The sequence below is a fragment of the Sarcophilus harrisii genome, chromosome 1 (genome assembly GCF_902635505.1).
Source record: "Sarcophilus harrisii chromosome 1, mSarHar1.11, whole genome shotgun sequence".
NCBI lineage: Eukaryota > Metazoa > Chordata > Mammalia > Dasyuromorphia > Dasyuridae > Sarcophilus > Sarcophilus harrisii.
Genome location: NC_045426.1, coordinates 542,002,943 through 542,075,031, shown reverse-complemented (window position 1 = coordinate 542,075,031; position 72,089 = coordinate 542,002,943).

Genomic DNA, 72,089 nt, shown 5'->3' with positions numbered 1-72,089 from the left:
AGGAAGGAAGGAAGGAAGGAAGGAAGGAAGGAAGGAAGGAAGGAAGGAAGGAAGGAAGGAAGGAAGGAAGGAAGGAAGGAAGGAAATGAAGAAAAAATAAAAAGATCAAAGAACAGAAGTCCCACGCTACTCAAGAACAAAGCATATTCAGTTCTGGCAACCAGACTCTGGCTGAAACTCTGTCAACAATGACTATAGTTTTTTTTTGTTTTGTTTTTAATCTTTTAATTCAGAAAGCAGTAACTAAGTTTAGAGATCTAAGTGTTCAGTGAAGGCATTCTTTACAGGTAATAAGTTCTAAATAAATTTTTTCAGGTCTTATAATTTTGGGTAATTTTAAATGAAAAAATAATACCCCCAAAAAAACTCTCTCTGTTTCTCTTTTACATATGTTTTTGCTATAGAAACTACATACAATGAAGGAATCCAGGAAAATGAACTATTTAATATCTATAATTTTTCTTTTGGAAAAATAAAGAATTTTTGAACTGTTGAAGCTAAACTTTAGAAATCTGTTGCTAGTCAATTATCTTTTAAAAAAAGAATGCAGGTCTATCAAAGTTGCTAAGTAAAATTCTTCCTGTGATCAAGTATGATTCAGGAATTAACATATCAACATAGTACATACATCTAAAATTTCTTATTATTTCTCAAATTTCTTATGGATCTTTTTCCCTAAGGGATGAGAAATTGTATCTCTCATCAAAGCAATTGTTCTGGTTGGTATAAGTTTTCTCTTTCAGTAGGTCCATTTCTCTCCAGATTTAATAAACAGCTTTCAAAAGGGGTATAAAAGTGCCTGCTCAAAAGCCTGCAGTCTGTTATTTGTGAAAGTGCCTGTGGATTCATAGACTTGTTTCTGGAGAAGTGGATTATCATCTTGCGATAACTCATTGCTCAGAGCTGAGTAATACAGTTCTGTGGGCAAACAAAAAAAGCCATTCTTCTCCCCCCCCCCTTTTACAAAAGCAGAGGCTAGTTATTAGCAACACGATACAAAAGAAGTAAAAAGGACGGGAAATGAGAAGTCAAGCCAAGTTTGGCATCCATTATTCACACAAAACCTTCCAGTAATGACAACTAACCAAATCATAGAAATTCTATTCATAGGGCCCATTTTCCTGCCTCACTGGCATAAATGCAGATGACAGATAGCTTCCAGTGGCTGTAAAAGTTAGAATCAAAATGATTATTAATGGAATTGAGTAGACTAATTCTGCTTTTTGGATCTGTGGGAAAATGTGTGCTGATGGATTTCTGAAGTCTTTAATTTATCATTCCACTCCGAGAAGCATCCACTTTTGCAAACAAAATCATTCTTGGTTGTTGACATTCTTTTTTGATACATGTAGGCTCAAATATTGAATGCATTTTCAGTTCTAATCTTCTGAATTTACTCTGAGTTGCTTTTGTCTATATTATCTCACAGCTGCAGGCTTCATCAAAGGTCAATGGGGCCATAGACTGATGTCACATATCCCTACATCATTTCTTCTGAGAAATTATCATCTGTTTCGGAACTTTGAAATTCCAAGGAACAGGAAATAATATGTTTTTGTTTTTTTTCCAAAATAAACATTAACCTCAGGATGCTAAAGACCAAAGGGAAAATCCTAAAGGACTCACAATTCAAGAAGACTTAATTTCATTTAGTAATTCTTTATCTGATTTCTTTTCCAGATGATCATGAGGCCAGATTCTCATCTCCATATATGATAATTCTGTGGGAACTAGGAAATGACTAAATAGTTCTAGACAACTTGAAATGTGAACTTATTAACTAACTCAGTGATGTTACACCCTTTACCAGAAGCCCAATAGTCCCTATACTAAAAAATTAGTTGCTATTAAAATTATTTCCAAATATTCTTAATCTTCTGAGAAAGTGACTGTACTGTTACTTGCTAATTGTCTGAAATGATTATAGGTACACTGGGATATTCAGGAGATCATAAGTAAATAAAACATTTTGTTTTCCCTTTAGTATAAAGAAAGAGCAACAGCCAAGACTAATTGACATTATTTGACAACTTAATACTGTACATGTCAGATACTCCTCATCTCACATCTTTCCAACCCCAAGGAAAATTGTATTTTATTGTCCTATCACATCATCCCACTTATTATAGACATCCTCTAAGCTCAGTAGTAGTAGTCATTCCAAATCATTCAACCTACCTCTTTGAAATTAAATGATTGGAGTACTACAAAGGTCTTAGTAAGATCCTTTATTTCATCATTCCATTTTTGAGAGGATTTATATGGAATTATCTAAGTATCTAAATATCAAAATAGATTATACAAAGGTTTTTGTTAGAAAATAAGGGAACTGGGATATCTAGGTGGCACAGTGGATAGAGCACCAGCCCTGAAGTCAGGAACTGAGTTCAAATCTGGCCTCAGACTCTGGTCAAGTCACAACCCCAATTGCCTCAGCAAAAATAAATAAATAAATAGACAGATAAATTTTAAAAAGGAATTATTGTCTTTTTTACCCTGTTTTTGATAAGAATGTTTACCATTTTATCTCATAGTTGGAAAGGTCTTCTGTGACAATCCAATCCAATTCATTCTTCAGTTACTTGGATTATATCCACATTGATGACATCATTTAGGTTTTGGTTTTTTTTTTGGCAAAGATTTCAAAATGATTTGCAATTTCCTTCTCCAGCTCATTTTACAGATGTGGAAACAGAGGTATACCGGGTTAAGTGAGTGACTTTCCCAGGGTCACATAATCAGCAAATATCTGAGATCATATTTAAGGGCAGAAATATAAGTCCAGACCAAGCACTCTATTCTTTTCATCATCTAGATGCTTAATTTAACCCATATAGGAACAAAAAATTCTTTATAACATAGAAGGAAATGAGTCATTTAGCTTTTGTTTGAACATCTAACATAAATATCTATTACGATACACAAAACTGTGCTAAGTATGAATATTTGATAAGACATAGTCCCTATCTTCATAAACTTTTCTCTCTAATAAAGAGATATACTATATGTGAAGCCAATTGTATAAAAAAGAACAATAATGAGTTTGAGTGGATAGTTGCTCAGATCTTCTTGGTGTTTCTCCCATAATGCATTCTGTCTCCTAAATCTAAGAATTTTTACTGCTCTCTACCTATACCTGGAATTGCCTTCTTCTTCATCTCTATCCCTGCTTTTCGTTTAGGTCTTAGCTGAAACTTCACATACTACAGAAAGCCATTCCACATATCCCTTAATCTTAGTCCTGTTTTTGTTTTGATCATCTCCAGTTTCATTGGCTTCTACCTTGTTTGTACTGAATTTGGTTTCTTTTTTTTTTCATGTACTCTTTCCCCATTAGATCATGAGCTTATTTAAGAGCAAAGGGTCTTTTTTTCACTTTCTTTATATCACCAATACATAGCCTACTGCCTGACACATAATAGATAAATAATAAAAATTAGTTGGCTGATGTTCAAGTTATGTGATTCTGTAATTTTAAAAAATTCCCTACAAACAGTACCATAAGAACTATGTGAGGACTAGGGTCTAGATAGCTTTCATGGAGAAGGTGAAATTTCTTTTCTTACAAAGAGACATTTAAAAAAATTAAATAGGCAAAGCAGGGAATATAATTTCATACATGGAAAAGGTGAGAATTAAGGAAGATAGGTAGGAAAAGCCAGGAAATATGGGGTTCCAAGAGAGTTGTCCAGTTTTACTGAAGTGTTAGGTTTGGGGTGAAGAGGACTAAGAATTCTCAATTAAGAAAAAAAGTTAGATTTTTGACCAGTATCTAGCCACTTACATGTAACATTTCACCATCTCCCAACTAGAACATTTCAGTTAAATATTGTTTTTTCCTGAAGTTATCCATGAGAGTTATGTTTTGTAGAAAAATTTGGCAATTATGATTAACAGCAAAATTTGGGGGTAAGTCAGCTGTTTTGGAAGTACCTAGTGAATAAGCTTACATTTCATTACATCTGCGATCAATTTTATTCCTCAAACAGGGCCTCTTTGAAACCCTACTTTTGCCAGAAACAGCAATACTTTGAAATCTGTTTGAATCTTCAAGGCCTTTCTTTTTTCCAGGGGAGAGATAGAAGTATCTAAACCTATGACCTCACTTTTCCAGCGTGGAAAGTTCCTTTATTGTTGCATATCAGCAACACTTTTCCACTCAAGAATTTTAAGATCATATATTCAAAACAGGCTTTCCCTCCTGACTTTCTCACTAACTAGCTTCATGACCTTGAACGAGTCATTATACCTGTCTGGACCTCAATTTTACCACATAAAATGAAAGAGTGATAGAAAATAAGCAAAAATAAGAAAATATAAGAACAATTAATGTTGGGAGAGTTGTTAAAAGACAGGCATATTAACACATTGTTGGTGAAGCTATGAATGAAAACTATTCTGGGAAAATAGTTGGAATTATGGCACTGGGTATCATATTTTAAGAAGAAGATTGCTAAGTCAGAACAAGTCCAGAGAACAGCGATTAAGATAGAGAAAGATCTAGGAATCATGTCACATGAGAATCAACTGAAGGAACAGGAAGGAGTGGAGTATATTTAGCAGAGACATGATAAATTGTTTTTCGTGTATATGAGGGTCACATAGCTAGTATTAAGTGTCTAAGGCCAGATTTGAACTCAGGTCTTCCTGACACTAGGGCTGATGCTCTATCCATTGAGTCATCTATTTGCCTCCATAACTTGTCTTTAAATAGCTGAAGGGTTTTTACTTTGATGTTACATGGAAGACCTATTAGATTTGTTTTCCTTTGCCCCATAGAAAAGAATTAGGAGCAATAAATGGAAGCTATAAAGAAGTAATTTTGTCTTAATTTAATGGAAAACATTTTAATAGTTCGAGTTATCCAAATGTGGAATGGGTTACCTTGTTGTCAATTTATGTTGCTGAAGAAAGCTCATGACTTAGACTAGATGATCTCTAAGTTCCTATAGCTATCAAAGGAATATTCATCAACTACCCTCAAAAATTTTTCCCTGTGAAGATGACTCTTTTTGAAGATCAATCCCAAAGGAATGAAGAACTCTGGGAACTACTAATTAAGGGTAGAGAACCCTTTAACCAGCGCATTTGTCAAAAATCACAAAAATTATGGTTACACCAAAGAATACTGAGCCAAGAACATAAAAAGGAAACTATAAAGTTTTATAATCTCAGGTTATTTAAAAAGGTACTGCCTAAAAACTTTGCAATGGAAAAATGAAATGTAAAACTCTTTCCCAATGCTGCCTTCAGCAAGTCACAAGACTCTCATATTCACAAGAATGTCAGAGTAGCATCCCACTATAAGAGATCTCATAGATCGCCAAGTGTGATTCAATCAAAGGACAAAGACACAAGGAGGTAAAGTGATTTACCCAAGGTCATCCATCTAAGCAGTGTCAAAACTGGAACTAAAATCCACACCACCTAGCATCTAGTATAGTGCTCTTCCATTATAGAAAGCTGTCTCTGGAAAGAAAATGTAACCAAGTCCTTTGGGACTCATTCTAGTTCTGGCAGCCTAACATTATTCCATGTGCTAAACAGAAACAGTTCATAATAGCATTTTCCTTCCAAGTCTTTCTCAATAATCTCTTTCCCCTTGAAGAGTTATTGATACTCCACGTACACGTCCTTGAACACTAGTAAGAGGAATGCTTCCTTAATCATTCCAGCACAGCATTTAGAATTAGCATTAAAGTTAGATGGCACCTAAGGCAGGTCACTGTGCTTTGTAGAATGTTGACCCTAAGAACCACATGCAGGGGAGCATTTAAATGCAATTTGAAGATAAGGAGGAGGAGGAGAAAGAGAGAAGGGAAAGGAGGAGGAGGACTTAATACTGTCATCAAGAGAAATTCTGCTATTTCTTCCAATCAATGAAATCAAGGGAGTTGGTTTGGTATAATTGAATAAACATAAGGTATGGAATCCAGGAATATGAATTTAAATCCCTGATAATGACTTCACAGGTAAGTTAGAAAAAAGATAATTCTATATGGTAGTATTATAAAGGAGGAAAGGAAAAGGAGATTTTTTTGGTATTTGCAGCAGCATGGATCATGAATCCTGAATCAGAGCAGATTCTTCTTTTATAATTCATATTCTAAAGATGTTGACTAATAAACTGGGACCCATCTTTCTTTCTTCATAGAATTTAAGGGTTATTACCTCTATTTACCTTAATATTTGCATATATATATATGTATATATATATACACACACACACACACACACACACACACACACACACATTCTCTCAGACATGGATGACTGAGTATCTTTTTTCAGGCCCTTGCCATATCTCCCATAGATGTCCTGACAGTCTCCATAGCAGAAACTGGAAACAGTATCTGCTTTGGGAGCCTTCAACAGAATGGACACAAACTTATACTCTATAAAGAGCCCAGCAGAGAATGTACACTGTGGCTAAGTCATTTCTTCAATATCACGCAAAAGTGAGCAAAGAACCTCAAGCAAACAGATCCTGTGAATGATCAGTGTCACATTTGTTCTTTGAGCTTGAGCCTACTTTGCCGTAAAATCTTCATCCTTTATTCTTCAGACTTCAGAACTGTGCCCTAGTTGCCTCTGTCCTTTATTCCTGTGGCCCCTTTCTCCCATAGGTAAGTATTGCCCAGCACCTCAACTTTGGAGAAGGGCCCAGACCAGCTATCATTACAATCTTGATGTTTCAGCTGGGTTAAATGTTATACGTAGTTTAATAATTTTCAGGCAGAATTCTAATTGCTTTCCAAAATGGCTGGGCTAAGCTCCATCAAAACTAGAAGAACCTAAGCCACTCCTAGATGCTCTTCATCTTTTTTTTCATTTTTTCCATTCTGATAAGTATGAGATAGAATCTCTAAGTTGCTTGAATTTGCTTTTTTTCATGGGATTGTTATATTTCATCTTTTTGCTTTAAATTGAACTGGTAGATTTATGACAAGCTAATAACTATCAAGAGCAGTCTCCAAATCTAGTTCTGATTTGAGTAGAAAGAGACTAATGGAATTTTTGACTAAAGGCAACATTTTTTTCCTTTCCTTTCCCTATTTAAGGCAGAAAGTGTAATAGACCAATTACCAGGTGACAGAGTAGCCACAAAGACACATTGATGGCTGTTCACAAAAAGAGACCTTGAAAATATCAGAATAGAATATTTAAGTAGAAAGAAGTTAGAAATGAGGTAGCCAGGACATTTCACTTACCTTAAAAAGTATTTAACATAACTAAGATGTAATGAGTCATGTATTCATAGCACTCACTGGGAAAACATTGTAATAATATAGATTTCAAAACATAGCTCCCTTGAAGTTAGATGATATTTATAGGGGACTGAGGGAAAAATGCTTTTTTTTTTCTCCCTTTCTATGACTGGAGATAGGGGGATAGACCTCTCTGATACCTGGAATGAAAGGGGAGAGTTAAGCTTAAAGCATTTATCGCAAGAACCCAATGAGCTGCAAAGCATCCAGGGGGCTATTCTGTTTTTATGTTACATCATAAAACAGCAGCCTTTTGGGTTTTGGAGTCTAACTTATTATTTTGGTTTAGCTTGTGCTGCCATCATCATCATCATCATCATCATCATCATCATCACTAGAAGAAAAACAAGAAAAAGGAAAAAAAAAAGAAATTCAGATTCTCCAGTGCATAAATTATGCTCTACAAAAAATGTGGGCACTTTTGAGAAAGAACCCAAGTAGAAATACTCTTTCAAACCACTAGGGTGTCATTTCATAAATTACTGTTTTGGTCCATTAAATAACTGCTTCAGTGCACTTAACAATGGTATCTTTTTGATGTGAATCATAAAGCACCAAGTATATGGCTTCTTCAGGAGGTAGTACAATCTACTCACAGAACATAGCATCCTCAAATTGACTTCATCAAAGAAGCTTAATCAGAGTATGTTGAGAGGGATATGTTTTATCTGTCTTGGTATCTAACAGTTAAATAAGAGGAAGACAATAAGCATTTATATAGGACCTACTATGTGCCAGACCTTGTGTTAAGTGCTTTTTCAAAAAATAAATAATATCACATTTAATCCTCACAACAAGCATGGGAGGTAGGTGCTGTTATTATCCCTATTTTACAGTTGAGGAAACAGGAAAATAAAGGTTAGTCACTTGCCCTAGGCCACACTGCTAATAAATGACTGAAGTCATATTTGAACTCTGTATTTCCTGACTCAAGGCTCAGAACTCTATCCACCAACTGTCTCAAATATAGATAATGTTCAATTGAATGGAATTTATGATTCCAAACAATATTAATTTTCAAGAAAAAGAAATCAAGGCACAGCTTTCAAGAACTCAGGTTTACCTCCTTGCTGTGTCATCAAAGTAATACTTTAGGAGTGTATATATATATATATATATATATATATATATATATATAATATTTCTTATAGTGATCTATTATCTCATTTAGGTATGTACTCCCTTCAGAGGTGCAGAGCATAACCTGAACATTGTCCAAATTGGCTGGAGTGTAGAATACAGGAAAAGGGATAAAATGAGATAAGGTTTCAAAGGTAGAGAGGTATCAGATTTCAAAAATCTTGACCTGCAAACAAAGATATTTGAATCTGACTGGTGGATTGGGAACCATTGAAAAAATTTTTAAGCAGAGTTAATAGGTATAGCATCAAATAATCACCTGGTTTCTCTGCTGCCCTTTATCTATTTGATATGTAAAACTTTAAACCCGTTTTTATAGTTCTTCCATTCCTTGCTATTATTTGCCATGGAGATTGTTAACCTCCATACATGGTGGTAAACAACCACACATGTATGCTTTTGTCTTTCTGAACATAAAATACATTTTGTATTTAAGACAAAAAAGTTTATAATTAATTTAGGCAGATAAAATATATAGGGCAAGAATTCAAACTGTATACAGAAAAAAAAATAGTTAAAGGCAATGATTTATTTATTTTTACTTGGCCTTGGGCAAAAAGAAAATAAATGATAAAAGCAGCCAGTAGCAAGACTCTATCAAATACAGTGTCAAAAACGCCTACTTTCAACTATATCCCAAGGGATAAAGTCAGACAGGACACATTCAGCAAGCCCCGGTCTTAAGAAGCATACATCTCTACTTAGTTCTATTACATCTCAATTAACACCAACCTACTCAAACTCTGTTTTTACCTACTTATCCTTCCACCCACAGACTATCACCTCTAGACTTTCACCAAGAAGGACTAATTTCTCACATTTGCTACCAAATAATGATGTGGCACAATGTTCAAATGTCACATCTTTAAACACTGCTTCTACATCTTAAAAAGTATGCCAGACAATTCCCAAGGCTACTGTGCCTGGGTAAGCATACAATGTATGTATTCTGTTCTTCATTTGTTCCATGCAGCTCTGCAATCAGCTATCAATTTAATCAATAAACATTTATTAAATCAATTAACTTTTAATATTTATTAAACATTTATCAAACACTATTCTTAACACTGAGCATATAAAGAAGGGCAAAAGACAGCCCCTCCTTACAAGAAGTTTCCACTTTAATGCAAACAGCTATGTAGGAAGGATATGTCCACTGTGTACAGCAAGCAGTTTTGCTCTAAAAGTCTCACCTATTAATATTTCACGGATCTGTGGTTTTATGCTTTGCTACTACTTCCTTTGTCACATGGCACACAGCCTTTCTGTCCTTTGGGGAGCTTTATGAATTGTTGTGGCCAAAATAATTCATTCTCTGGTGCCCAATTCTAGTAGTTGATACTTAATCCTCAGGCAGACATTAAGTCTATCTACTGCCCTGTGCTAAGGTTACCTATATTCCAGGATGATGCTTCAGAGTAGGTGTGGGTCTCACAAATTTAATAGGTTTTCAAGAAAATTTGCCCAACTGGGTCTTTTTCTCCTGTTTTGAAGTCAGTATCCTTTCTCAGAGAGTAACAAGCTCTAGAAAAAGGAGAAGAAAAGAGAATGATCCCAATGGTTCTGAAATTAGGACTGTCCATTGCAAATAGGTGAGCAAAAAGATCTGAAGGAGCACCACAGTAAGGGTTATGCACTTCTTTTTATGACAGACACATGCTTTCACTTGGTGGGGACAAATCCAGCAATTATAGCAAGAATAAAGGCATGTAGCCATGGCTGGGCTAAAGCTGCTGCCAAAAATGTGCCTGAGGAATCACTGTTTTTTATGGATAGAGCTCTGAAAGAGAAGCAATGGAAACGAATCTAGTTACAATAGTTAAAGGACCTCATCCACAAAAAAAGCCTCCTGACCACTTGACCCATACTGTTCTATTCATTTTTTCTTACAATATGAATTTATTTTCATGAACCTGTCACTCCTATTTTCTTTTCTTGTCCCTTCTCTTCATTCCCCTCTCTCTCCCTGTTCCTCACTTATACATATTTCTGCTTTTGCCCACCCAAGAACACAGAACTGGATACATGGATGCTCTCCAGTACAGATTCTGCCTTTAGCATGATACATTACCTTGAGCACCCCATCTCTCCTTGCCTCAGTTTTCCTTTTCTGTAAAATGAGGAGGGTGGACAACCTGATCTCCGCTGTGCCTCCCAGCTGTGATGTTCAATAGTTCTGTGCTTAAGATCAAGTTACAACTATGGGCTTATCAGGTAGGACAGCAACAGGTGTTACGAAGAATGCAGGGGTGACACTTCACAGCAATAGAGCAGATGTCCATGGGCTGATTGTCTGTAGAGCTGCCAGGAAGGTGTAGAGAGACCTTCATCAAAGACCACATACTGCACACTGATCCCCACCAGCTATATTGTTTTATACACCTCCAGGGCTGAGAAACTAAACCATTATCATAACCCATCACCCACATTCAAAAAAGAACCTGCCTCTTCAGCTGTCCCACCAAAGTCCTTCTCTGATGGTTCACTGCGGCACAAAGGTCACCTGGGATTCTAAAAGGCAAGCTATAAACTCTGACAGGTCTGACTAAGATTGGAAGGGTTGAGTTCTCTGACATGTCCCACATTATGTGGGCACAGCCTCAATGACTTTGAAGGGATTCATTGTCAGAGACAAAATAGCCAGGTGCTGGATAGTTTTGGCCATAGACCTCATAAAACTCTCTTAAATGTTCAAGGAGTTGCCAAGTGCATCAGTGGAATAGACACCTCCCCAGAGGAAATCATAGATCCAAAGGAACCAGCTACTTAGGTTTGAATTAATGGTTTGAACACTGGACTTAGATTCAAGAAGACTTGCATTTTAAACTTTCTTCAGACATATACTAACTGTGTTATTCTAGGCAAGTCACATAATCTTTCTCAACTTCAAGTTTTTCATCAATAAAATGGGGAGGATAACACTTCACAGAATTATTATGATAATCAAATGTATATGCTAGAATACACTTTGCAAATCTTAAAGATCTTGATAAATATAGATGATAAGCTGAAATGCTAAATTAATTTTTTGAAATGATATACTTTGATTTTTCTCCCAAAGTGGAAGGGCAAATTGTTTGGCCCTTTTGATTTCCTTTCTTGATTTTATTTTACATTTCATGGAAAATATATATGACCTGTTTTTTAAGTGAAGAGCCTCCATAAAGAAATGTCATAGCTATTAGGCACTATTGGAAGAGTATTGAAACAGGATCACAACCATTCAATCAGTTTTTCAGAACATGCTTTTTTAATCATTAATGTACCTGCTGAGATTTTTGTTACAATCTCTACATCAATTCATGATAACTATATTATCATATGATATCATATCATGATATTATTCCAGTTGTTGCTCCAGATAAGGAAGCTATTATGATAAATAATACATCCAACCATAGTTTTCTGTGTTCTTTACTAGAAATGTTACAGACTGCGTCCCAAATTCTCAGAACTAATACTACAGATTTTTGATGTTTTGTGAAACTATATTTTTAATAAATATAAGTGACCTGCCTTTGAATCATGCCTTTAGTACATACTAGTTGTGTGATCATAGACAAGTCACTTAGTTTCTATGTGCCTCAATTTCCTCATCTCTCAAATGATATATATATATATCTATATATCTTAAGTGCTACCAGGGCTGTGGTAAGGATGAAATGAGACAATATACATGAAGTATTTTATAAATATTAAAATGCCATGTGGATGCCATTTATGTGTTATTAGCAATCATTTACATTTACAAATTTCTCCTTGAAAGAACAGTATATAATTATTAACACATATGGGTAAAAGAACTCTGAATATTTTAAATTCAATTTTGTTTCATTTTAAATTCCAAACTATCCATTTATTCATATGTTTTTCTAGTGTTGTTGGTTATTTTTAAATAGGAATGTGTTTTGTATTTTTTCAAATGCTTTTTCTTCATCTATTAAAAGAATATAATTTTTGCCTTTGTTATTAATATGGTTAATTATATTTGTAATTTTTCTAATTTTGAACCAATATTACAATGCTGTATAAATTCAGCCTAGTAATAGTGCATAATACTTGTGACATATTGTTATGGTTTTCTTGCTAATATTTTATTTAAAATATATGCATCAATATTCATTAGGGAAAATGCTTTATAGTTTATTTTCTCTGTTTTAACTTTCCTTGGACTAAATATCAAGGTCATGTACATTTGTGCCATGAAAAAAAATGGGTAGGATCTCATTTTAACCTATTTTCCCAACAATTCCCAACAGTATTAATTTATTTTTTTTATTTTTTAGGGTATTTTAAAATTTACTAAATCTTTTTATTTACAAAACATAAGCATGGATAAGTTTTCAACATTGATTCTTGCAAAGCCTTCTGCTCCAAATTATTCCCTCCTTCCTCCCACTTCCTCCACTAGATGGATATAATCCAACACATGTTAAATATGTTAAAATATATGTTAAATCCAATATATGTATACACATACATATGTATACAGTTATCTTGCTGCACAAGAAAAATTAGATTAAGAAGGAAGAAAAAAAACGAGAAAAAAAATGCAAGCAAACAACAGAAAAAGTGAGAATGCTATCGTCCACACTCAGTTTCCATGGGCCTCTTTCTGGGTGCAAATGGCTCTCTTCATCACTGAACAACTGGAACTGATTTAAATCACCTTGTTGTTGAAGAGAGACACGTCCATCAGAATTGATCATCATATAGTATTGTTGTTGAAGTATATAATGATCTCTTGGTCCTGCTCATTTCACTCAGCATCAGTTCATGTTAGTCTCTCCAGGCCTCTCTGAAATCATCCTGCTGATCATTTCTTGCAGAACAATAATATTCTATAACATTCATATGCCATAATTTATTCAGCCATTCTCCAATTGATGGGCTTTCATTCAGTTTCCAAGTCTTGCCACAAGTAGTATTAAAATTAATTATTCTTTAAATGTTTGATAAAATTCCCTTTTAAATCCATCTAGTTTTGAGTATTTTTATCTTTGGAAGTTAATTTATGGCTTGTTCAATTTCTTTCTCTAATTTAGTTCTTTGAGCACTCTATTTCCTGTTCTATGAATGTAGATAATTTATATTTCTGTAAATATCCAATCATTTTCCTTAGACTTTCAGTTTTATTGGCATATATCTTCTAATAATTATTTTCATTTTTTTCTTCATTGGTTGTGATATTACCTTTTTTGTTTTTGAATTGGCAGTTTCACTTTCTTTTTTGTAAAAATAAAAAAGCTAATAACCTATCTATTTTATTTTTGAAAGTAACAGTGGTTATATTTAATAAATCAATAGCTTTTCTTTACTTTCAATTTTGCTGATTTCTCATTTGAAAAATTTGGTGTTTAATCAGGAGGTTTAAATTTGTTTTTGTCGACTTCCGGCCAAGATGGCGGCGAGGAGGCACACAGCTGTGTAAGCTCCGCATTTTCTCTCAGAATCCATCTCATTACAAGCCTCTGAATTAATGCCTGACTGAAAAAAAACCCCACAAACAGTTACCAAGAGAAGACATCCTTGAGATTCGCCAGGAAAGGTCTGTTTTTGCTTGAGGGTGGGATGGTTTTAGATCGGGCACAGGCTGAGGGCAGGCAGCGGCAGCAAGAGCTCGGCAGGCAGCTCACAGCCGAGCAGACCGGAGAGGGTTGGGGTGTGATCTCAGCCGTCTCTGCAGAGAGAGCTTCGCTACAGGATTGGATACTTTGCCCTGGCAGCAAGTCAGTAGCCCAGCAGAGAAGCTAAAAACACCTGGGGTGAAGAATACAACCCCAAACAGCTGGAGTTCCTTGAGACGGCCACCCCTCCCCACAGCGTCTCAGCCGCTCTCAGAGTCTCAGAGCGCAGGCACAACACAGTCCTGCTAGTGCCTCGCTGCTGCCCCCGCAGTCTGTAGGAAGCTCAGTAACACCACCAGCCCCTCCCAAAAAAAAGCAGATTCCTTTTGTGGTTTTTTTCCTTTTTTCTTTGCTAGTTTGTCTCTGATTCTTTCTGACAAAATGAGCAAAAAGTTAAAAGGACTTTAACGATTGACAGCTTTATACAGACAGAGAACAGACTCTAAACCCTGAGGAGACTAAAAACAGGTTATCTTCAGGTGAATCCCACAGGAGGAGATCATCTGTTCCTCAGCACAGATGAATCATAGAAAGAAATAAAGCTCTCACAAGAGAGCTAGAAGAAAAATGGGAAAAAGGAGAGGGAAGCTTAGCAAGAAAGACTGGAGAAGTCATTCCACTCATTTAAAGACAGAGTGGATAAAGAAAACAAATCCTTGAAAAATAGGATTAGTGAACTGGAAACAGAAAATAGCTCTCTAAAGAATAAAATGGGCAAAATGGAAAAACATTCCATAGAACAAATTGGACAATTAGAAAAGATATAAAAAAGTGAGTGAAGAAAACACTTCATTGAAAATAAGAATAGAACAAATGGAATTGAATGACTCGAGGAGACAAGAAGAAATCAGTCAAGCAAGACCAAAAAAAACCAAACAATGGAGAAAAATGTAGAAATTCCTTCTGGAAAACAACAGACCTGGAAAACAGGTCTAGGAGAGACAATCTTAGAATCATTGGACTCCCAGAAAAATACGATGAAAAAAAAGATCCTGGACACTATTTTCCAGGAAATTATCAAAGAGAACTGCCCAGAAGTCATAGAAACAGAGGGTAAAATAGACATTGAAAGGATTCATTGAATTTCGATTATACCAAACTGAAAAGTTTTGTACAAACAAAACTAATGCAGACAAGATTAGAAGGGAAGCAATAAACTGGGAAAATATTTTTACAGTCAAAAGGTTCTGATAAAGGCCTCATTTCCAAAATATAAGGGTTAACTCAATTTATAAAAAATCAAAAATTCTCCAATTGAAAAATGGTCAAAGGATATGAAGGTTCTAGATGAAAAATTGAACATTTCTAGTCATAGAAAAGATGCTCCAAGTCATTAAATCAGAGAAATGCAAATTAAGACAACTCTAAATACCACACACACCTGTCAGATTGGCTAAGATGACGGAAAAATAATGATGATTGTTGGAGGGGATTGGGAAAACTGGGACTTGACATTGTTGGTGGGTTGTGAAAATAACCATTTTGGAAGTATTTGAACTATGCTCAAAAAGTTATCAAACTGTGCATACCCTTTGATCCAACAGTTTACTACTGGGATTATTCCCAAAGAGATTATAAAGAAGGGAAAGGGACCGTTGTGCACGAATGTTTTGGCAACCTTTTGGGTGGCGGGTGGAAACTGAATGGATGTCCATCAGTTGGAGAATGGCGAATAAATTTGGTATTGAAAATTAGGGAATATTCTGTTCTGAAATGACCAACAGGATGATTTCAGAAAGGCCTGGAGAACTTACACGAACTGATGCTAAGTGAAATAGGCGGGCCGGAGATCATTATATCTTCAACAAAATACTAAGATGACCAGTCCTGATAGATCAGGCCATCCTCAGCAACGAGATCAACCAAATCATTTCTAATGGGCAGTAATGAACTGAACTATATAAAAAAACTCTGGGAGATGACTAAAAACCATTACATTAATTCCCGCCCTATATTTTGCAATAAATCTTTGATTTCCTTCCCAAGCTAATTGTACAATTTCAATCTGATTCTTTTTCACAAAATAATGTTTTGGTCATGTATACATTAAGTTATATTTTAATATATTTAACATCTACTTATCCTGCCATTTAGGGAGGGGGTGGGGGGTGAGGTGAAAATTGGAACAAGAGGTTTGGCAATTTTAATGCTGTTACCCATGTATATATCCTGTAAAAAAACAATAAATAAAAATTAAAAAAAAAAAAAAAAAAAAAGGGTTCAATCACCCAAGGGATTAAAATCAAAACACCAAAAATAGTGGCCAAATGCCAGAACCCTCAAACAAAGAAAAAAATACTCCAAGCAGCTAGAAAAACCCAATTCAAATATAAAGGGGCCACAATAAGGATCACCCAGGATCTGCGCATCTACATTAAAGATCGAAGGGCCTGGAATATGATATTAAAAGGCTAAGGAACTCGGTATAACCAAAAATAACTCACCCATAGAATGAGCATCTTTTCCAGGGAAGGATGGTCATTCAATAAAAAACACTATTTTTGGTGAAAACCAGAACAACGAAGTTTGATCTGCAAAATAGAACTCAAGAAAAACCTAAAAAGGTAAAAAAAAACGGGAACTATATTTCTGCTGTAAAGATTTATAAAAAAATACATGTATCCCGTTCTAAAATTAGAATTGGAAGGACATTGTATCAGAAAAGGGTAAAGTGGGGTACTATTCCACAAAGAGGAAAGGAAATATTATATCTGAGAAAAGAATGGGGGGGATGAATATATGGGACTGCCATAAAATTGACTTTAAGAGAAAAATTTTAGACATATTCTAAGGAAACTTTTCCCATCTCATTGAAATGAGAAGGGAAAAGTGAAAAGGGAAGGAAAAGCTAAGAAGGAATACAAATGAGAGGGAAAGGGGGGGAGGAACTCTGGGGGGGGAGGGATACTAAAGAGGGACTGGAGAAGCAAGGGGTGCTCCTTTAATACTGGGAAGGGGGGTAAGGGGAAAGAAGGGAGAAAAAGCAAAATAGGGGTTAACAAGATGGCAAGTAATACAGAATGGGTAATTTAACCATAAAATGAATGGGGTCTCCCAAAAGGGAAGCATTGCGAATGGTTAAAAGCCAGAATCCTCAATATGTTTTTACAGGAAACACACCGAAGCGGGAGTTATGCAGAATGGTGGATGACAAAATCCTATGCTTCAGGTGAAATCAAAAGAGGGGCCATCCTGATCCAGATCAACAAAAAAAAAATTACTAATTAAAAGAGACAGGAAGGGCCCTATTCTTGCTAAAGGGCGCAAAAATAATGAAGCAATATCAATATTAAACATATATACCATGGTGTAGCATCTAAATTTTAAAGAGAAAAAGAGAGCTGCAAAGAAGAAATGAAGAAAACTTAAAAATTGGGAGATAACCTTGCACCTCAAATTGATAAATCAAATCACAAAATAAATGAAAGAAGTCAAAGAGGTAAAAGAATACTGAAAAGTTAGAAGATGACCTCTGGAAAACAAAAACAGAAAGGTACACTTTTTCCAGCAGCCATGGAACTTAAAAATAGACCATATATTGGGACATAAAACCTCAAACTAAATGCAGTAAGGCAGAAATAATTTGAATGCATCCTTTTCAGACCACGATGCAAAAAATTACACTCAAAAAAAGCCAGGGAAATGGGCCAAAAATAATTGGAAACTAAATAATCTCATACTAAAGAATGATTGGGTGAAACCAAATCATGAAAATTAATAACTTCACCCAAGAAAATGATAATAATGAACATCATATCAAAATGTGGGGATGGAAAGGGCCAAAAATTTCATATCTCTAGAGGTTCTTGCTAAAGAGAAAAGAAGGTCAACAATTGGAAATAAAAATGAAAAAGGAACAAATTAAAAAACCCCAGTCAAACACTAAACTTGAAATTCTAAAAATAAAAGGAGAGATCAAAAATTAGAAAAAATTTTGAATTAATTAATAAAACTAAGAGTTGGTTCTATGAAAAAACAACAAATAGACAAAAACCCTTAGTAAATCTGATTAAAAAAAGAAAGGGAAAATCAAATTGTTAGTCTTAAAAATGAAAAGGGAGAACTCGCCACTAATGAAGAAAATTAGAGCAATAATTGGAATTACTTTTGAACTTTTGGCAATAAATTCGACAACAAATAAATGGAAGAATACCCCAAAATATGCTTGCCCAGATTAACAGAGGGAAAAGTAAAATCAAACAGTCCCATCTTAGAAAAAAAAATAGAACAAGCTATTAACCAACTCCCTAAAAAAAATTCCCCAGGACCAAGGTTTTACATGGAATTCTACCAAACATTTAAAGAACAATTAACCAATGCTATATAATCTATTTGAAAAAATAGGGACTGAAAAGGTCCTACAAACTCCTTTTACGCCGAACCTGGTCGGGTATGAAAACAGAGAAAAAAATTATAGCCAATTCTCTAATGAATATCGATCAAAATCTTAAATAAAATATTAAAAAGATTACAGAAAATCATCCACAGGATAATACACTATGATCAAGTGGGATTTATACCAGGAAGGGGCTGGTTCAATATTGGGAAAACTATTAAAATTGATTATATCAAACAAAATAACAAAAAACATATGATCATTTCAATAGATGCAAAAGCATTTGTAAAATCCAACATCCATTCCTTAAAAAAACACTTGGGGGTATAGGAATAAATGGACTTTTTTAAAATATCAAAGCATATATTTAAAAAAATCGGAAGCATCATATGCAATGAGGAAAAACTGGAATCTTTCCCGTGATCTGGGGAAAAGGGCACTGCCACCATTTTTTCAATTTTATTGAAACACTGCCTCGGCAATAAGGTTGAGAAAGAAAAGGTCAGAAAGGCAGCGAGGAAACCAAACATCCTTTTGCAATATTTTTATTTAAAGAACCCCAAAATTCTGAAAAAGCAAAATAAATAATCCATAACTTTACAAAGGCAGGTTATAAAATAAATCCCCATAAATCCTCAAATACACACCCAACAAAACCAACCAAGAGATACAAAAAATTCCATTCAGGGATAACTGTCAAAGCATAAAATATTTGAATCTATCTCCAAAGGAAAGTCAGGAATTATATGAGCTAAATTACAAAAAACTTTCCCCACACAAATAAAAGTCAACTTAAACAATTGGAAAATATCAAGTGCTCCCTGGATGGGTCGAGCAAATATAATAAAGATGACAATACCCCTAAACTAATCTATTTATTTAGTGCTATACCAATCAGACTGCCAGAAAATATTTTAATGATCAGAAAATAACAACAAAATTCATATGGAATAATAAAAGGTCAAGAATCTAAAATTTGAAAAAATCAAATGAAGGTGGCCTAGCTGTACTGATCTAAAAACTTATTATAAAGCAGTCACCAAAACCAGGTATTGGCTGAATTGATTATTGATCAGTGGAACGGTTAGGTTCACAAGACAAGAAAATCCTTAAATTTAGTGTTTGACAAACCCAAAAGATCCCAATTATTGGGAAAGAATTCATTTTTGACAAAAACTGCGGGAAACTGGAAATTAGTATGGAGAAATTGGCATGGACCCACACTTAACACCTATACCGAAAAGATCAAAATGGGTCCATGATTTAGACATAAAAGAACGAGGATTATAAACAAATTGAACATAGGAAGTTTATCTCTCAGACTTTGGAAGAGGAAGAAATTTTGGACTAAAGAAAACTAGGCATTTAATGATCATAAAATGAAAATTTGTTACATCAAATTAAAAACTTCTCCAAACAAAACTAATGAAAAAGATCAGAAGGAAGCAACAAACTGGGAAAACATTTCACAGTTAAAGGTTCTGATAAAGGCCTCATTTAAAATTAAGAACTGACTCTCTATATATGAAAAACCCATTCTCCAATTGATAAATGGTCAAAGGATTGAACAGACAATTTTCAAGATGAAATTGAAATCATTACCACTATATGAAAGGTTTCCAAATCATTATTAATCAAAAATGCAAATTAAAAATCGAGAACCCACACACCTGTCAGTTGGCTAAATGACAAAAAATAATGATAGTGTTGGAGGGGATGTGGGAAAACTGGGACACTGATACATTGTTGGTGGGCTGTAATGAATCCAACCATTCTGGAGAGCAATCTGGAATTATGCCCAAAAACAAACTGTGCATCCCGTCCACATTTTTACTGGGCTTATACCCCAAGGAGATATAAAAGGGAAAGGGACCCATGTCCAAAATTTTGTGGCAGCCCTTTTTGTAATGGCTAGAAGCTGGAAACGAGCGGATGCCAATTGGAGAATGGTTGGGTAAATTTGGGATATGAATTTATGGAAATTATTGTCCTTTAAGAAAGACCAAAGATGAATACAAAAGCTTGGAAAATTACATGAACGATTGTGAAAATTGAAGAACCAAGAGATCATTATATACATCCAAGCTTATGAAGTGTAATCTGATGGAAGTGGATTTCTTTGACAAAGAGACCTAATTCAGTTTCAATTGATCAATGATGGACAGAAGCGTTACAAAAGAAAAAAACACAAAGAATGTAAACTGTTTGATTTTGTTTTTTCTTCCCAGGTTATTTTTACCTTCTGAATCAATTCTCCCTTGTAAAAAGAAAACTGTTTGGATCTGCACACATACATTGTTCGGAAACTAGGCATATTCAACTTTATAGGCTGCTTGCCATCTAGGGAGGGGTGGAGGTGGGAGGAAAAATCGGAACAGTGAGTGCAAGGGATAATGTTGTAAAAAAATTTTCCCTGGCATGGTTCTGTCTAAAAGTTACTATTAAAAAAAGATCTAAAACCATTTTACCTCGGTGAGATTAAACTAGCTTTGGGATCCCTTTTGATTGTTCATTCCTGATTTTAGGTAGTGGAACCTTCTGGATGGTATACATACATATAAATATGGAGGGACCTTAATACACAAAATAAAAAAACTTTTAAAATTTTGCCCAGGGCTCATATTTCATGAGGGACAGAGGTGGGATACAACATAAGAATCAATAAAGAATTACAATATAATTTGAGAAAGAAGGAAAGAACAAAACAACTCTGGTGGGTTGAGGAACTTCCCTTAGGAAATGGTACCTGAACTGACCTAGTAGGCTAAATGTTGGGCTGAATCAAATAAAGAACAATTTTGGGAAAACCCAAAAGACTTAAACTTGGTTCAGAAAAAAAAAAAATCCTTTATAAGTACAACTAGCTCTTTCAGGGAAGGGACTGTTTTTTTTTTTTCTTTCTAACATTTACTGTGTTTCTAAAAACAATTTAAAAATGCTTGTTGATTGTTGAAATGTTGCTCATCTGAAAAAATTCTAGGCATTTTGGTGGGCATCATGCTCAGTAGGAGTCAGCAGTGAGGATAAACATCTAAATAAACAAATAGATTCTTTGGTTGTATTAAAAAAAATAAATAAATTTGTTTTTGTCTAAAAGTGTATTTGTGCGTGCGTGCGTGTGTGTGTGTGTGTGTGTACAATATGTTTATTATTCGTTTTTTCTCTTTTATTATTTAAGGACTTTAACAAATATTGATTTCCCTCAAACTACTGATTTGCCTACATCTCACAAATTTGGTATGTTAACTATTATCATTATTTTTAGTGAAAGTAATGATTATTTCTAGAATTTGTTTTTTAACCTACCCATTTTTAGGAATGTTATTTAATTAATTTTTAGTCTTTGATTCAAAAACCTTTCATTGAATTTAATTGCACCACATTATAATAAGCAAAATATGCATCAAATATTTCTGCTTTTCTGCATATGTTTTTGAAGTTTCCCTAATATTTGGTTTATTTTTTGTAATTATGTCATGCACAGCTGAGAAATTGGTTTATTCCTTTTTATTTTAATTCATTATTATCCAGAAGACTATCACATACAGTTTTTTCTAGAATCATACTTAGGTTCTTAACTTTTGTTGTTTATTTTTGGTTTAATTTCTCTAGGTCTAATAAGGGCTAAATTTAAATTCCCTATGATTCTAGTTTTATTGTCTATTTTTTTTTGTAACTCTAACTTTTCCTTTAAGAATTTAAATGATCTATTAGATGCATATGTTTAGTATTGCTATTAATCAATTTTCTGTGTCATCTTTTAGCAAAAATCTAGTTTATCTGTTTATAATTTTCAATCAGATCAGTTTCTGTTTTTTCTTGGTTTAAGCTGATATTTGCTACATCTGTCATTTTCACTTCAGTTGAAGTGTAACAGATTCTTTTCCAGACCCTTCTTTTAATTCTGTGTGTATCCCTGTATTTCAAGTGTGTATCTTATAAACAACTTATTGTCAGATTCTGGTTTCAAATATAGCCTTCTCTCCTCTTGTATTTTATAGGTGAGTTCATCCTATTCACATGCACAGATATAATTTTGCATGTTTCTCCCTTATATTTAGTTTTCTCTCTCTTTTTTTAAAAGAAAGTATGTTTTGTTTTTAATTAATCTCTCCCTGTATCTACCTCTTACTCTACACCCCCCCCCCCCTTTCTCCTATCACTCGGGTATTTCCTATTTCCTATTTGTCTGTTGAGAAATACATTTTATGTACCCAATTATGCAGGTATTTGCATTATCCCTTTCTTTAACCAGCTCATATGACAATGAGGTTCAAGTATTGTCTGCTTCCCTATACTGTCTCCAAATTGTTATAAAATGTCTTCGTTGTGTTCTCCATTTATATAAGATAATTTTTCCCATTCTTCTCCCTTCCCCCTTCTCCCAGTGCATTTCTCTTCTCCAACCATTCCAATTTTCATCCAAATATAATACAATCACATCTAGAGGCTCTTTTGTCTAATTAACTTTCCTCATGACTCCTAGTGATAACACAGTTAAAGCTACATGAATCATCTCTTCATAAGAATGTAAATAGTTTAATCTTATATAATCTCATTTTTCTACTCACACTTTTTATGCATCTTGTATTTCTCCTGTTTGTATGTGAAACTTTCTACTCAGCTTTAGTCTTTTTATCAGGATGCTTGGAAGTCCTCTACTTCATTAAATATCCATTTTCCCTCGTATTTTTTTCTTTGGTGGACAGGTTTTTTTTTTTATTGTAAATCTAGACCTTTGGCTTCTTTAATATCATAGCCCAAGTTCTATTTTCCACTATTAAACATGTTGACTACTAAATCTGGTGTGATCCTCATTATGACTCCTAAATATATGAAGTATTTCTTTTTGGCTACTTATAATATTTTCCCCTAGGTCTAGGAGCTCTGGAACTTGCTTTTTCTCCCTCAAGAGATGGTTGGTAAATTTTTTCCATTTCTACTTTGCACTTTGCTTCCAAGATATCTGGGTAGTTTTGTTATTTCTTGAAATATTATATCTTGACCCTTATTGTTGTTGTTTTTATTGTTATATAACTTTCAAATAATCCAATAATTTTTAAATTATCTCTTACCAATCTATTTTTCAGATAAATTGTTATTCATGAAATAGTTAATATTTTCTTCTATTTATCCAATATCCTTACTTTGTTTTATTATTTCTTGATGTGTCATCGAATAATTGAATGATGTCTGTCCAATTCTAATTTTCAAGTTATTATTTACTTCAGTATTGTATCTGTGTTCCTTTCTCCCAGTTTTGACTTCTGTCTTTTCCCATTATTTTTCTGTACTGAATCTATCTGACTTGAAAATCAATTTTAGCCCCTTTCTGTAATTCTTAATTAACTCTTATGGGAATTCTTAAAGGACTCCTATGCAATGAGGCTTTATTTTTGAGTTATTCTCTTCTCCTGTTGTTTATATCTTGAGTTTCCTTGTCTGTCCACTTTCCTCCTTTGGAGAGTTCTGAAAGTCCCTAATCCAGGTTTGAGTCTATTAGTTTGTTTCTGGTAGGGAGTTTCAGTAATCAACTGCTTCACTTGGCAACCATTGCCTACTTAGAGGCTCTACAAGTTCAGAACAACTGAATTTCCAGCTCCTCTTTGGTTTTGGATGCTCTGCCTTTGGGTTAAGAGCCATATGGTTACTATTTGTTTCCCAGAATTTGTTTTATGTGCAATATACAGATAGGGCCTATACTCAAAACTGCTCCTCTCCACCATGGATCCATGACCTAGAACTAAATAGTAGGTCATAGAGATGTCAAATGATAATTATTCCTATATCTGGTGCTTGCATAGGAAATTTTGGGATCTCTTTCTCTCCTAATACTTTCTGTTTTGCTGCAATGTCTCAGTCCACTCTCAGTCACTGGATATTGTATATCTCCCTTCTGCCATTAATGAGCATGACCAATGTCACTATGTTCCTAAGTGTCAACAAATCTCTCTCTCCATCTCTATAAGTTGTCCAGAGATGAGAAAACAAACAACAACAATAACAAAATTTCACTGTGACTTTTCCTAGTCTTTTAATTCAATGTGATGCATTCTCTGAGCCTTGGTTAAGGAGGTATTGGAATGAAATAGGTTTTCTTTCACTTCCCATAATTATTTTAATAAAAATACTAGTTGAAAAGCAAATTTATTAACTGTTCTAGTAATTTTTCTGTGTAGAAGGTTGTTTTAGAATGTCATCTATTTAATTCTAGCAATATCTTCATAAAAATAATTTAACTTTTTCATGAGTTTTGATTCCTTCTTACAGCTAATTCCCCAGAAGTCAAAAATGATGGAAGGGAGTATCCATATTTGGTAATGAAGGAGTTCATGAAATAACCAAGACATCAGAGGAAGAGGATAAAGAGTTTCCACACCTGGTCCCCTCAATCAATGCAGAAAAAAAAAAAAAAAAAAAAAAAAAAAAAAAGCAAATTGAAGCATTAAAAAGAAATGGCTAAAAAAACCATGGTGGAAAATAATGACTAATCAAAATCAAAAGTGAGCAATATATGAAAGAATGCAGATACAAATAAAAATATATTGTAGCACAACTGAGTCAGCTAAAGTATTAGGAACACAAGTTGGCAATGTCAAAAATAAATAGTCATACTTGCATGGAATTTTAAGGTGACATCTAATAGATCTGTGAGGTATAACTTGCTGTTCTTATTTCACAGATAAAGAAACTGAAGCTATGAGAGGCTAAGTGGTCGACTAGTATATAGTAGCTAAGATAGAATTTGAACACAGATCTTCTGATTCAAATTTAGCACCTGTTAAATCTTCTTTAATCACCCAGTTGTTAAAACTCTCTACCTCCTCAAATTACTTTTAGATAGAATATTCATATATATGATATGTATACATAATACATGCATATATTATTCATGACAAAAAGGAAAAAAAAGAAACTGGATCAAAGAACAGATATAGACATGGATTATTATAATTTTCTTTTTAAATTTTATTGACATCATTACCATAAAAGCACCATTGAAAATCCTAGAAACCACCTGAGTCCACAAATAATAGATATCTTTGCTACATTGAGAAATGTGGTAGACAAAGACAGCATTGATTAGGAATGTAAACTTATTTGGAAAATCTTACAGAGAAAGTTATTGAAGTATTATAAACTAAGTTTGCAAAAAAAAAAAAAAAGGTTGGCATGAGATCCAGATAAGCCAAATAATGCCAAGAATATTTAAGGTTAAAACTGGAGAGAAGCCAGGTAGCACACTGCATCAAACACTAGTCTTGGAGTCAGAAGGAACTGAGATCAAATCTGACATCAGACGCTTGACACTCACTAGGTATGTGAGCCTAGGTAAATCATGTAACTCCAAAGCCTAAAAATGGAAGTAGGCTAATGAACTCAGAACAAATAGAAAAAAATAACATTTATATAAATAATTATCTTCTAAATCAGTCACAATGGAGATAATGTCTTTAGATTCTTATAATAAACTTCCCAATTAATTAAATAAAAAATTAAGATGGGAATAGACAAAATAGTTGCATTCTAGAAGCAATGCAAATTTTAAAAAGGTATTTGTAGAAAAATATTGTAGATGTTATCACTGTTGTAAAAATGATTTAGAGGGGATCAATAACTCACAATCCAGATGCCTACATTCTTTTCTCAACAAAGTGTTTATTAACATAATCAATGTATAGATAAAGGGTACCCTTGATGAAAATATGAGAGAAATTAATGCTGGTTTTTTCAAACAATGTCCTATTGCAGAATACATCTTTGGAGTTATTTAATTAATTGGCTGAAGAGTGTAGAGAATACAGAATCCCACTGTCTTTGTTTATTGACTATAAAAATATCATTTGATTTAATGAAGAAAAGTACAGTTTTAAGGGCTCTCCTGAAGCAAGATACTTCCTATAAATATTGTAAGATCACAGACAATCCCTTGAAAAATGTAGCAAAGAAAAAATTTTAATGGTCTTTTCTTAGTAATATCCAGTGAACCAATAAGAAGGAAGATTTATGCTTCCCATAGGTATTTGCCACTGTGGTGGAAGATATTTGGGGATGAATCCAAGTAAAGGAAGAATTCCTGACAGATGGTAAAGACTTCTAAGTCCTACTCCTTATGCACTATATATATATAATTATAATTATATATTATAGATATTATACTATATTATTATATCATATTAATTATATATCAATTATATATATATATATATATATATATATATATATAGCTTTTGAACATTGCAGAACCTCCTAAATGAGATACATGAAAATTAAAAAAAAATTGCTCTAAACAATGCAAGAAAAAACAAGTGGATAAAGAATGTCTATTATTCATGTTATAATTTTTCAATTGAATGATAATCCACAGAGTTGATCTACTAGTACATTAATCTTAGACAGATATTACAGATGGAAAATTAGCTGGTTCCAGAGTTGAACATAAAAAAATGGGGTATATCATATTTATGAAACTTCATACTACTTTTATAAATACCATGCTTCTTCCTGAAACAAAAACTTATTTTTGGCATAAACATTTTCCAGGGATTTCTCATACCTAAAATTCATAGAATACTAGTCTCCAATTAATTGAGATTTTAAGTAACTTAGGGGGCATTAGAAAGCTATTTGTTAGGCATAGTACAAATAGGTTGTAGAATATTGTTAATGTTGGATTTTTAGTAAAAGATATGGGGAAGTTATTGAGAAGATGCATAATCAGAGGGAAAGATGGGCCATTCACATTGCAAGAAAAAGTGACAACAAATGGCCTACCTAAATGCAGCAATGTAATCCACATAATATTAACATTCTTCCCTTGTTTGGTAGACCTTCTGTATGGGTTTTCTAGGAAAACATAGACTAAAGCAATGATGACAATAGAAATGGATCATTGTGGACCTCTTGAAGATTTAGATAAGCAGAGGTGAGCATTATCTGGGTTACATTGTATTTTTATTTATTTTATTATATATTTCCTCATTGTATTTTAATCTGTTTTGAACTACATTGTATTAAGGAGTTTCATGAGCCATAAGTTTGAACCCTCTAGGTATAGAGTAAGTACAAAATGATGTTACATTGATGGGTTGCAATCTGAAAGTGATACAATTGAATTATTGAAGTAGAAGAAATGTCAGGTAAGACAGACCAAAAGAGAAAGAATAATAATGTGTTAAGTCCACTTCCTTTATGGTGACCAATAGGAAAATATTACTGAATTAACTATATTTATGAAATTAGTTGTTTAGACCATAAGAATGGCAACTTCAACAATTTTTATAAAGTACCTACTAAATACAAAGTACATAGTATTTCTGTAAAATTTACATCAAATGTAAAGTACATAGCCATAACCCAGACACTTCCAGTGGAAGCATCCCAACATCCCTAAGTAGACCCCTCAAAGCTAATGTTCTATAGATTCCTTCCCTTTCACAACTTAAGGCTCTTTTGTATATTTCTTCTCCTGCTACTCACTTTTCAACTCCTTGCACTCTGACCCCTCATCATTCAACTGAATTGTTTTTGAACTGATCTTTTTCCTCTCCATACCTTGTTGGTGTGTAAAAAGCATTTATTTCAAATGTTTACCAGCTATGTGACCATAGGGAAGTCATTTACCTTTCTTTGTCTCAGTTTTCTCATCTGTAAAATGAGTTGGAGAAGGAAATGGCAAGCTACTGAAGTATATTTGCCACAGAAAGCCCAACTAGGGTCATGAAGAGTTGGACATGAAAAATGACTGAACAACAACATCAATAGTATTTGATACCTTGTACAACTTTTTTTTCTGAATGTCCTTTCTTTTAAGTTTCTATTACCCTGATATCTCTTGTCTCTCTTTTTCTCTGGCCGTTTCTCAGTATATGCTGAATTGTCATTTATGTCCTATTTCATAAACAACACATCTAAGTTCTCTTTTTACTTTTGGTTTCCTCATGCCTTCTATAAGATTTCAACTCAATGAAGCCAAAGTCCTAGACCTATATTTTACATATTAGTGTCATCTCCTCCTGATCTCACACCATCAACTGCCAATTGAACATCTCCAACTTGATTTGAAAATCAGTATGTCCACAATGGGACTCAGTATCATTTGTGGAACAATTCTTCCAAACTTCTCTATTTTGGTTGAGGATACCATCAATCTTTTATTCATTCATTCCTCTTCATTATTCTTCATTCCCCAAATCTAATCAATTGTCAATCTATTTCCAAAACATTTCTTCCATCTGTCTTCTAGAAAGACCTTCATTACCTTTCATGTGCAGTATTTTTAAAATTATTTTTAATTTTTATTTCCCTAGTTACATGTAAAACAACATTTTTGGTTATGTGTATACATTCATTTTTTACATATTTCTTTATGAATTATGTTGGGGGATAAAAATCAGAACAATAAGATAAATCTGCAAGGAAAAAGAAAAACAGAAGAAAATGGGAAAAATGAACATAGCATGTGTTGATTTACACTCAATTTCCATAGTTCAGTCTTTGGATGCAGATGGCATTTTCCATTCAAAGTTTATTGGAATTATCTTGGATCACTGAATTGTTGAGAACAATGAAGTCTATTGCAGTTGATAATCACACAATCTTGTTGTTGCTGTGTACATTGCTTTCTTGGTTCTGCTTGTTTCACACGGCATCAATTCATGTAAGTTTTTCCAGGTTTTTCTAAAATCAACTTGTTCATTATTTTATGTAATGATAATATTCCATTATTTTCACATACTATAATTGTTCAGCCATTCCTCAATTGAAGAGCATCTAATAATTTTCAAATTTTCTGTGATTCACATTTTCTGTGATCAAACATTTTTGCACATATGGGCTCTTTACCTTTTTTTATGATTTCTTTGGGATACAGACTTTGTTGTAGCACTGCTGAAACAAAAGATATTTAGTTTTGTACTGTTACATTCCCTCCGACACTTATCATTATTCTTTCCTATCATTTTAGCCAATCTGATAGGTGTTTTTAATTTTCATTTCCTTCTCTCTTCTCTCTCTCTCTCTCTCTCTAGGACTACACAAGGATGCTCCTTTAAAGGCGATTATAAGACACTGTTCCACAGTGGGCACAAATGCCTTTTATACCCATGCTATGATGCAGAACATGGGAATACAGGGTCCCTCTTGGCAAGGAACTTCCAGAGAGACTCGTCAAGGCTTTCAATGTGGAAAAGTATGGCACTTGAAAGCTCAATGTTGACATAGAGATAGAGTAAGAAAACAGGGTGGGAAAACAAGACCTAAAACCCTATGTCCAAAAGAGGTTTCCATTGGGCATCAGAATGTAGATTGATTCAGGGAAATGGGAAGTGGGGTTTGTCTCCAGGACCCCAGGAAAAAACACTTGGGGCATGATGCCAGATGATGTTACCACCAGAGAGTCTTTAGAAGCTCAGTATTCCAACATGATCAATCAGCTGAGAAGTAATCTGATAGGGGAAAGGAATTGGGGAGAATAAAGTTGTATGTAGCTGGAACTACTGAGATATCTGTTGGGGAGGTGAAATCTGTCCTTGTCCAGCCTATGAATCCTTTGCCTCCAGGTGCAATAGACTTGGCCATCTCATCGCCTGAGAGTACTTACAAAGCAATGTCCATTCATACACTGATGTGAGAAACTGGGGAATGTATGATTAATATGCCAGTGATTAATACAGGTAGTCTATGTGTGACTTATCAACCAGGAGAAGTAGTAGCATCAGGTTTACTGATACATACCCCTAATAGGCAATTTGGTGATATTAATCCAGATTTTGACTCCCAGCAACAGAATCCAGGAATATTCTAGACTGCAGCTGTTACAGCTGATAGACCTATGCTCACTATCTATGTACATTCCATACCATTGGAAGGGTTGGTAGACCAACTATCTTCACAAATGCACCCAAACATAACATTTGTTCTGTATACTATCATGGCTTAACTATAAAGAGAGTAGTCAGAACTTCTTTTCAATCCACTCAGCAGAATAAATTGTATGCAATCATTCTAGCTCTTACTTATTATCCAGGAGATGTAAATATAATAGCTGATTCAACCTATTCAGTAGGTGTGGTACAAAAAATTGCTACAGTCCAAAGAAAATTTGTAGCTTCTAATATCAGCTCTTTAAGGAACTTCAAGAGCAAGTGAGAAAGCATCCAGGTAAGATTTTTATCTTGCAAATTCACTCTCATAGTGGACTTCCAGGTCCTATTTTTTATGGAAATTCAAAGGCAGATTACCATCTAACCATATTAGCCGATACTCCTTTATTTCAGGCAGCCCAAGAATCTCATTCTAAATATCATCAGGCTGCTCAAGCTTTATATCTGCAATTTGGTATAGCAAAAGAGGAAGCGAGGAGCATAGTAAAACCCTGTACAGCTTTCTTTCCTTTCCACTCTCCTACGCTCTGGGAAGAACCTTAGTGGTTTGAGACCCAATTAAATTTGGCAAATGGATGTGACTCATTATAAATCTTTTGGTCATCTGTCTTTTATCCATGTTGTAGTAGATACCTTTTCAGGATTTACTTTTGCAATACCAGCAGCAAAAAAGACAGCCCAAGTGGTCACTGAATTCCTTATACAAGGTTTTTCAATTATGGGGGTACCACAAGCAATAAAATCAGATAATGGAACTTCATATACCTCTAAACATTTTACACACTTTTGTGCACAGTATCAGATTTTACACACCATTGGCATACCTTTTAATCTTTAAGGACAGGCAACAGTAGAGAGAAGAAACATTTACATCAAGACATTCCTCCAAAAACAAAAAAATGGGGAGTCACAGGTAACCTTAGAGAACTTTTAAATTTAGTTCTTTATACTATTAACTTTTTGATTTTTGATAAAGATGCACTGGCTCCAGCAGACAGGTTTTATAACCCACTGGAAAGGCAGTGTCTAGTGCGAGCAGCTCTACTGTCTTAGGTAATTGCCAGATGATGTGAAGAGATTCAGAAAGTTGTGAATGGAAGGGTCCAGATAGGTTAACTGCTTGGGGGGAGAGAGTTTGCTTGTATCTCCACAGATGGAGAAGGAATCAGATGGGTGCCAATGAGCCGTATTCACCTTGTCCATTGGAGAGAGATGGAAAAGTCCCTTGAAACGAAGGAGAAGACCCAAGAAACATCAGATATTTCCTTCTCTGACCACGTGTACCACTGAAAAAGCATGACAATGAACAACAAAAATTGTTAATGAGATTACCACAAGACTTTAAAACCACCAGGAATCCTTGGATTCCCTGATACATAAAGTAATGAACAATAGATTTGTTTGGACTATTTCTAGGATTTATGGGCATATATAATTCCTCATGTTGATTCATGTTCTTTGTTACATCCCTACTAGCCTGTGTTATATTACTATGTGCTTGTATAATACCTCCCTTGCTGATGGATTTATGTATACCTGTTTCAAGTAAGATCCTTCAGTCCAGAGGAAACAATATCTGGTTTTGTGTTCTCATCTTTCCAAGAAGTCAGGGAGGGCATGACCATCTGTGTTCTAAAACAAAAGAAAGCGGGAGATGTAGAGAGCCAGAACTCTGGAGAAGTATACTTGAAAGAAATATACTTGAAACAAGATGTTAACTCAGTGGAATTGATGAGACAATGGTTATCTAGTTTACATATACTTTGTACTTAATACAGTGATGTAATGGTTCTCTAGTTCACATATTTTCAGTGTGCTGTAATGATGTAATTGTAATAGGGTATATAAGAACTGGAGACAGGAAGTCAGTGGGTTAATATCTAATTTCAGTCATATTAATTTCCAATTTTCTCAGCAAATTTTGTGAAATAGGGAGTTCTTATCCCAGAAGCTGGGGTCTTTGGGTTTATCACACACTAAATTACCATCGTCAATGACTATTGTGTCTTGTGAGCCTAACATATTCTATTGACCAACTAGTCTACTTCTTAGCTAGAACTAAATGGTTTTGGTGATTGATGCTTTATAATACAGTTTTTGTTCTGGTGTAGTTAGCCCAACTCCATATGAATTTTTTTCAATAATTTCTTTGAAATTAGACCTTTTGTTCTTTTAGATGAACTTTGTTATTATTTTTCCTAGATCTGTAAAATAATTTCTTGGTAGTTTGATCAATTTGGCACTAAATAAGTAGATTAATTTTGGTAGAATTTTCATTTTTATTATGTTAGCTAGATCTACCCAGGGGCACTTGATAACCAATTGATATGATCTGACGTTATTTATGTGGAACGTGTTTTCTAATTGTGTTCATATATTTCCTAACTTTGCCTTGGTAGATAGACTCAAAATATTTTATATTATCTACAGCTATTTTAAATGGAATTTCTCTTTGCTTCTCTTGCTGTTGGACTTTGTTGGTAACATATAGAAACAATGATATGTTTATGTGGATTATGTGGATTTATTTTGTATCCTGAAACTGCTAAGTTTCTAGTAGTTTTTTATTTGATTTTCTAGGATTCTCTACGTATACCATTATGTCATCTGTAAAGAATGATAATTTGATTTCCTCATTACCTATTCTAATTTATTTTTCTTCTCTTATTGCTAATGCTAACATTTCTAATCCAAAATTTAATAGTAATGGTGCAACCTTGTTTCACCCCTGATCTTATTGGTAGTGGTTCTAGTTTATTCCCATTACATACAATACTTACTAATGGTTTTAAATAGATGCTACTGATCATTTTAAGGAAAATTCCATTAATTCTTATACTTTCTAGTGTTTTAATAGGAATCGGTGTTGGATTTTGCCAAATGCTTTTTCTGAATCTATTGAGATAATCATACTTTCTATTAGTTTTGTTATTGATATAGTCAATTATGCTAATAGTTTTTTTAAATATTGAACCAGCCCTGAATTCCTGGTATAAATCCTACTTGGTCATGATATATTCTTCTGGTGAAAATTAGCTGTCATCTCTTTGTCAATATTTTATTTAAGATTTTTTCATGAATATTCATTAGGGGAATTGGTTTATGGTTTTCTTTCTCTGTTTTGACCTCATCTGGTTTTGGTATCAGCATCATATCTGCATCATTAAAGAAATTTGGTAGGACTCATTCTTTCCCTATTTTTCCAAATAGTTTGCATAGTACTGGGATTAATTGTTACACATAAATCCATCTGGCCCTGGAGAATTTTTCTTAGGGAGGTGCTTAATAACTTGTTCAATTTCTTTTTCTAAAATAGGACTATAAATGTAAATTTTTCCTTCTATGTTAATTTGTGTAATCTATTTATATTTTTAATCTTTATCCACTTCAATTAGATTATCAGATTTATTGGCATACAATTGAGCAAAATAGCTCCTAATTATTGCTCTAATTTTCTCTTCATTCACAGAAATTTCTCCTTTATTATTTGAATTTTGATTTTCTTCTTTCATTTTTCTAATCAAATTAACTTAAGGTTTATCTATTTTGTTGGGTTTTTTTTATAAAAACCAACTGTTAGTTTTGTTTATTAGTTCAATAGTTTTCTTACTTTCAATTTTATTAATCTCCCCTTTTATTTTCAGAATTTCAAATTCGCTATTTAATTGCTTTTTTAAAATTTGTTCTTTTACTGGCTTTTTTATTTGGGAGCCCAATTAATTGATCTTCTCTTTCTTTATTTTATGTAAGTAAGCAGCTACAGATATAAAATGTTTCCTAAGAACTGCTTTGATTGCATTCCATAAATTTTGGTATGTTGTCTCAATTTTGTCATTCTCTTGGATTAAATTTATTGTGTCTTTAATTTGTTGTTCCACCCTCTCATTCTTTAGGATTAGATTATTTAGTTTCTAATTAATTTTTGGTCTATTTTCTTTTGGCCCTTTATTACATGTAATTTTTATAGTGTCATGATCTGAAAAAGATGCATTTATTATTTTCTGCATTTGATTTTGAGAATTTTAGCCCTAATACATCGTCCATGTTTGTGTATCTTCCATGTATCACTGAGAAAACATTATATTACTGTCTCCTTTCAGTTTTCTCCAAAGGTCTATCATACTTAACTTTTCTAAAATTATATTTACTTCCTTAACTTCTTTCTTATTTATTTTGTGGTTCAATTTATCTAGTTCTTGTAGAGCAAGATTGAGATCTCCCACTAGTATAGTTTGCTGTTTAATTCTTCTTGCAGCTTTCTTGACTTCTTCTCGAGGAATTGGATGCTATACCACTTGGTGCATATATGTTCCCATTTAGCAACATATAGTTTCCTTCCTTATCTCTTTTAATTAGATCTATTTTTGATTTCACTTGATCTGAGAATAGGATCACTGCCCCTGTTTTTTTTTTTTTTTTTTTTTACTTCAGCTGAAACATAATAGATTCTGCTCCAGCCTTTTATCTTTACTCTGTATGTATCATTCTGCTTTAAATGTGTTTCTTATAAACAACATGTTGTAGGATTCTGGCTTTTAAGCCAGTTTTACTCTCAGTTTTTGTTTTATGAGAGAATTAATCCCATTCACATTCATAGTTAAAATTATTAACTATATGTCCCATGGTTTTTCCCTTTTCCCACTGTTTATTTTTCCCAAGTTATAATTTTCTCTTTTCCTTTCTCCTTTTTCTCCTCCCCAGTGTTTTACTTTTGACTACCATCTCCCTCAAACATCCCTCCACTTTTACAGTCCTCCTTTCTTATATCTTTCCCCTTGTACTTCTTTTTTCTTCCTCTTTCCTCTCCTTTTTCCCTATAGAGTGAGACAAGTTTCTCTATGAAACTAAACATGTCTAATATTCTCTCTTTGATCCAAATTCAATAAGAATAAGGTTCAAAAATGCTCATCCCCCTTCCTTCTTAACCCCAGTTGCAATAGGTTTTTTTGTTTTTTTATGAGATGTAATTTACTCCATTTTGCCTCCCCTTTCCTCTTCTTCCAGTAAAATTCCTTTTCCACCTCTAGATTATTTTTTATCTCATCACAGTATACCCCTAACAGAAATACAGTTCTGAAGAATTAAACATATCAGCTTCCTATATGGGGATGTAATTTTTTTAATTTTTAAAAGAAACATAATTTTTTTCTTTCCTTTTTACCTTTTTATTCTTATCTTGAATTCTGTATTTGCAGATCAAATTTATCTGTTTAGTTCTGATCCTTTCATCAGAAATAAATGGATTTTACCCATTTCATTGAATGTCCATCTTTCCCCCTGAAAGATAATGCTTAATTTTGCTGTATAATTGATTCTTTTTTTTATTTACAAGTTATATGCATGGGTAATTTTACGGCATTGACAATTGCCAAACCTTTTGTTCCAATTTTCTCCCCTCCTTCCCCCCATCCCCTCTCCTACATGGCAGGTTGACCAATACATGTTAAACATGTTAAAGTATAAATTAAATACAATATAACTATACATGTCCAAACAGTTGTTTTGCTGTACAAAAAGAATCAGACTTTGAAATAGTGTACTATTAGCCTGTGAAGGAAATAAAAAATACAGGCGGACAAAAATATAGGGATTGGGAATTCTATGTAGTGGTTCATAGTCATCTCCCAGAGTTCTTTCTCTGAATGTAACTGGTTCAATTCATTACTGCTCTATTGGAACTGATTTGGATCATCTCATTGCTGAAGAGGGCCAGGTCCATCAGAATTGATCATCATATAGTATTGTTGTTGAAGTAAATAATGATCTTCTAGTCTTGCTCATTTCACTCAGCATCAGTTCATGTAAGTCTCTCCAGACCTTTCTGAAATCATCCTCTTGGTCATTTCTTACCAAACAATAATATTCCATAATATTCATATATCACAATTTATTTAGTTATTCTCCAATTGATGGGCATCCACTCAGTTTCCAGTTTCTGTCCACTACAAATGGCTGCCATGAACATTCTTGCACACACAGGTCCCTTTCCTTTTTTAAAAATCTCTTTGGAATATAAGCCCAGTAGAAATACTGCTTGGTCAAAGGGTATGCACAGTTTGATAGCTTTTTGAGCATAGTTCCAAATTGCTCTCCAGAATGGCTGGATGTATTCACAATTCCACCAACAATGTGTCAGTGTCCCAGTTTTTCCACATCCCCTCCAACATTCTGCATTATCTTTCCCTGTCATTCTGGCCAATCTGACAGGTGTATAGTGGTATCTCAGAGTTGTCTTAATTTGCATTTTTCTGATTAATAATGAGTTGGAGCATCTTTTCATATGGCTAGAAAGTTTCAATTTCTTTATCTGAAAATTACCTGTTCATATCCTTTGACCATTTATCAATTTGAGAATTGTTTGATTTCTTATAAACTAGAGTCAATTTTCTATATATTTTGGAAATGAGGTCTTTGTCAGAACCTTTGACTGTAAAAGTGTTTTCCCAGTTTATTGCTTCCCTTCTAATCTTGTCTGCATTAGTTTTGTTTGTACAAAAACTTTTCAATTTGATATAATCAAATGTTTCTATTTTGTGATCAATAATGATCTCTAGTTCTTCTTTGGTCAAAAATTCCTTCCTTTTCCACAGGTCTGAGAGGTAAAGTATCCTATGCTCTTCCAATTTATTTATAATCTCATTCTTTATGCCTAGGTCATGAACCCATTTTGACCTTATCTTGGTGTACGGGGTTAAGTGTGGGTCAATGCCTTGTATAATTTCTTGACTACAATCCAAGTTCCTTTGCCCTTTGGAATATTATATTCCAAGTCCTTTGATCTTTTAAAATGCAAGCTGTTAGATCCTTGTATTGCTACCCTTCTTTTTCTACATGCTATTGACAAACTGTAGCATCTGCATTTTGATAAACCTTAACATTCTCTCTCCCACTTCTGTACTTTTATATAGGCTGCATGCCATGTCTAGAAGGTTTTCCCTTCTCATATATGGCTCTGAAAATATTCAGCTTTCTTCGAGAATTAGTTCAGCTGCTTTTTAGTATGAAAATGTGTTGCTGATCCATTTAGTTGTTAATATTTTCTCTCTTCTCCTTAACTTATCATATTTAGATTCCTCTGTATGAATGTTATACCTTCTCAGAAGAATGTGATCTCCTTAAGGGCAGGAACTATATATTGTTTTTATCTTCATTACCTAGCACTGTCCCTTGCACATAGCAGTGACTTAACAAATTTGGATGAGATTGAATTGGGTTGAGTTGGGCTTGATGGTGAAATTGGAGCCAAGTGCCTAGATGGAATAAGTAACCTAAGTGATGGCAAATCCAAACCTCTAAAGTGAGATCAAATTTCAAAAGGCTATTTGACTGTACTAGATAATCAGGAGACAGTATAGAGGTGTACTTCAACTTAGTCTCAAAATCCTCACACATTTATCAGAAGACATGCTGAGACTAACAGTAGTTTTAAATTCATTAATCCTACCTGACTTTCAAGTAATGTCCATACAGGGAATTTTTTGTAAAAGTCAGAAATGTTTTGGCATGAATAAATGGAGAATTTTTCCTTGTTAAGTTTTAGTCTGCTCAAACCACTTCTCCTGCATGGTAAAAAGGATATGTATCAAGAATTTTAGTGACTATCTTTTAAAAATCTATTTATTTATTTAAAACTCAAATGCAGTATAGAAAAAATAGAAAAAAAAAAGGACCAAGATAAAAAAAAAAGGTTTAGAAATTGTAATCTTTCCAGCAGAACATATATGAGGATTCAAAATATGTAATGATACACTCCATTTCATAAAAGTATATATAATAATAGGAGGCATGGTATTCATAACTGTCCACCTTTTCTTTGCTTCCTTATAGGCTCTCTTTTGCCCTTTGAGTCACTATCTTGCCCCAGTCTATCCCAGATGACTGGAAAAGAAAATATGGATAAGATACAGTGAGGGTGACACAAACCAAGAGTATTTACCATTTCCAAACAAATGTCTTTTATTAGAAAATCAGTTTATTATTATAACTTGAGGTTAAAATGGATGCAGAGAATTAAGAAAGAAATAGACCAGGAGCATATATCCTTTAAGTCAGAAAAGACCTAGGAAATGTGGAAATTAGTGGGGCTATCCAGAATGGGTTCTTTCAGGTAAGAAGTGGGATTTTTTTTATTATTCAACTACTTCTAGATTCTTTATTTTTTGTGGCTGATATGCCTAGCTGGTATTGATTTGATAATTATCTTCAACTGGTACTGAAGGTCTGAAATGTGTATTAGTATATGACTGTGGCCATTGGTTGTAATGTGCAACCATTATGCAAAGATTGTGCACCAACTAAAAATGAGATGAGACTATTCATTTCATCCAAAAATTTACTATGATTTAAATATTGTTAAGCTTATAAAATAGACTGAACTTAGAAAGAGGTAGTGTATAAGCATGACTGCAATTTCTAGGCTTGAGATTATTGACATGTTACAGCAGTTGGGTTTATCTAAGTCCTGCCTACTACAAAATCTAATTTAGTTACCCAATTTCAGAATTATACAGATACAGAAATCCTACAAGCAAGAGTCTATCTTTTCACTATAGTTTGCATTATATTCAAGGAAGAGGCCTGAAAAATTGCTTCATATTTTCTGGTCTTTCCTATTTCATATCCTTTAAGATCTAATTTATCTGGACTTGCATTTGTACTATATTTGGACATTGTAACTTGGGAACTTATTTATGCAGAAAGTAAATTAAGGAGCTAAAAGTTTCTAATAACATATAATATTGTGCTTCATTTTATTTTATTCTGAATTTCCTGTTATTTTTACCCCATTAGTTTGTATTATTTCACAGCTGGTAGTCTATTGGGAAGTTTCTTTTTAACTTTATGAACATTTTAATAGCAAAAGGAGTTTAAACATTGAAAAGAAAACCATTTTCCAACTAAAATGTAGCCATCAGTGAACCAGAGAATCAAGCATTCCAAATAATGTGTTTTAAAATTCAATCATAATTACTTCTGCCTGCAAACACTGACTAATTGAAGGCACACAATAAGGGTGCTAATTATGCTGAAGATGTTCTTATACGGCAGGAGGAAGGGCCAATAACTTAACAGACTCTCTATTTATTTCTATATTCTCATTTAGGTCCTAAATTATTTGGCAGATTATGTATCATAATTTGCGAATGTTCGGTTCTTCATATCCCATTATAAATAGATGCCAGATCCCATTAAAGTAAACTTTAAGGAATAGAACAAAATATGAATTACTAGATCTCTTTTTATATTGTGATTTAATCACTGGTCACTGCTTAAAAATCTTTTTTTTCTGCAAACATTTTTATCTATCCATTAGGCAACTAAATGCATAGCCCTGCTAATTAGTAAGGGGTAAATTAAACAATCGATGGGCATTTATTAAGTGCCAGGCACTTTACTGAACACTGGGTACTGAAGAAAGACAAAAGCAAAAGAGTTCTAATGCTCAGGAAGTTTACATTTTAACGGACAAAATAAGTATATGTGTTATATGTAGTGTCTGCCTTCAAAAAGGCTACACCTATAGCTGATTTGCACATATTGTTTTAAGAATTACAAAGCAAAGTACATATATATCTATAAACTTAGATTGTATATAATAAGTGCATATGTTTATATGGGTATGGGTATGTATGCATGTATATGTAGGACACAGAGAGAGAGACAGGAAAGGAGGTAAGAAGGAAGGAGAAAGGAAAGAGGAAAGAAGAAGAGAGGGGGAAGGGAGACAGAGACAGAGAGAAAGAGAGAGATAAAGAGAGACAGATAAATAGAAGAAGAGACAGACCGACAGAGAGAAAGAAGAAAGAAGAAGATGAAAAAGGAGGAGGAAGAGGAGGAAAAGGAGGAGTAGGAAGGAGGGAGGAGGAGGAAGGAGGGATGGAGGGAGACAGATAGATAGAAGGACAGAGAGACTTAAAGTGATCATTTAGGTAGTGAAATAGGTAGTGGATAGAGTAACAGGTCTAGAGTCAGAAAGTTTACCTTCCTGAGTTAAAATCTGGCCTCAGACACTTTTCTACTAAATATGTGATCCTGGGCATTTAATTCTCTTGCTCTTAGTTTTCTCATCTATAAAATGTATTTTAAGGAAATGAAAATTACTCCTGTATCTTTGCCAAGAAAACTCCAAATAGTGTCACAAGAATTGGACATGACTGAAAAATGACTGAACAACCACATCTATATCATGTGATACTATTTACAACTTTTTCTTCTGACTATCCCCTTTCTCTGGGTTTTTGTGATATAACTGAAAGAAATTAATAGCAACAGCAATTGCCGTTATACACACACACACACACACACACACACACACACACACACACACACACACACACACACACACACACACACACATATATATATATATATATATATATACATATATATCTGTTTTGTGCATATGCAAGTATACATATATATATATTTATGACTATTATAATTTGGCACTCACAACAGTTTCTGTGTTAGGCATTATACAGATATTGTTTTTTCCCATTTTATAAAAGAAGAAGCTAAGAGTCAGAAAAACAAATGACTTGCAGGTGGTTGCATCACTAGTAGGTGTCAGAATTAGGATTTGAATCCAATTTTCTCTTGTTTCTGAATGGAAGACTCTCCTCTCCACCATATACACTGACAAAAATAAAAAAAATATATATTAATACAAAAATAGAATTAGATCTCTATGACCTTCGGCAAGTTATTTATTCTGCCTCATCTTCTATCATGTAAAATGAAGGTAAGACAATGATAATGCTCTAATTCTATGATCCTGTGTCCTTACAGGTTATGATTAAGTGTCAAATGAGGAGTACAAACAAGAAGCCCTATCAGGCATATGTCCAAGATGGTTTCATGGTTATCCATGATTCAGGCTGATAAAGAAATGGATAGGATTTGCACAGGCAGAGAATGTGGAGTTTGTGTTGTGGGAAGTAGCAAATGACATGACTAAAGTTTGGAATATCATGATCAGGGAACTTTGAATAGATGGGATTTATTGGAGGTGAGGATTTCAATAAGGGGTACCAGTTTAGAAGGTCAGGTTAGAGACTGAATTGATTGTATGAGATCCCAAACTTTTTCAGTTCCATTCTCTTTGGATTTCATCAAACCTTCGGTTCAAATGTTTCATTTTAATTTTTTATTTCTATTAAATTAAAAGCTTGCTATTCAATATGAAAGGAAATAGATTCTAGAATTTACCATTCATTTGAACATGACACACAGACATGGATTAAGTTTTGATAGAATAAATATAGTTACTTTCTTAATATTCTCCATTCCCATTCCCTTGGCAGAGAAACTTAGGTTGGGAACCTGTGATGTAGAGAGGAATCTGGATATGAGAAAAAGGAGTTTTGACTTTATCCATTGGCTAATGCTGTTACTTACATTTTTGAGTATGGAAATAACATGACAAAAATGATTAAAGATTAATCTGGCATCAAAGTACAAGACAGATTGCAATCAGGGTGGCCCTGTAACATTGCTTGTATGAAGTGATGAGAGTTTTAATGATAGAAAAGGTGATAGGAATTTAAAAGAACAATTAGCTGATGTGGGAGATACAACTAGGCATTTAGAATATGTACAAAAATAAATATAATTCCCTACCAAATCTATAACTAGTTATAGATCACATACCTATAGTTTTGAAAGCTAAACCACCTGCAAGATAGGAGCCAGAGAACTATATATTTATCTCTGGACAAGTCATGTTAATCATGGTTACAATGTCTATACCTTCACATTCCTCACTTTCAGAAATAAGTCCCTAAATGCCCCTATCTGAAAGACAAGTAATACTACTAAACCTCATCTGTAAAATGAGGAAATTGGAACATATGGTCTCTAAGATTCCTTAAATCTCTAAAATCTATGATCCTAAAATCTATGGCTACAATTATCATCCGGAGATGGCTAGTGATATAGGGCACAAGGACTATAACCACCCACTGAGAAATTTGGAGCTTAAGCAAAATGGCACCATGTATGACAATCACTAGGTTGTCTGATGACTAGGTATTATTATTATGTGGGTGGAATCAGGTGAAAATGAATACCAAGGGCAGCCTTGAAAGGGAAAATGTAGTCACAAAAATAAAAAACAGTCGACAAATGATTGTATATAAGGAAAAATAGGCTGGAACTTCGATCTGCATCTGGAACTTGAACCTAAATCCCTTAAACTAAGCTTTGATGCTCTTTCTCTTGAACACATGATTCAGTTGACAGAGAGCACTTTCTTGCTAACTTATAGCAACTGCATTTACCTTGATGCTAAATTGCTCATCTAGCTCTAGATCCTGGACTTTGTTTTGATCTAAAGTTGATTGACTGATTGATAGATAGATAGAGAGATAGAGGCATATGGATTGATACAGATATAGATAGAGACAGGCAAATACACACATATATGTGCACACATAGTACGCATACACAAATGTATGCACACATATATGTGTGTGCATGCATATATACACATATACACATTCATAACACATTCCTCATACATACACGCCTGGTAGCATTGATACTGAAACTCTCCCTTGTACTATCAGCCTTGCCTTGGAGTTTTAGTCTTTGCTCTCCAACCTATATTTGAGACCCCCTACTACCAAAGTTACTTCTGAATATTAGTTCCAATTGGATTTGAGATTTTTAGGAGTGAGGCAAGTTGCAAATAAGGTAATGGAGGTGGAGTACTGTGGGATATTCTAAGTGACATGAAGGTACTGAGGAGCTGGGAGGTGGGAGAGGAGTCAAGAAAAAGGGGTAAAAAAGTACATTATATGAGGTCATTCTACAAATAAAGATTGTATTTTGAGCCATATTTTCATATTCACATTGCCAATTCCTTGTCAGTGTTTTAATCTGTTCCTTCCTAGTTCTAATGTTAAATATTCATAGCTAGGTAGCATTTATAGAACACTTTAAGATTTGAAAGTCTCTTGTTTTGATCTCAAAACAGTCTGGAAGATAGGTGCTATTATTAATCTTTTACAGATGAGGAAACTGAGGCAGACAAAGATCAAGTAACTGGTTCAGAGTCATAAATCTAGTAAGTGTCTGAGGCTGGAATTGAACTCAAGGTCTTCCTGAGCCTAGATCCAGTTCTCTGTACAAAAAGGCATCTAACTTAGACTGCCAGAACTATTTTCATTCTTTCTATTCTTTATTTCTCTATCCCTGCCTCAGGATCAATATAAAATAAACCGAATGGATGAGGTTCTTAAAGCAGTATTTACTTCTACTATTTTGTTGTTGTTGAATAGACAACGATATATTTCATTGGATCCAAACCACAGAATTGTTTGAATTTTCAAGACACAAATAATGACAACATTTAACTTATAACTTGGTACTCAACAGTCTAAATTCAGAAAATTACATCAGTAGTTACAAGTAGTCCAAGAGATGAGCCCTAGCTCATCAAGAGTTAGCACATTCTCACAAGTGATGTGCCAAAAATTCATTTAACCAGTACTTCTAGCTGCATTATACTCTCTTTGTGGGAAAAGACAAGAGGAAGATTTTCTTTTATCAAAAGTCTCCCTTTAAATATGTGCATTTGTTGGTTGGTTTTGTTTTTGTTTTTTTGTTTGTGTTTTTTCTCTCTCTATCAATGCTAATCTGCAATTATTCTACAATTTATTTTCTTAGAAATTTCTCTGAGGGGACTGAATGACTTATCCTGTTATCCAAGGTTACATAGTGAATAAGAGGACAAACTCCAAGCTAGATCTTCCCAACTGTAAATCAGTCTCTTTTGACTTTGCTCCATGGCTTCTTGGTAACTTGTGACCAGTTAACACCATTCGAACTAAGTCCAGATGGCAGGGGCCAGTCAGCAGAGGTGGAAGGACACTTCCACTTCATGGTGTTCCAATTTTGCCTAGGGCTAGTCCTGACTGTGCCTTTAAGAACAATTCAAATAGTTTCGGACAAGATGACCAGTAAAGTTCCTTCCAACCCTGAGACACTCTGATCTCACCTTTGAAGTGGTCTTTAGGGAGACTCACTGGTGCCGTTAGCAGCAAAATGGGAAAGTAACTGCCAGAAGCCAAAATATGCCCTGTATGTTTCATAGTGGGGAAGAGGCTAAGGTATAAACTGCAGATTTTTGCCACAACAGTAAAACACCACTGTGCTGTGTGTTGATGGCAGGGGTCATCCTAAGGGAATTATGTCAGACACATAGGCAGGCAGAGCAGACACATCAGGGAATAGTTATTTGTATAAATAAAACACCAAGCAATTTGTAAGTTATGAGGTCTGACACTACAAGCGATTCCTCTCTCTATGCAATATTTCCCTTTCATTTATGCTTATTATTTATAAAGAATAACTGTGGCTATGTTAGCAGACTCTGCAAATCTTACATGCAAATCTTACATTGCCCTCTCCTGCATGTCAAGAAAAGATGCAAAATTAAGGTATGGGAAATCAGATGCTACCCAGGTGAGACAGAACCCCATTGTTTCTCTGCTTAGGTGGAGAGAAAATGTTTTGTAACATTATGCCATACAAAGGAGGAAAATTTCTCTCTCCCTTTCTCTATCTCTCATCCATGTGCATAAGGGTCTCAGTTTTCAGAGAAAGGGCAAAGTTTGGCAGAATATAACTATATATTCTGGGGTTTCATCCTCCTACCCATAAAGCATAAATTTCTAATCTCTGATTTCTCTTTTGTCAGTTAGAGATACACAGCACAGGATGTAGGGAAACGTGAGTTCTAGCCTCTGTTCTGCCACTAACTGGAAGAATGGAAAATTACTTAATTTCCCCATGTTCTTGGTTCTTTGGCTGTTCTGTGAGGAAGATGCCTGCCCAACTAACCACAGGATGCTTTATTGAAATTTTAAAAAGAACTTCCCTCAAAATAAGTATAACAATATAAGGCATTAAGATTTTTATAGACCTTTGACAACTCAAAGAATCTGAGTCAGGTGGTAGGAAGACTTTCTTCTAAACCTGTGAAAGCATATTAATAGGTAAAAGGGGGGGCTTGAACTTATTATTATTGAGATGTTGATCAAACACAGGTCTATGGTGATTGGAATATATACATTCTCCCTTCTATGGCACTGAATCAAATCCTCACTATTCTTTAAGGTTTGATGGAGAATCAAAGACTCTCATAGGTTATTTATAGGACCTGTTGGTCATCCAGGTCAACCCTTACCCCAAGTCTAGAGCTTCTCTGGGACACACTCAACAGGTAGTCATCCAGAAGGATCAGCTTAGATCACAGGCATGGCACTGAACATGGCGGGGATTGCTGGCACATTCCTGATCATGGTAGGCTCCTGCTCTCTACATATCTTTGCCTCTAAACAAATATTACAAAAACAGAGTGGAAAGCAGATATGTGTTATAGCTTCTCTGATATATGATAGAGTTAGAACCATATTCATAGATTTAAAACCTTTTCTCATCATGGTAGACTCATGCTCTCTCTCTCTCTCTATATATATATATATACCTTTGCCTCTGAACAAATATTACAAAAACAGAGTGGAAAGCAGAAATGTGATGTACCTTTTCTAATATAGAATAGTCATAAAACTATATTCCATAGCCTTCTAAGCAGCAAGAAATTACATTGACATTATATATCAGCAACAAACATAATTCTTCATTCTGAATACTATAAAAAGGCCAGAAAAATTAAGATCACATATTAAGTAAATAGAAGTTCCTCAAGTTAAAGTGTGAATGAATTTCCCTTCTGTTAGCTAAGGTCCTATACAGGTACTCAAAAGTAAAGGGTCTCTATTAAAACTCAAGTGGATTATACAAAGTAGATTGTACAAAGAGGGAGAAAGAATCTGTGCCCAGTTTGCTGAATGCAGCTCCAGTTGCTGTACCTATAGAAAAATAAACTAACACTAGAAAACCCAAAGCCCTAAATATAGATTGGGGATAGGGGAAAGAGAGAGAGACAGAGACAGAGAGAGAGAGAGAGAGAGAGAGAGAGAGAGAGAGAGAGAGAGAGAGAGAGAGAGAGAGAGAGAGAGAAAGAGAGGGAAAGAGAGACACAGAGAGAGACAGAAACCTAAACAGAAAGAGGGAAAAGGAAAGGCAGAGGGAGAGGGAAAGAAAGGAAGGCTCAGGCAGCATTTTTTTCATATGATAGATTTTTAAGTTGGAAGAGATTCAGTGCTCAGTTTATCCAAAACTTAGTCTCAACAACCACAATTACAGTAAGTACTCATGCAGTCTCTTATTGAAAATCTTCAATGAGAGAGTATCTACTGTATCTACATTCAGTCTATTCCACTTGTGGACAACTCTTATTATCAAGAAGTTATTTCTTGACATTATACTCCAAGTTATTTCTTGACATTATATTCCAACTTGCCCCAATTACTTCTACCTACTTCTTCTACTGCTTTAGGACTATTGAAAACAATTGGATCTCTTTATGATGAAAAGATTTAAGAGACAGAGCATAGAGTCATGAGGACCGTGGATAGAAGAGGCACAGATTTGTTCCCCAGATCTCACTGAGTAGTGGGTCTCTTTGGAGGACAGGGGAGATGAAAGCTTGTAATGAGAATACTATACATATAGAGAATCCCATGAAGCTTGAAGTATTATTAGGAGAAATAACAAAATGGTGGATAGAAAATATTTGAAAGCTATCCCCATTTTAAATATGAAACAAATTAGGTGAAAATGAGTTTAGTTGAATTTGAAAATGATCAGCTAATAAGAGGACATTAGGGGTCATAGAATCATAAAATCTCTTGAGTTGGAAAGGATCTCAGAATTTACCTAACAACTCATATTTAAAAAGAAATTATCTATAAATCATGAAAATATGGTACAATGAAAAAAAGGACTTTCTCTGTAGTCAGAAGATCTTGGAGAAAGCCCATATCTGGGATTCACTGTGTGAATGATACCCATGTGATCTTGAACAGGTCTCTTTTTTTGTATTTTGCTTGAAAACTTCAAGATTGAGAACTCATCACTTCCTGAGTCAATTAATTCCATGAATGAATAGCTAACTATTAGTGTAATGGGAACATTGGTCAGAACACTTACCCTTCATGACATCATCATACACCCCCTTATTACTACAGTGAATGAAATCACAGGTGTAAATATAATGAAGTGAGAAAACCCTGTTGGAATCAGAGATCAGTAGATTGGCTGGCCATACCCCTGGCTGCTTTTTAAAGCTAACTTCTCAGTTCTTCTCAGCTCAGAGAAAAAGAGAGACAGAGACAGACACAGACAGGAAGATAAAATTCATTGTAATTGACTTCAAGGAGGAAGTTATTTGGCAGCAGAGAAAAGAGCCAATTATGGATCCATGAGAGAATTAGAGTGCAGTCAGGGATCAAGCTGTGGAGGGGCACATGCCCAAGGAGCCCAGATGAAAAACCTGCCCAACAGATTGCTGTACCTATTAGGGACGGGTATGAGAACACCACAAGAAGAGAAAGTGGCAGAAGTTGGAGTTATGTAAGCTTTTTGTTGTGTGTGTGTGTGTGTGTGTGTGTGTGTGTGCATGAGAAAGAGACAGAGACAGAAACAGAAACAAAAAGAGAGACAGAGACAGAGGCACAGAGAGAGAGAGAGAGAGAGAGAGAGAGAGAGAGAGAGAGAGAGAGAGAGAGACAGAGAGACAGAGAGAGAGACAGAGAGAGAGAGAGAGAAAGAGAGAGAGAGAGAGACAGAGACAGAGAGAGAGAGAAAAACAGAGAGAGAGAGAGAGAGAGAGACAGAGACAGAGAGAGAGAGAGACACTGAGACAGAGAGAGAGACAGAGACAGACAAGATTCAGAGACAGAGACAGACATACGGAGACAGAGACAGGGACAGAAAGACAAAAACAGGGAGAGACAGAGAAACAGATAGACAGACAGAGACACAGAGAGAGACAGAAAGACGAGAGACACAGAGAGAGAAACAAAAAGAGACAGAGAGACAGAGAGTCAGAAATAGAAAGACAGAGAGACAAAGAGATCTGCTAACAGAGTTTGTGCCTATAATTTCCACAGAAATTGTATATATTTGTGAGAGAGTGCCATTCAGGTTTATCCTATTGTTCTTACTATGCCATCCTAGTAAATTTCTTGTTTTGACTAATTGTTTATTCTTGCTAACTTTTAATGGGAGGTGCACTGATAAGAACTTGTGAGCTGTACATTTAGAACTAAGGATTGACATGGTATTCTTGTAATTTGCCCTCCTTCACCAATTATGGCCAAACTTATGAATTTCAGTTGGGAGAATAGTAAGGAGGGATCAATACATTGTGAAATATTTTAGGTTTCATCCTTAATATAAATTGAAAAGAAAGCAACATGAGAGAACTAATTTTTATAAAAATTAGATATGTAGTGGCCTGAAAATTTTGAATTGTTATTGTCCTTTCTTCTTGAAGAGATAAAAATGACACCACTATGTTAGAGTTGAGTTACAGTGCACCTGACTGTTTGATCAGACCAATATCTGCCACAGGTCAGACATAGATAGTCCCTATGAACATTTGGAGTGGATTCTCTGACTTTGAGCATCTCTTTCTTCTGAGATGATTCAATTCTGCTTTCTCACAGAGCATAGCACCTTGTCTAATGAGGGCATGCCATGATAGGCAGTCCTGTTCCAGCATCTTCCATGTAATATAATCATATTATGTACATATTATGATTATATGGCATAATATTATATGACATAATTATAGTTATATATAATATATAATTATATATCATATTGATTATATGATATATTGGTTGTATGATATATAATCTATTCTAATTTTTTTTTCCTGAGGCAATTGGGATTAAGTGACTTGCCCGGGTCACACAGCTAGGAAGTACTAAATGTTTGAGATCTGATTTGAACTCAGGTCCTCCTGACTTCAGGGCTGGTGCTCTACTCACTGAACTACCTAGCTGCCCCCAATAGTAAAGCTCTTAAAAGAGACCTTGAGGGTGTCCTTCTATCACTTTTCCTGACCACTTTGTGAGCCCTTGTTCTGTGAGAGTTCTCCCTAAGCGTACATTTGGCATTCAAACCATGTGGCCACCCAATGGAGTTGTGCTCTCTGCAGCAGAATTGGAATGCTGTGAAGTTTAGTTTGAGAAAGAACCTCAGTCTCTGGTACCTTATCCTGCTGGTGATCTTCAGAATCTTCCCAAGACAATTCAAATGGAACCAATACAATTTCCTGGTGTGGCGCTGGTATATTGTCCAAGTTTCACAGGCACACAACAATGTCAGCCAACAGTTCTGTAGACCTTCAGTTTGGTAGTCAGTCTAATACCTCTTCTTTCCCAAGCTTTCCTTCAGAGCCTCCCAAACAGCAGGCTCTGGCAATAAATGTCAATCTCATTATCAGTGGGGACTTCCCTGGAAAGTATACTGCTAAGGTAAGAGAACTTGTTCACAATATTCAAACTTCTCCATTTGCTGTCATAATGGAAAGAACCCTGGCTCTGGCATCAGAAGACTTATTTTTGATTTGAGCAAACAACTTAACTCTTTCCGGACCTGTTTCTTCCTTCATAAAATGAAAAGTTGAACTAAATGTTCTTAGACATTTGTATCTCTAAATTTAAGATTAGCAAAGTTAAATAGAAAATCTAAATAACTGAAGTCACCAAACCTACTCTCTTCTAAAATATCCAATCAGTCCTGAATTATTTGGTTTCAGCCCTGAATTATTTGAATAATCATATTAATTTCCCATTTAAGAAAGCACATGCCCTCTGTAATCCCTATCCTTTGGTTAACAAATTGTCCTTCATATGTGATCTATGGCCTATTCCTGGATATCAATTTTAAAAATTAATTTTGTTATATTTACTTATATGTGTGCATGCTATTTTCCCCTGTAAGAAATGGGTTCTATAAGGGTGGAAGCTATTTTATTTTTGTCTATTATATCTATATCTATTGTCTGTCAAAGTTCTAGCCATATGATGAGTGTTCAACAAATGCTTTTTGCTGCATCACTTTAAAAGGCAAGTCACTTTTTAAAAAAATTATGTGTCTGTAAATTCAGAACTAGAAAACCCAATTTATATTGAAGTAGAGTTCCTAATCCATTTTTTGTAGGCAATCAGAATTTACTAAGCAGCTTCAAACCTGCCAGGAACTGTGTTAAGGGCTGGGAATATAAAGAAAGGTAGAAGACAGTCCCTGCTCTCAAGAAGCTTACAATCTAATGGAGAATCAAAATGCAGAAAAATATCAAAATAAATAACAAAGGTGCTATCTTCATCCAATTATCCAACTGATAAATAGAAATATGTAGAAAATGGCTTTGTATACACACACATATATATTTATGCATGTATCTATCTATCTATACATCCATTTATCTACCCACATACATATCTATACATATATCTATACCTAATGATAGCCCTCTCTCAGATGGGGGTAGGAGAAAAAAGAAACAAAAAGTTGATTATTAACGTTATTATATATTTGAAAGGAAGAACAGATTATCTATAATATATTTGCTGTTTCATGTACAACAATCTTTTTTATTCTACCATGTTATGGAAATACTTGTTTTATTTCTGAAGTTCAAAATAAAATAAAAAAAACAAATATGTACAAACATGATGTAGCAGGATAAAAAGGAATTAACAGTAAGAAAGCATTATAATTAAGAGGGATTAAGTAACAGGGATATGATATGCAGAGAGATTGAAAAAGACAAAAATGAGTAAAAATAAAATGGAGAGACATTCACAAATGGTAATTATAACTTTGACTGTAAATGGGAGGTTCATAGCAGCTCTCTTTGTGGTGACAAAGGACTGGAAATGACAGGGATTCCCATCAAACGGTTGAACAAGTTGTAGTATATGGTGGTGATTGAATTACTGTACTATAAGAAATAATGAATTCAATGATCTTGGAAAAAATATGGAAAGGCTTGGATGATGAAGAGTGAAGTGAACATACCCAGTAGTACATTGTATACAGAAACAACAATATTATTTTAAGTAGGAATAATACACAAATTAAACATAAAAGACATATGAGGAAAGGTTGTCTGCGTCCAGAAAAAGAACTGATAAATAGAAGCATGCATAGAATAATTATATATGTATATCTATATACAAATGTGTGTATTTGTATATACACGCATATAATAATATTTGTGTATTATGTAACCATCTCTAGTGTTGGGGGAGGAGAGAAATAAAATAAAAATTTACAAGATAACTATGTTGTATATTTGGAGTGAATAGAAAGTTGTACTTTTTTGTAGTTTCATATACATATTTTTGCAGTTTCATGTGCGATCATTTTTTTCTTGTTCTGTGTTCTGAAAATATTTGTTTTCTTCTATAAATTGACAATAAAATAAAATATTTAAAAAGAGGGGTTGAGAAACATCTCTGGTAGGAAGTAGGGATTTTAGCTGAGACTGAAGGAAATCAGGGAAACTAGGAGGCAGAAAAGAGAAGGGAGAGAATTCCAGACAGAAGAGATAATCTCTTAAAATGCCAGAGCTGAGAGATTAAGTAATTTGTTTGAGGAACATCAAGGAGACCAATGTCATTAGGATAAAGAGTACATATGTGTGAGCTGGGTATATGAAAGGTATAAGAAGATGTAGAGTGGGAAGGGTAGGGAGGTGAACTAGGATATGAATGCTTTCAAGACCAAACAAAAGATGTTATATTTGACCCTGGATGTGATAGGGAGCCACTGGAGTTTATTGAGTGAGGGGTGACATGACCACACCTACCTTTCAGGAAAATTACTTTGATGGTTGAATTTGGAGGCTGTACAGCAGGCTGTAGCAATATTTCAGGCATGAGGTGATAAGGGTCTTCAGCAGAGAGGTGGTAATATCAGATGAGTGAAGTGGATGTGTAATGAGAGATGTTGCAAAAATAAATTAGACAGATCTTGGCAAAAGATTGGATAGTGAGGAGAAGATTCCAAATGATGGAAAATCAAGGATGACTCCAGCTTGTGAGCCTGGAAACTGGGAAGATGGTGGATGTCTGGATAGTAATAGGGACATTTAGAAGGAGAAATGATTGAGTGGGAAGAAAGGGGACTTAATGAATTCGATGTTAGATTGAGTTTAAGATAACTAGAGGACATAGTCTAAGATACCCAATTGTTAGTTGAAGCTGTGAGACCAGAAGTCAACAGAGAGTCTAGGGTTGGATCAATTGTTTGGTGAATCATCAGCATAGAACAGATGATTACATACCTGGGAATTGATGGAATCACCAAAGAGAAAAGAGGAGAAAGAGAAGAGAATACAGGACAGAGCCCTGTGGGATACCCAGGGTTAGTGGGTATGAACTGGATGAGGATACTGAAAAGGAATAGTGGGATAGGTAGGAAGAAAACCAGAGGAAAGTAGAGTTCTTAAAACACAGAATGAAAAAAATATCATGCAGAAAAGATGATGAATAATGTTAAAGGTTGCATAGAGGTCAAAAAGGATGAAGATTGAGAAAAGAACACAAGTGTGTCAATTAAGAAATCATTATTTTGGAGGGGGCAGTTTTATTACACATATAAAAAAGGTTAAGAACTTTTGGAAGCCCAGCAAGTTTCTAATGTTCCTTCTAAATCTAAAATTTTATAAGTCATCTCAGACAAGTCACTATATGTCTCACTTGCAACAATACCCCTCAAAACAATATTGGTGGTAGTCCAATTCAGGTCTTCCCTCACATATCTGTTCCAAATCTATCTTGATTTTGTCTAAGCTGATTTCCTTTTGCCTTAGAGTATTGTCTACATCATGGCTTCTTAAATGTTTTCCCCTTATGACCTCTTTTTAGCTGAAAAATTATTACATTAATGTAAGCATGTGTTTGTGTGGGTATACATATAGATCTATGTATATATGTATATATACATACACATAAATATATATAGGTATAGCAATCAAACATTTATTTGTAATAATCATAATTTCACAATCTCCACATTCAGTTACAAGACCCCATAGGAATCATGAATCAGTTTAAGAAGCAAGGATCTACATACCAGCTCTCTATATCATTAATGAGAGCTGCTAAGTTCTCACACACCCCTCCACCCATCCACTTACCATTCTTGTCCTGATTTTCTATATCTCATATAGAAAGAAAGAATTGTTTCTATGCTTTTTCTTTCTAGCTATGAAATCTCTTGAGTCTGGAGAGGAAAAGACACTAGAAAGAATGCTAGTCTTGATTAGGGTCTCCTCTTACCCAGTGCTGTGATAGGGACAACTGTGACTAATAAGCTCTTCATAAACAACTTTCATAAATCTCTGAAACTCAGGTTCAACATTTGTAAAACAAACATGATAATGACTCACTAGAGATCTTGGAAAGAGAACCAGCTTAATGGTAAAGAAGTATTTTTCTAGACCTTAAGTGAATGTTCTAAGTATATAAATACTTCTGGAAAATAAAGGAAGTATGTGTCTATAACAAAATTGGGAGTTACTAAAGAACAAAAAAAACCAAAGATCATTTTCTTCAAGGACACAACAGAAAAGAAAAGAAAAATCTAGTCATTTCCTCAAATGATGTGTGCCCAACAGCTGAAGAAAGAGCAAAGGTAGCAGCTGCTGTCAGAATCACACAATTTGTGTGATTCTTTATTTGTTTATTATTTGCTGGCATAGGACATAGTATATTATAAGTGCCTAATAAATGCTTGTTGACTGATTCTCAAATTTGTGGATGCCATTTCTTTTTATATCAGTCATTTCTAGATATATTTTCAGGAGCCCTTTTCTTGTAGTGAAGCAACAGTTATCTTAGCTGTTACCATGCGCAACATTATATACACACCCCCTCTCAATTCTTCAGTGGAATGGAGGTGTAATATTTTGTCTATTCTCTGAAACTTAGTTAAAAGGCATTTGGCTTCATTTTAGTCAGCTTGGTCAGGAAAACATTAGTTCAAATTTGGTCAGTTATTAGATCTTTCTAGCTCTGTGGTCTTGGGCAAGTCACTTACCCTTTCCCTGGATCAGTTTCCTCATCTGTAAAGTGGGAATAATAACAGTACCTAATTTCCAGGGTTGTTGTGAGGATCAAATGAGATAATAATTGTTAAGGGGTTAGCACAATCCCTGCCACATAGTAAGTGCTATATAAATGTTAATATTATTACTATTATTATTACTATACCTTATTATGATCATTATGTACATAATTTCCCAGTTCTTATTATTTCATTTTGTTTCACTTCAGATACATCTTCCATTGTTGCTTTGAATTCATTATATTCATTGTTTGCATGGTATAATAATATTCCATTCCACCACCCATATAACATAATTTGTTTAGTTATTCCATTCTAAGTTTTACTTTAATGAGCAAGAGCAAGGCAGAATATTCCAAAAGTATGGTAATCAACCCCCTTGAATTCATTTTTGCATATTTTACCATTCCAATGATCATGATAACTTTTGAATATGTGACCTCAAAGTCACGGTAATAGGGATTAAGATACTAACAAACAGATAGTGAACTACACATAATTTATACTCCTAATTCCCCTCTATTCCCAGTTCATTGCATATCCAAAATACCCAGCCACCCAGTTGCCACAAGAGTATCTAGAGCCTGATGTGCGCCTAAAGACTTTCCTTCATGAGTCAATGTTGACAAAGGCCTGCAATCATGAAATGGACATATTGGTATCTTTTTATTAAAGGAAACTTCAAAGAATTCAAATACAATAATTAAAAGATTAGAATCACGTAAGATTTAGCATCTGTTACACTAAAAGACCACAGCTCTTGGAACACTATATATCAAAAAACAAAAATTTGAGATTGTAGCCAAAAACAGCATAGCAAAGTTAAGCATAGTACTGAACAAGAAAAAGAGACATGCATTGAATTACCAAATTTTCAGGATTTTGTTTCTTAATAGAAAATTAGACACATGAGAATACAAGGTAAAATCAAAAACTAATTACAAAAGACTGAATAAGGACAAACTGTTTAGTTTTTCTAGGGGGAACTATGAAATGTCTATCTAAGACTGTAATTAATAATTGAGTACTTGAAAGAAAGATTGAGGTAGAGCTGAGTATGATGTGATTCAGAAAAGAAAACCATGTAGGAAAAGGTAAAAAAAAATAATTAATTTATACAAATGAAATGCAAGAGGTAGAAATGACACAGAGAAATTATATGGAGGAGGAGGACTGGTATTTCTGAAACCCTACTCTCATTGGAAATACATTAAAAGGGAAATGGTACAATACATATACATATATAAATACATATGTGTGTATATGCACATAGGTATAAAAGTTTCCTAAATTCACAAAGAAATAAGAGACTGACAAGATAGGATCAGGAGAGAGGGTAAGGGAGAGATTTTTAGAGGAGACTCTATTCACATCAGATCTGAGTTAAAGAAAGAACAATATATACAGTTAGAAGAGAATAAAATCTGAATTTATAAAGAAATAAGTAGTTCATGGAATAGAATGGGGGCATTAAAGAAGGATAGTTAGACTAAGAGGAGTGGGATAAAGATATTTCCAAATATGTATTTGGAAAGCTCTAAAAATCTAAATCCAGGTAGATATAAGGGGGCAAGGAGAAAAGGTGAGGGAAGAGGATAAGGGAGGGATGCAAGAGGGGGTGTAGTTTGCGTCATATGAGGGGCAAGGTAGGAGGTAGAAATAAAGCAGAGAAGTTAGGAGGAATACAAAACAAGAGTTGTACACAAATATAAGCATAAAGATCAGGGAGTAAATTCATTAAGCAAAAAAACAAGGGTAGTAATCATGATCTCAAAGTTGAAGTTAAAAATAGGTTTAATCAAAAAAAGAAAAAGAGCAGAAATTATGTCAGCCATGCTAATCTTGTTTTAGACCATTTGAAATAACTAGAAAGTATAAAGTTGGAATATTACTGTGGTGTAGGAAATGAGTTTATGGATTTAAAAAAAAATGAGACAACTTGGATTTATGAAGGAAGATGTTATCCACCTTCAGGGAACAAAGGATCAACAGCTGTATTATGGTCTTACATAAATATGTAAATATATATATATATATATATTTATATGTATGTATGATTATAGACATCTTTGCAGGGGTATGTGCATATGTGAATAATATACATGTATACATAAAGATATCCTTGTTTAATTGTAGACTTCTGGGGTGGGGGAGAGAGGGAAAAATAAAGTAAAAAGTGCACAATAGAGAACAAAGGAAAACCCACAAGAAAGCAAAGAAAAAATGGACAGCTCTGAACATAATGTGTAACATTTAATATAAAGGGTTTCTTGAAATAAGAATATATTGCTTTATAATTTCAGTTTTCTCTTGTATTCTGCTGTGTACATGGCAATGTTTTTTTCTTTTCTTTTTCTATTCTATATTTGTGCTTTAAATAAACAAATTAATTAGTTGTTTTTTTAAAAAAAGTAGCTTCAACTTCTTCAGAAAAGCTACTGCTAATTATGCAGATTATCTTCCTAATAAGCCCAGAAAATATTGCCTTTGCACCTAGAAGCATAAATACCTGGAGGTGGTGAAGACCTTACACAAGTCTTCAGTGTTGATTAGGTGCTTCACCAGCCTTGGAAGAAACAACTTGAAAACATTCAGTCCAAACATATCCATTATTACAGAATATATCTAATGATGTCATCACAAACCATGAGCCTACAAGAACCCTTTTCTGAGCCAACATCTTGACATCATGCACATATGCTTAATGTCTCACTAATTCTCATGAGCAGGAGAATAAAGCCTTTATTTAGCAACAAAGTAGTTGGGCTGCATCACTGTATCACTGTTGGATAAGTAGCCCCTCAAACTCTATAACTTTTATTAAGTCCTTTGCTAACCAATTAGAAGGTATTCTGCCATTTCATCACTGCGAAGGAATGTGAATTCAGCATTGTTGAAAGTAAATAAAATAGTGATCCTAGTGTTGTAAATTATGCATCTTTCATCTCAGAGGACAATAAACAAAACATCTTTCATCCCCCATAAATCCCAAGGCAGTTTCCAGTTTATATGTAAGTGCATGGGAATAACTTGACTTATCATTGAAAGGTATCCATCTCTGGGTTTCTATGACAGCATTTTGACATCACATAAAGCAACTTTCTTAACTATGAGAGTCGAACAGGTAGTGAATACCAAGGCAATCCAATTGGGAGATTTGAAGGGAAGACATACATAGTATAAAGATCATTTACTTAGAATAATAGTTCTGAGTTAGTCTTTTAGTAGCTATTTTGTAGTGGTAGAGTGTTGGACCTCGAATCAGGAAACCTGAACTGAAATTCTCTTTAAATATGTGTTAACTGTGTATATCTAGGCAAATCAACTAACCTCTCAGCCTTGGCAGAATATGGATAATAATACTCATGCCATCTACCTCAGAGGGATGTTGTGAGGAAAGTCAAGTCAACAAGCACCTATTGTGTGCCAGACACTGTGATAAATACAAGAAAAACACTTTCCTTCTTTCTTTCTTTTTTTCTCTCTTTCTTTTTCTTTCTCTCTTTCTGCTTCTCTATCAACAGTATAGTGTGATGGATAAGACAAACAATTAAACAAACAAACAAAATGACTACGGTGATCATGGCTGAATTAAAAGACACATAGCTTTTGGAGATAAGTGACCAATCATCCCACTGTTTTCTGTCCTGGCCAGACTATATCTAGAAAACTCTGTTTATGTTTGTTTGCCACATTTTAAAAGGGACCCTGATAAATTGGAAAGCATCAAAAAGAAAACAATCACAATTAGGAAGGATCTTAATTCTGCCATAAAAGTTGTTCTAAAGAATTTGATAAGGTTTAGATTGGGGAAGAGAAGACTCAGTAGGGACAGGAGAACAGTCAAGTATTTTGAAGGGCACTTACATGGAGGAAGGATTCAAACTTCTATTATAGTCCTAGAGGACAGATCCAAAAACAATGAGCAGAATTTTCAAATGAATTTAGATTTTATGTCAGGAAAATCCACTGGGCTACTTGAGGATGTGGTGGGGGTCCCTTGTACTAGAGAGCTTCAAGCAGAAGCTGGATAGATACTTATTCAAGATGATTTAATGAGAACTCTTTCTGGAGCCTGACTCTTTTACCCCCTTAACTATGTCTCCCATCTTGGTGTTATCTGTAAAGTTGATAAGGATACCATTTATACCTTTATCCAAATCATTAATTAAAAACATTAAAGAATGCAGGACCAAGCAGAAATCCCTGGAGCATTGCATTTGAGGGCTCATGACAAAGTGACATTGAGCCATTCATAACTTTTTTTAGAGTCTTTGTTAAGCAGTTTCAGGAATATCTGACTTTTTGTGTCCCTATTTGTTTTTTTTGGGGGGGGGGGAGGGGAGGGCAAAAATACTGGAGTGATTTGCCATTTCCTTCTACAGCTCATTTTTACAGATGAGAAACTGAGGCAAACAGCATTAAGTGACTTGTCTAATATCACACAGCTAATAAATGTCTGCAGCAAGATTTGAAATCATGAGTCTTTCTGAGTCCAGTACCAATGATCTATCTAACCTAACTGCCACTTCACCACTTATCTGGTGTCAATATTCAACCAATTCCAAACTTAACTAATTGAATTATTGTTTAGTTGATTAATTAATTAAGAGGAAAAGCATTTATTAACTCTCTACAATGTAAATTAATATAGAAAGACTCCCTCTATTCTTCCCTTGCGAGTTCTCCAGGTTGTAATTTCAAAATAGAAGTTGGCAACTTTCTTTGCTGCTCATGAAATGATGTATTTTGGTTTGTTTCCCAGCAGCATTTTGCTATACTAACTAGACTAAAGGCATGTCTAGGCTCTGTTACTACTCATCTCCACTGTCTAATTCCCCTGGCTTTTTTCAAATCCCAGCTAAAAGTTCATCCTCTACAGAAAAAATTTCATGATCCTACCTAATGCCTTCCTTCTGTTGATTATCACCAATTTCACCTAAATACAAGGCAGCAAGGTGACACATTGAATAGAACAGTAGCCCTGGAATTAGTTAAGCCTGAGTTCAAATCTGACCTCAGTTACATACTAGCTAGGTAATCTGGGCAGGTTGCCCAACTTTCCTCAACTGAAATTCCTTACCAATAGAATGAGTGCTAATTATACAGTAATTTTTTCCCAAGGTTACTATAGGGACAAACAAAATAACCTTCACAAAGTGCTTTGTAAACCTTAAAGTGATATATGAATGATGTTATTATTGGGAATTTTGATATTATTATTAGTTGAGATAGATATAATTGTGTATATATATGTATATATGTGTGTAAAACATATACATGTATAACATAACATATACATGCATTATATATCCATATGTTCATTACATGCATGTGCGTATGTATGTATATATATTTATTTATATATATATATATAAATTTTAAATTATCTTGATTAGATTGTTTAATATATCAAGTATCAAGTAAATAAAATCGTTTTTAGTTAGATGCACTCCATATCTAGTCAGAAGTTTATCATTCCTATATTTTAAGCTTTATTTTGGAAATCTAAACCCTCTTTCAGATATAACTTTCTTAGTCAACTGCATACTCTTCTTCTGTATTTCTAGCTTTCAATAGACTTTTAGGAGAAAAATGCAAGCTAAGCTTCTAAAATCTTCAGTTTCAGGTTCTTCTTGTCAGAATCATTTATGTCTACATGAATCCTCAGAAGCGGATTGTAGTGATCAGTTTTGATAACTCCTGGGAGGTTCTCTGACACATTTTGGATGCCTGCCCTTTAAAGATTTCTTTATTGCTGTTATCAAGCCCTTAAATAGATGCTTGGGTATAAGTGAATAGTCACTAATAACCATTAGTCTTCTTCTTCCTCTGATACTTATAGGATCTTGCAATTGATAATTCAAATTTTGATAGAAAAATTCTGTCCATAATAATATCAATTTATGAACCACCAAATCTAATGTTATAGAAAGAAATTACTCCATAGATACATGTAAATTTAGGTCTATTCATCCATTTTTCATTTTATGTTTTGTCAGCATCATGTTAAATACAACATATCTGTGAAAAGTATATCTTTGACATAGCTGCTATAGATACCATAAAATTCTATAACTAAATCTAAGAATAAAGTTGGGTATTTAAGCTGGCTTTCCAAACTGCCAGAAAGAAGTAACATTCAATATTTTGTTTTATTACCAATTATAGGAACTAATGACACCAAAAAATAGAATGCTAGAAAGAGGAATAGAAAAGAAAAATAAACTCCATAACAGTATACCTATTTTGTAAAAATGTATAAATTTATAAAAATGACATAACTTCCAAAAGAAAATTAATGCATATTTTTTCTCTGTTCCAGATTACTCAAAAACACAAGTTGAAAGCATAGATGGAAGGGTTGTCTGAGTTATTTTCAAATCCCTATTCTGATTAAGGATGATAGCTAAACATCTTGGCCTTCTCTTCTCTAACTTCTGCCCCTTTCCTTTTTAGAAATGTCAGCCCTTCTGGGACCACATTTTATTCATTAGGTTGCTTTGCTGTATTTTATTGTAAACATAATTTTTCTAGGCTGAATCAGGACCCAGGAATATAGAGTTGTTTTAAAATGAAAAATAAGTATCAATCAACCATGCTTCCCAGATAACGTGGAAAGCCTTGGCTTTGAAAATAGATAATTGTACAAAAGAACTCTGTCTAATCCTAATCGTTATATATCTTTTATAGCAACTTTACCTCAAAATAGGGAATATAAAAGGAAGGACTAGCTTCTAAATACATAATAGCCCAGATGAGGTCTTTTTAATCAGTGCAATGAGGGTAATTCATAAAATGGCAAATATGCATTCTTCATCAATTTGGTTTTCTCAGTATAGATTGACACCATAATTGAACATGAGATTAGGATTGTTTGGGGTAGAAAAGAGAATGTTTGATTTTTTTTCTTCCAGTCAAAAAATGCTGTCTATTTAATATCATTATTTTGCTAATAATGGTGTGAATAGCAAGGAATATTAGAATGCCATGGTATTAGAAGAATCAAAATTCTGAATGGTTCAGAGGGCAATCTTAAAACACCTGATAGGTATGCATAGGTTACTAGGCTAGTATTTATTACTTATGATACTATGTATTGAGAAATATAATAAAATACATACACAAATACACCTATAAAAAGAAAAGCCAGAAATGTACCAAAAGCAAAATATAACATATGAACAGATTATGGTAAAAAAAAAAAAAAAAAAACCAGCAGTACATTGAGGAAATTATCTCTAGAAAATTTATGGAAAGATTCAGATAATAATTCCAGAGAATGAAGTGAGAATGGGATGTAATCTTCTGTCATGAAGAGAGTAATAACATCAAGGTTACTGATTCTTTAAAATACTTAAGTGGGAAATCAGCTAACCTCAATTTAGGCCTTTTTATGCCTAACAAAAAACAGGATATGCAAACAAGAAAACCAGAGACTATCTCTGAATGTATCTTATTCATTTAACAGCATTTGTTCAACAAAAGTGAATTCTGTAAATCAAATATGGTTTCTTATTTTAAGCATTGATATCTTTTAATTGTTCGAAAATAGAAAACTTAGAAAACAAAAATCAAAGCTCCCATTTATTTTAATATTATTTTAATTAATGATTTCTATTTTCAGATTACATTGTTTTTTAAAAATATTAATCTTTCCTCTTTCCAATAAGCCTTGTTTTTATATCAAAGATTTTAAAAAGAGAGAAAAAACAATTCAAGAAAAACAATCAACATGCTGACCAATTCTAACAGCATAAGTGATATTTCAAAACTTTAGTTCCTCATCTCTATTAAGAGGAATGGGAGGTCCATTTTCTCAGCTTTTTTGTAAAGCCAAATGCAGCCTTTATAATAATAATTGACTCAATTTTGGTTTTGTTGTTTACATTTACATTGTGATAATCATTATGTATATTGTTTTTCTGGTTCTGCTTACTTTATTCTACATGAATTCATTTGTTGTTGTTCACTTATTTCAGTCACATCTGACTCTGTGACCCCATTTGGGGTTTTCATGACAAAGATACTGGAGTAATTTGCCATTTTCTTCTCCAGTTCATTTTTATTGATGAGAAACTGATGAAATAACATTAAATGACTTGCCCGGTTCAGTTCACAAAAATTCTCTTGTTGAGTGTTTATTTTCTTAAATATTGTATTTTCCCCATTATATTTTGAATTCTCTTTGAATTTTTATTCATTTTCTCGTTTTTAAAAGAAATCTTTCAGTTTGTCTATCTTTTTGTGAACTGGACTTAAATTAAGTCTTTGTCCCTTGGAATTTTGTTCTTTCAATCAACCCCTTATATTTCTAGTAGCTTGTCTTTTGTTTTTTCTCATTACTTTGTTGTCCCTTCCTCTTCCACTTTTGCACAGACCCCTTAAACTGACAGCTTCTTTACATTTAGGGGTATGAAGAACTATCTTAAATTCCTCAAAATAAACTCCAAGAGGATTGTCCCTAGATAGTTCTGTGTTGCTTATGCCTTCTTCCCCGTCTCAAAGTTATTACCTGAGCAGAATTAGGTTCTCCCATCTCCTGCAAGATGAAGTACTTAACCTGTGTCTCTATCTAGGCTTGAATGCATATAAGCTAACCATTAAGTCCAAGCATGTTTGTTTTCTTGGGCTACTTGCTCCTAGAATGTGAAGTGGATTTGTAAGTATGGATACTGAGCAGGGGGGATTTAAGTTTTTATAAACTTTAGTGTTATCTTTGCCTTATATATTATTTATTTTTCTTGTAACTTCTGCTTTAGTTACTCCACATATAGTATACAATTTTTTTTCGCATTTTTGGTTTGATAGAATTTGCTAAAATAATTACTCTGCTCACTTTTTACTACTGAGCATGTTAGTCATGCTTTATTAAAATGAGGGCATTGAACATAATTTAGCTTTTCCGTGATGGTTCAAGTGATTATTATATAGTGTCTGTGTTATAATGGAGTTATGTGTCCAGCAACTATCAAAGTATGTGGGGATATTTGTTCCTATACCTAAAATTGTTTACTGTTTTATGCCAGGGACCTGTTTAGCAATCTAATGAAGCCTAAGGATTCCCTAATATTCAGCCACTTTACTAGTATTTTTAAAGCACCTCTCTCATGCCAGGTGTTTGCTAAGTACTTGGAAAGATTCAAATAAAGGCAAATGATAGCTTCTCTTTTCAAGGAACTCAGTCTAATGAGGGACAGTAAGTAGAGGAACAACATATAGATAATTATGTTTATGAATAAAGTCATAAACTTTGTGACTGAAATTTGGGACGTATTTGTTATTTGGAGGTCTTCTTCCATATGTTTTACTTCTTGCCTATGATCTGGATAATAGAGCCTGATAGACAAGTGACTTTTCAAATAAGTGAAATAAAACTATAAGTACAGGTTTCAAAAAAAAAATTAATGTATTTTTATCGAAAACTTTGCTTATAAATGTTGATAGGTCTATTGTGTAATTTAGTATGTTTATTCCAGAAGGATGGGGGCTATATTTTCATATTCATGAATTTCCTAGCATGGCTTACATATTCTACCTCTTATATAAAAAAGTCAGTGGTCTGTATCTGACATGATACAGATACTCTTCAAGCAGCAACGGCAGAGAGAGATATCGGTCATTCAGAATTAGATGTGTAGTGGAATATCTCAGACACACAAACCCAGGCTGACTTTATTATCCCATTGATTATGTTTAGTGCCCCGGATATATATATATATTACATAGACACACAATATTCTGGGATACTAACGAACTACATACCATCATTAAACCCAGTGACTTTAAATTGGATTAGGGCCTTGTGTCAGACATCCCCATGCAAACATCATCAAAGCTCACTTTTTTCTCCATAACAAGAGAGTGGAGTTGATTATTTCTTTTCCATATTCCTCAGTTTCCTAGAAACTAAAAATTCACTGTCCCAATCTATATAATACCAAAGAAGGGCAAGGCACATGACTTAGATCATGAAACCTATAGATTTTTATAAATTGCTTTTTGTTTTAAAAAACCACAGTCATATTTTATCTCAGGAAATTTTACCAAGAAACTGAAAAAAAAATTTTTAAGCTTTTTATTCACAAGTTATATGCATGGGTAATTTTACAGCATTGACAATTGCCAAACCTTTTGTTCCAATTTTTCCCTTCCTTCCCCCCACCCCCTCCCCTAGATGGCAGGATGACCAATACATGGTAAATATGTTAAAGTATAAATTAAATGCAAAATAAGTATGCATGTCCAAACCATTATTTTGCTGTACAAAAAGAATTGGACTCTGAAATAGTGTACAATTAGCCTGTGAAGGAAATCAAAAATGCAGGCAGGCAAAAATATAGGGATCGGGAATTCAATGTAATGGTTCTTAGTCATCTTCCAGGGTTCTTTCGCTGGGTGTAGCTGGTTCAGTTCATTACTGCTGTATTGCAACTGATTTGGTTCATTTCATTGTTGAAGAGGGCCACGTCCATCAGAACTGATCATCATATAGTATTGTTGTTGAAGTACATAATGATCTCCTGGTCCTACTCATTTCACTCAGCATCAGTTCATGCAAGTCTCTCCAGGCCTTTCTGAACTCCTCCTTCTGGTCATTTCTTATGGAACAATAATATTCCATAATATTCATATACCGCAATTTATTCAGCCATTTTCCAATTGATGGGCATCCACTCAGTTTCCAGTTTCTAGCCATTACAAACAGGGCTGCCACAAACATTCTTGCATATGCAGGTCCCTTTCCCTTCTTTATGATCTCTTTGGAATATAAGCCCAGTAGTAACACTGCTGGATCAAAGGGTATGCACAGTTTGATAACTTTTTGAGCATAATTCCAAATTGCTCTCCAGAATGGTTGGATGTATTCACAATTCCACCAACAATGTATCAGTATCCTTGTTTTCCCACATCCCCTCCAATATTCCGCATTATCGTTCCCTGTCATTCTAGCCAGTCTGACAGGTATGTAGTGGTATCTCAGAGTTGTCTTAATTTGCATTTCTCTGATTAATAATGACTTGGAGCATCTTTTCATATGGCTAGAAATAGAAATTGACAATTTTCATTCTAAATATGTACTAGGATTCAGAACTTTTTTTTTTGACTGAGGCAATTGGGGTTAAGTTAGGTGCCCAAGGTCACAAAGCTAGAGAACTTCTTTAAGATATCAAGAGACAAGAGAATGTAGTTCATCTTTTGATGAACTAGATGATTCTATCCCTTATATCATGTGAACATAAGAGTATGAGCCAAGAATAAGTATCAAACAAAACAACCCAAGTCTTTAAGATCTCCAGGGATTTTCTGCTGGTTATGAGCTTTTCTGACATTACCTGGTATGCATCTTTGTGTTCATTCCTCTCCCCTTCCCCTACATCTTTTCACTTCCCTCTGCCTTCAAAATCCTATTTCTGAACCTTAACATGCCAAGGTAATATCACTGATTTGACTTTTTAGTTGATATAGGGCCAGTTCATTAAGTCCCTTCCTAATGGGGGAAATTCTTCACAATTTTCAAATCCACTGTCCATCAGTTACCTCTTACTCTCACTATGTGATCCATCCTCCTTTTGCAGTCATACATTCTTTTAATAATATCCTTTATCTTACTTAAATAATTCCTTGTTCACAAAGGGTTACAGCCTATTCACACCCACCATGTATTTTTTGCCATTGCCTTCTGGGCTATCCTAAACTTTAATTCTTCAGAGAACATGCTGTTTCCATGACTCATAAATACACCATACCACAACCAGACAATACCAATGATCTCTTATATTCTTTTTTTCTTTTTCTTTTTTTTTTTGGTGTTTGTCAAGACCATCACTATCACCTTTGTAATCCACCAGAAAAGTATACAAAATCATAGGTCTTGAGAGCAGTAGAACTAGGTTTGATTATGAGCTTTTAGGTCAGGAATGTGATAACACTCCTCACCATAAAATGCTTAGAGATTGTCATCTCATTCATTCTCTTGATCAAACAATTTACTCTTGAAATAGACCAAAATCTATCCTTTCTCAAAAAGAAAACAAAAAGGAGATCCTATAAAATGTAGTTACCCATTATGAGGTTTAATCTTACACTGTCAACAAATTCCCATCTAATCAACACAGTTGCCAAAATATTTTTTTTAAGGTTAGCTATAACTATGTCATACCTCTATTCATTCAACCCCAGTAGATCATTAATACTTCTAATCTGGGGCATCTGCTTTTGATTGGTTGTTGTCCTTCCTTCTCAAAAGAGACCAACATGACATCACTACATTTAAGTAGAGCTACTGTGTGTCTGACTATGGCTGATCAGACCATTACAAGCTTGAAATGCTCTGTCACAGATTAAATACAAATAGCCCTTATGACCATTTTGGGTGGATTCTCTAACTTTGAATATCTTGTATTTTTTCTGAGCTAATTAAATTCTTTTTGCTCATAGAGCACAGCATCTTCTCTGATGAGGGCATATTATGCTGCGAAGTTCTGTTCCAGTATTTTCCATGTCTTATAGTTAACTTTGCATCAGGTTCCATGAATATACATGCATACATGCATGCACAAATATAATAACTATTTCAATATAAATGATTTCCATTGTACATTCTTCATGTTTTATTTTATCCATTTAAAATATTATGTGAGAAGGGTCTATAGTTTTTGTCTTCTTGGAAGAGAGGTCTATGATATAAAAAATTGGCTAAGAATTATCACTTTAGGACTAAATTTAAAAAAAATAACTCTTTTGCTTGGCATCTTAAAATCCTCATTTAAATTCTGGTCTACAAACTACCTTTTCAGCCTCATCTTACATTACTCTGACTCCCACATTCTATGATTTTTTAAAAATTGCTTCTTGGCTATTTCTCACACATGAATCTCCACCTTCCATCTTTATGCCTTTGCACTGTTTGTTCCCCATACTCCACCCCCACACACCCATAAAGGCATTTCTTCCTCATTGATAATGTTCCTTCAGCACTCAAATCATGCACTGAATTTTACATGAAGTTTTCCCTGATTCCCTCAGCTGCTATTACTCTCCCTTCTAAAATTTTCTCATATTTATTTTGTGTGTATATACATATGTGTGTACATGTATATATGTGATAATGCATATTTATAAATACAGGTATACCTCATAAATATTGCAGGTTAACTTCCAGACCACTTCTATAAAGTAAATATTATAATGAATTGAGTCACATTTGATTTCCTGCTGCATAAAAAAATTTACACAATAATGTGATATTTTCCATGTGCAACTCTTTTATGTCCAGAAAAATGTACATACCTTTATTTAAAATAATTTATTGATTAAAAATGTGAACCATCATCTGAATCTTCAGCCAGTCATAATCTTTTTGCTGGTGGAGAATCTTGTTTCAATGTTGATGATTGCTAATTGATTAGGGTGATAATTGCTGAAGACTGAGATGGCTATGGCAATTTTAACAATATAAACCAACTATGAAGTTTACAGCACAGATTCATTCTTCCTTTCATGGGAGATTTCATTGTGACATGTGCTGCTATTTGATAGCATTTTACTCACAATAGAACTTCTTTCAAAATTGAAGGCAATCTTCTTCAAACCTGCCTCTACTTTACCTGTTAAGTTTATGTAATACTCTTCACTATTGTTGTGTTTTAGGGAATAGGAGGCCTGAGGAAAGGGAGAGAGAGATAGAGAATGGCTAGTCAGTGGGAGCAATCAGAAGAGATAGAGAATGGCTAGTCAGTGGGAGCAATCAGAACACATGCAACATTTCATGACAAAGTCTGCAGCCTTATAGGAGCCTGGTTCATGGTGTCCCACAGAAATTACAATAGTAATAGGACCTACACAGTCACAATCGCAGAGTGAGGCAGGAAATCTCCAGAGCCCTTCCAAACTCCCATCCAAAGAAGTTTGAAAAATGCCTCAGAACCAATTTAGGAACCAAAAAGCAACTTACCATTAAACACAGCTTGGAGGTTCAACAGGAAAACTATGTCTCACTGGGGTGGGAGAAGAGCTTCACTGGTGAACAGCAGCAACAGGTTACACCCAAGTGAGTCTTCACATCATGTGGAAAGCCACCAGTAAGTCTCCCACCCCATGCATGTCAGCAGCCTTAAAGCAAGTCTGGAGCAATTCAGCTTGCCCATGCCCAGAGCAAGCTAAAGGGAGGCCTGTCTCCAGTACAAATCAGTAGGGAGGCCCCCCTCCAATATGAGCCATTAGCTAGATCCAAAGGCCTGGTGCAAGCCAGCAGCAAAGTCCCAAGACCCTACATAAGAAGCGTGGGACAGTGCAGGTAAAGAGTCCAACTCCCATAGAATGGTACAAAGTTACAAAATAAGCAGGAAAAAAATGAGCAAAAAAAAATGAATAAAAAAGAACTTGACCATAGAAAATAAATTAAAAAACAGAATCCTACAACATGCTATTTGCAAGAAACACATTTCAAGTGTGGAGACACACACAGAGTAAAAGTAAGAGGATGTAACAGAATCTACTATACTTCTGCTGAAGAAAAAAAAGAAATAACATTTACCATTCATGATTTCAGAGAAAGCAAAAGCAGAAATAGATCTAATTAAAAGTTATAAGGGGACAAACTATATCTTCCTAAAAGGTACTCTAGAAAATGAAATAGTATCAATGCTAAACATATGTGCCCCAAAAGGTATGGCATTTAAATTTTTAAGTAAATTAAATGGATTACAGAAGGAAATAGAAGTAAAACTATACTCGTGGGACACTTCAAATTTCTGGTCTCAGAATCAGATGAAACTTACAGAAAATAAATAAGAAAGAATTTAAGGAGTTATACAGAATTTTGGAAAAGTTAAACATAGATCTATGGAAACAATTGAATGGGAATAGAAAAAATATTTTTTCCAGCGTTTATGGACTTGACACAAAAAGTGACAATGTATTAGGGCATGAAAATCTCATAACTAAATGCAGAAAAGAAGGAATATTAAATGTTTCCTTTTCAGATCATAATGAAAAAAATTATTTCCAATAAAGGACAGTAGAAAGATTAAAAATTAATTAAGACCTAAATAATCCAATCCTAAAGAAGAAATGGGTCAACACATGGATCAAAAAAGCAACCAATAATTTTGTTAAAGAGAATGAAAACAATGAGACAACATATTTAAATTTGTGCAATTCAGTCAAAACAATATTTTGGGGAAAATTTGTACCCCTAAATTCTTACATCAATAAAATAAAGAGCAGTTCAATGAATTGAATCAATATAAAAGAATCAATAAAAATTTATTTAAAAGCAAATTTAAAATTCCCAATTAAATGCTAAATTGGAAATCCTGAAAATCGAAGGAGGGTTCAATAAAATTAAAAGAAAAACACTGAATAAATAAAACAAAGCAAATTTTACTTAAAAAAAAAAGCTAAATCATTGGTTAATATGATTTTAAAAAGAAGGAAAGAAAACCAGTTACCATTATCAAAAAATGAAAAGGGAGGATTCACCACTAACAAAGAAGAAATTAAAACAATTACAAGGAGCTATTTTGCCAAATTTTATGATAAAAAAATCTGAAAACCTAAATAAAATGGATGAATATTTAAAAAATACAAACTATCCCAATAAATAGGAAAAGAAATAGAATTCCTAAATTACCCAGTCTTAGAAAAAGAAATTGAATAAGCCATCAATGAACTCTCTTTAAAAATCCCCAGGATAAGATGGCTTCACAAGTAGATTCTACCAAATATTTGAAGAACAATTAATACTCATTCCATATAAACTATTTGGGAAAATAGGGGAAGAAGTAGTAATACCATACTCTCTTAATGACATGAATATGGTTCTGATACCTAAACCAGGAAGAGCAAAACAGCAAGAAAACAATTTTCCTAATGAACACTGATGCAAAAATTAAATAAAATACTAGCAATGAGATTGCAGCAATATATTACAAGGATCACACACTATGAGTAGGTGGGATTTATATCAGGAATGCAGAGCTGGTTCAATATTAGAAAAATTGTTAACATAATTTACCATATCAATAACAAAAGTAACAGAAATTATACAATTATCTCAGTATGTGCAAAAAAAAGCCTTTGGCAAAATGTCATCTATTCCTATTTTAAAAAACATGAGAGAATATAGGAATAAATGGATCTTCCCTTAATAGGGTAAGTAGTATCTACATAAAACCATCATAAAACAATAGGAATAAACTAGAAGCCTTTCCAATAAAAGCAGGATTGAAAGAAGGACCCATTATCATCATTATTATCCAGTGTTGTAATTTTTATTATATTGACAGTCTCAACATGAACAATTCATATCTTCCCAATTGCTTGAGTCTTTATTTATTTGTATTCAAATGTTTTGTTATTTTGTTCATATAGAAATGCTAATCAAATCAGTAAGAAAAGAAAAAAATGAAAGGAAAGAAAATAGGCTATGAGGAAACAATGTTTTGCAGATGATAGGATGTTATGATTAAAAAACTTAAGAGGATCAACTAAAAAAATACTTGAAATAATTAACAACTTTAGCAAAGTTATAGGATATGAAATAAATAAACATAAATTGCAAGCATTTTTTATATGCCCAACAAAGACATAAGGGAATAAAAAGAGCAATTCCGTTTAAAATAAGTGTAGATAATATAGAATCTACTTGTTAAGAAAAACCCAGGAATTATATGAACAAAATTGCAAAGCATTTTTTACACAAATAACATCAGACCTAAGCAACTGGGAAAATATAAATTGTTCATGTTGAGACTGCTAATATAATAAAAATGGCAATTCTACGTGAAGTAATTTACTAATTCAGTGCCATATCAATCAAATTACCAAAAACTTGTTTTATAGAGTTAGGAAAAATAACAGAATTCATCTGGAACAACAAAAAGTCAAGAACACCAAGGGAATCAATGAAAAAAATGTGAAAGAAGATGGCCTAGCCATACCAGTTCTCAAACTGTATTATAAGGTGGTGATTGCCAAAATAATCTGACAAGTGGCTAAGAAATAAAATGGCAGATCAACAGAATAGATTAGGTACACAATATATTATGATGAATGACCATAATAATTTAGTGTTTGATAAATCCAAAGATGCAAGCTTTGGAGACAAAAAACTAATTATTTGACAAAAAACTGCTGAGAAAACTGGAACACAGTATTTCACACCATATACCAAGAGAAGGTCAAAATGGGTTCATGATTTACACAAAAAAGTTAATATCAAAAACAAATTGGAAGAGCATAGGATGGTTTACCTGACAGATCTATGGATAAGGGAAGAAATTTGCACCAAAGAAGATGCCCAAGAGATGTGCTGAGGAGATAAAACAATTGGGGAGTAGATTACAGGCATGAAGATAAAGGGAATTGTACCATGGTAGGGCCAGAAAGCATGTCCAACTTTGGCAAGCAATGTTCTGTCTAAAATGTAAAATAGATCATTGTGATTATATAAAACTAAAAAGGTTTTGCACGAACAAAACCAGTGCAACCAAAATTAGAAGGAAAGCAGGAAACTGGGGGTGGGGGAATTTTACATAAATATTTCTGATAAAAGACTATATATTTGTCAAATATATAGAGAACTGAGAAGTCATTTGCCAATTGAAAAATGGGCAAAGGATGTAAATAGGTAGATTACAAATAAAGAAATCAAAACTATAGTAATATGAAAATACACCCTAAATCATTATTGATTAGAGAATGGCAAATTAAAACAATTTTAAAGTCCCATCCTATATCCATCAGATTAAGTTAAATGACCAAAAAAGGATAATGATGAATATTGGAAGCAATGTGGAAAACTGATACACTAAGGCATTGTTGGTGAAGT